Source organism: Pomacea canaliculata, linkage group LG12, assembly GCF_003073045.1.
Source record: "Pomacea canaliculata isolate SZHN2017 linkage group LG12, ASM307304v1, whole genome shotgun sequence".
NCBI lineage: Eukaryota > Metazoa > Mollusca > Gastropoda > Architaenioglossa > Ampullariidae > Pomacea > Pomacea canaliculata.
In genome coordinates this window covers 19,672,655-19,727,282 of record NC_037601.1, presented here as the reverse complement: position 1 = coordinate 19,727,282, position 54,628 = coordinate 19,672,655, and the positions used below count along the sequence as shown (strand labels likewise).

At 37.5% G+C, this 54,628-nt stretch overlaps 2 protein-coding genes across 4 annotated transcripts; both read left to right on the top strand.

Annotated features, from left to right (window-relative positions):
* The first annotated feature begins 8,199 nt into the window (after positions 1-8,199).
* On the top strand, positions 8,200-22,822 carry LOC112576873 (arrestin domain-containing protein 17-like). Of its 2 annotated transcripts, XM_025259687.1 has the most exons (8): positions 8,200-8,354; positions 10,895-11,016; positions 11,498-11,620; positions 12,137-12,351; positions 12,830-13,012; positions 13,285-13,494; positions 14,003-14,165; positions 14,710-22,822. In XM_025259687.1, the coding sequence occupies exons 2-8, from the start codon at positions 10,902-10,904 to the stop codon at positions 14,913-14,915; spliced, it is 1,215 nt and encodes a 404-aa protein (XP_025115472.1). In that variant the 5' UTR covers positions 8,200-8,354; positions 10,895-10,901; the 3' UTR covers positions 14,916-22,822. The 2 variants fall into 2 exon arrangements, with proteins under 2 accessions (XP_025115472.1, XP_025115473.1); XM_025259688.1 differs by lacking the exon at positions 12,830-13,012.
* A 2,204-nt stretch (positions 22,823-25,026) lies between these two features.
* On the top strand, positions 25,027-47,040 carry LOC112576742 (non-canonical poly(A) RNA polymerase PAPD5-like). 2 transcript variants are annotated; one of them, XM_025259419.1, is made up of 11 exons: positions 25,027-26,436; positions 33,095-33,218; positions 35,017-35,063; positions 35,416-35,536; positions 36,153-36,260; positions 37,261-37,401; positions 38,220-38,433; positions 38,942-39,065; positions 39,332-39,487; positions 39,858-40,116; positions 40,343-47,040. In XM_025259419.1, exons 1-11 carry the CDS (start codon positions 26,090-26,092, stop codon positions 40,985-40,987), a joined length of 2,286 nt encoding a protein of 761 aa, XP_025115204.1. In that variant the 5' UTR covers positions 25,027-26,089; the 3' UTR covers positions 40,988-47,040. The 2 variants fall into 2 exon arrangements, with proteins under 2 accessions (XP_025115204.1, XP_025115205.1); XM_025259420.1 differs by lacking the exon at positions 25,027-26,436 and adding an exon at positions 27,256-27,419.
* Positions 47,041-54,628: the final 7,588 nt, after the last annotated feature.

Below are 54,628 nucleotides of genomic sequence, written 5' to 3'. Positions count from 1 at the left end.
CCTTTTGGTCCACCCCGCCCCGACCCCACTCAAAATATGATGGCAACACTTTAAAAGAGGAAGAAAGCTTTGCTTTTCGCTGTCTCCTGGCCGCGGCAAGATTTTGTTGTTTGTTTGTTTGGTGGATTTTTTTGTCGGGGTGGGTGGGGAGGGTGGAATGCGAATGACACGCATGGCTGCTCCAGTTAATATCGATCAGGCGTAAATGATTAACGAGCGGGAGGACAGGGTCTAGACTGCTGAGAGGGAGGAGGACTTTTATGGTTCTTTCCCATTAAGCTTGGTCGTCCGTTGCAGGTATCAATAATCTGACGATAGATAATGGCGCTGATGTTTTGATCAAGGTGTTACGGGCTGCATAGCAAATGCTGGCTTTGCGAAAAAAAAATTTTAAATGTGAAAGTAAAAAATGTTATCTTTCATGCTTTCATGCAGCTGAACGATTTTTTAAAAAATAATTTTTTAATGTTTACAAGTGCAAAAGCGTCTTTAACAATGATCGTTTTATTTCTGATTAATTAATATTTATTGAAGAATAAAAGGAGGTTTTATATTTCTTTAGCGGATCCCATACACCAGGGAAACGAGAGATTATACTCGCACGCACGCACGCACACACACACACACACACCAACTTTACCAGTTTGATTGTTCTCTCTCTCTCTAAAGAGGTGTTGCAGTGGTGAATCCCAAGTTCTGTGATCCATCTTGTCATTCGTCACCTCCTGGGGTGTGTAGTTAAGTGCTCATTCTTGTAAATGTACTCATAAATTTTTCCTTATCGTTTCTCTTTCTCTCTCTCTCTCTCTGAGACACACACGAGTGAATAGTACTGGAAAAGAAGTATTGGCAAGTTAACAGAATCTGTATGTGTGTGAGAGAGAGAAGGAAAGATAAAGTGAAGACTGAAGGTAGCTCCTCTACTTACTTGTCATAGACACAGTGAACACTACTCACAAGTCACTGTCGCTCTACTTACTACCCATGCAGAACCTTCAACTTTCAAAGCTACAGCCCAAAGCTTCTAAAGAATATTTTGTTTTGTTTGCAGACACTTCCACTGGATGCAGTTTGGTCTCTTGCGGACAGAAATTACCAGTCGTAAAAATCCTGAATGAGGTGTTGCGGAAACATTATCGTTTCTCCCGAACCTCAATATCCTTGGGACCTGTGGATGTAGATGATGATCACATAAATACAAGATGATCCAAGGTATCTGTTCTCAGTGGAATGTCGCAGTTTTCCTGGAGTGTGGGGAGGTAGGGGTGGGGAAAGGGTGGGGAAAGGCCTCGGAAGGTCCTCTTCGGGTTACTGTTCAACGCCTGGCGTGGTAGACTTCAGTAGGTAGAGCTCTACATGCTTGGCTGACAAATTCTTTCCCAAATATAGAAGGTCAACAACTCAGTGTTCATTTACTTAGGAGTGGTAAGCATGAGATTAATCTCAGTGTACATTTACGAAGGAGTGGTAGTCTTCTGACACAAAGCCTTTGCGTGTCTCAACTCATCTCCCTTTCGGTCAGGGAAAGTTTCATTCCTACCTTTCTTTAGTACTTAATGTATTTCATTTTAATACAAAGACAAATCATACATTATATGTTTTAATATCAAACAAAAGTAATAATAAACAGGCTCAAAATACGGTTTATGTTTGTCTGTGGTGTATAATTGGTATTTGTCTTCATGCATACATGCACGCGCGTTTGTGAGTGATTGACAAGAAAGTAGCTCTGATCGGGTACTGAATCAACTGAGGGTGGTGGTTGTCTCTCATGATGGGTTGGAATGACTACTAGTTCCACTACTGTTGTCAAGCTGTAGAATTTGTCACAGGTCGCGATGACAACACAAATTTTCATTCAAGTCATTTGGTTGAGATACCTACACCTAAATCCCAGGTCCTTTTTGGACGTTCACAGTTTCCAAATATCCTTTTTAAAAACACACAAATAGGCAAATATATTTATGTGTTATGTATGTACACGTGTGTGTGTGAGAGAGAGGTGAGGGTGGGTAGTAGATATCTATCCATCCCATTAACGCAGGTGAGGAGAATTCCCTGGAATATTCCCGGTCGATGGCAAACAGACAAAGAGTTGGTGTTGAGTGGGCGAGTCAGGCCGAGACTTTGTCACCTGTGGACGTCACGGATGTGCAAGACTCGGTAATACAAGCTCGTGATCGCCGACACGGGGCGGCGAATTCCCTTTGAAGTGCAAAGCAGGAAGCGGAGGATGCAGTTACGAATTCTTGTCGATAATTAATCACAGACCGTGGTGCTGCCTGGCCGCCAGTATGTTGTGACCCCGTGCTGGGAAATCCAATGACCTTTGCGGGGGGGCTTTGACAGTATGAGAAGTATCAAGCAGAGTATGGTAGTAAAGTGATTTGTCCACATTATGTTCAGACACGACGGAAAGGGCTTGACAATACCTAGCATGCCACAAATAAACTCGCGGGTCGTAGAATGCAATGAACCAAAAAACGTCCGATGTCAACGTAAACAAAAACAATTGTAAAAGCGAAAAAAAACCGAAAGTATTGTTGTGTCTCAGGGTGACTATGAATTGTTACAATGAGCAAAACATCGATTTGAAGATTTGAAAATAAAGGTGTTTATTCATACCTGCTATGTTGTATATATATATATTAATTTATGTTGATTAATTATATTGATGTTATTGTTTCCAACAAAATGTTGTCGAACGCTTTCACTTAAGAAAGAGGCAGGTGCAATTTCAAATCATTTATTCATTCAGCTCGCACACCTAAATGTTACCTTCGCCGGTTCGAGAACAGAATTTTTGAACCAGGGAGGTGAGGCATCCTTGATGGCATCTTTGAACCGGAAGAAATTCGAAGACCGTTCATCTCTGTGCAGCTGGATGCAGGCCTCGGAGATCGGCAAATAAGCTAAAGTGTCTCCCTTGGCCAATTTACACGAAACCAGTTTGTCCTCCATAAACGTTTGCATATAAAAAACAAGAAGACAAATGGGAATGCACTCAAAGACCTACAAACCGCTCTAGGAAGATTATTACACACACTCACGACATGGCGGCCTTTGAACAAAACTACTTACACCTGTCTTGATGCCGTGATGCTAACAATAAATTCTGCTTCAATATTTTTTTTCTAGGAACACGTGAAAGGAGAGCAAGTTTAAATGGTTGGTCATGCTTTGGCAGCTGTCATTGTGTGTCTCACCTGTGTTTGTGCCAGGTCGAGACGGTTATTGAAAGGAATTACCGGTGATCGGTGTGGGTCCACGACAGGGGTGGCGGAGGTGGGTAAAGACTTTTTCCCGTGTGCACGGACAGTTTGGACACAATAGCTTCGTGGTCGAACGGATTTGAACAGTTCAAAACTCCACACAAAGACAAACGTCCATCCAGTGCATGAGCTTTTTTTCTGCTTGAGTCATTAGTCATGCTTTGGCTGACACCTCACATCAAACTCGATTTAGCAGTCACTTCATTTCCTTTCAGCAATTCGAATTGCTTCTGTTTGTACATATCCCGATGTGCAAAATAGCGCATACACAATGCAACACATAAATACATACATATCCACCACATATTTCAGAACGATTAACATTTCGAGAAGTTTGTATCATTTTTTACGGAATCTCAAGCCAGGTGACCCCGACTGCCCACCAAAAGCGGGGATGGACTTTGGGGAGGGGAATATGCGGAAAAGTCAAAGATGAACCAAATAAACGATTGCACCATCTCATCTGAAAATATTTTGTCATTTCCTGCTTTAAGACAAAAATAATCAGCATTTTGTATGCTATTTTAGAAAGCGACACTGACACTGAATGAGGAAATAGATGAAGTGATAGAGGTGACATTTCTTTTCAGGGTTGGTGCAGGATACATTTTCGACATGAGTTTTGATTCCTCTGTATAGACAGGGCCGCCGAGAGCCAGCCTGGGCCCCGGGACAGACGACCTCTCCGGGCCCCTTGTACTTGTAATCGTAAATTATTTTCCCAGTATATAATGTATGTTTACAATTCGAATCTCAATATCTACACTCAAACTCAACTTCTGCATGTGTAATGCTTGGGTGTTCTGTCCTTAGACCTTTCTTTAAAAGAAAAAGAAAAGGAGAAGAAGAAAAAAAAATCCACTGACCAAGGCCGGGCCCCCTTGACAGCCGCGGGCCCGGGTACACCAGACCCCCCTGTCCCCCCCTCTCGTCAGGCCTGTGTATGGACATCTTTGTCATCTTACAAAACTGGACATGAAAATAGAATTAACACGCAGGTAACTATGCTCTGCCACCTAGTCTGGGACTGTACGAAATTTCATCAATGATAATGCCAGACATTCAGATACTCACTTTGTTCTGAAACATTCCACTGAAACTCTTCATACAGACATCGAAAGCCGTTTATTGTTCAGTTTCAATTTGTCAGGCTGCTTTAGTTTTAACGCCCTGCATTTGGGGGTAATCGAACCGTTTCATTAAGAATTTAGACTAGTGGAGTTGTTGTTTGCTCTGAGATAGCTTCGGTTAAATTTTTTAACATGAGACCAGGGCCCATCTTGATTGCGGACTTTTCTTGCTGAGTTTTTTGGCACATTCAGCCTTTAGTCTGGGCTTTGACGGTCGGCACAGTGTGGACTAGATGACTTCAGAGGCAGACTGATCAACGGGAGAGGACTAGGTCCCCTTAGAAACGACAAATATTTATCTCGATGTTGCGGTGAACATTGCGTGCGGACACCCTACAAACTTCCCCAACCCAGCTTCTTTTTCTTTTTCTTTGTTGTCGTGGGTGTCGCTGGCAGGCAGGCAGTGACGAACGATTTGTAAATCTACATAAAAAAAAAAAAAGTGAGCGGGAGGGTGGGATAAGGGATGGTGGGAGTGGGATATATTGAAGGCAGCATCACGGCGGGGTGTTTGAAGGTTTGGTGGGTAGATGGAGGCGTTGACAGCGCCGGCCATTGCGGTAGTCGCAGCCAGCTTCCCACAGAGTAGAAACCTGCGAAAATCACGTAAGAGTGCCTCAAATCACTTTAAGTAAATTTGCCGAGGGTCTGAAAAAGTAAATGATTGGACATAGGGGTGGAGCTTGAGGGAATCTGAAAAGATAAGAATTTAGGTGGGGGGACATCGTGTAAGACATTAGCCGGTCATGAAAGATGATATTTGTCGTTACTTGTTATCAGATGGTAGAAACAGGTTTTATTGCATAAAACACGACACTAATAAAGCAGCTTCTTGTCATCAGGAATCAAGATAACATTAACACGCTTGCATTGGTCAATAAAACTCACATTATTTTCACGGAAGGGAGAGCAAATCTGAACCCGCACCCTCCCTACCTTCCCCCCGCCAACAATTTTAACCGAGGGTCTGAAAACCTCATAACATTTGTGATTACAGCTGGTCTGACTGAAAGACAGGGACACAGACACGAGTGGAGTACAGACAGATATAAAGATTTACCGATTGGCAGACAGACAGATGGGTGAGCACGAATGTATCTGCACGTGCATGTTCGTGCAGGCGTGTGTAAGCAGCCAAGTGTCCCTGAGGATCTGCCTATTCAGCGATTCACCTGGAGGATGTTCTGTTGCACGCAAGCGGCCCTGCATCATGGCGTATTATTATTTTGATAACAAAATACCATCACAGACTCGGGATACAAGTCCGTGCGATGATCGATCGATTGCTTAGAACTCTCCATTCTAGAGAAAACACATACTGTCGCAGCTACTATCGATCTACCCGAGAGCATGAATGGGTACAGTCGGCCTTGCCATTCAACTGAGTTCAGTGTTTCTGACCCCAATCAGTTTTTTTGTTGTTGTTTTTTTTTACTCCAAACGATAAGCTAATGCAGCATATTTTCCTCCCAAAATAAAACGCTGATTATGTGTTGCTGTCATGTTCATGTGCATGTGCATGTATATCAGAGGGTGCGTTCAGCTTCAGTTTTACCCTCCCGGCCGTATCGGGGAGGATCCGCGTGCTATCACCGATCACCGGTTTCACGCAAGAAGCTGTGGCGCTGGCAACGGTTGCTGGCAAGAAGCGCCGACCTTGGCTGTGCCTTCAAAGAAGGGAGGAGATAGAAGCGTGGGAAAGTGGCCTGGCCTAGAAACCGAGGGCCGGGGTGGGGTGTGGTGGGGGTGGGTGGAACGGAGGAAGAAGGGAGAAGGATGGAGTGGTGGAACAACACGGAGATGCGGTTCGGTGTGAGCTGGACAAGATCTGAACGGCTCATCCTACTGCTGGCTTACGTCAGTGCTCACACGTGTCTACACACACCCTCTCTCTCTCTGTATATGTATCTTCCTAGGTAGTCCCGAGAATAAAATTTACTGATCGTACATATTTAAAAATCCGTGTGTTTTCTTTCTTTCCTTTTGTCCACAAATAATGCAGCTACATGCAACAAAATTGTTTCCTTCGTTACCAAGTGTTTAAAGCCAGAGAAAGAGCTGTCTCATCAATGGAAGTACGCTTTTATTGATGCAGTTGTATACATTTTCATATCTTGACAATATTTTATATTCTCGCCCCCCCCCCCCCCCCGTTGAATCAAAATTAATATACTTTGGGTTTTATTTATTGGTCGCTTTGTACCATTCCCCTCCCCCCATGAACGATTCATCTCAACAGAACTTAAAATAAAAAGTTGCTGCTTGAACTATCCGTGGAAGATCAGCTGGTATGCTGGCTGTAAGCTAAAACCTTACTACTAAGATTTTATAAAATCCACCAAAATCAGATCGTAACAAAGAGAGTTGTTTGTAGGAAAATCGACGAGTCTGCTTTCATTCCACAAACCTTCACTTAAAACATATCTAAATTCATGTTTACTTATTTGAATATTGAAAATAAAGTTCTTAAAATCAAATGATAGCGCTTTTCTTTGTCGTTTTTGCTTTCCCTCGTTCCTGCTTACTGATTGCGCCGTTGCTGCGCTTTGCTGACGATTTATAGGTAAGAATACATAATTCTCCAGGTAAGAGAGATCTATCAATACACGCGTACCCTAGTGGACAAAATGTTTTCTTATTTTTACGGGGATTTCTTCAGAGTCACAATTAATATAACACAAATACTTGGTCAGAAGAATCTCATTTTTATAAACACGTGACTTCTGCAAAAGGTCGTCAATGAAGCACAAACGACTGATGCGCGCTGGTAAACAGAGACAACAATGGACAAAATATATATTTCATTTATTTCTGGAGAAAGTCGTTATATAGGGCAAACGGTTGCCCAGAATCAGTCTATTTAAGATGTACTTACTTTTTTTTTTTTTCAAATGCAAAAGAGTCGTAATCTAGCACAAACTCTCGGTCGTAAGTCGCGTTGGGGAGGTAGTCGTATAATAGTGATAGTATTTATACGACCGTAAACTTGTTTGTGTCTTTTGTAAGAGGGGAGTTGAAGACAAAAGGTCTTAGTGAGTAGGTTTTACTGTAACCTAATGCCAACATATATATATGTTCACAGACATTTCCATCAAGATAATTGTTAGGTTTGTTTGTTTTCTTTTTGCATTTTCGTGGATTTCATTTAATCTGGTTAATCGAATGGATGCCAAAGACAAAGGGCGGGTGCATATAGGGTTGAACCATGAACGCCCGATCCTCGAGTTACAATCATTCATCATTTTTCAAACCGACTCATCCACTCACGCATGTTTATTCTTTAATTCAGATTTAATGAAAACCCGCAAAGTTGTGAAAGCATATTTATTTCCGTCACTGGGAGAAAGCAATCACAATCGCTAGCGGTGTCCGATTGTCCGACGAAACCTAGTAAAAGGGAAACAACCAGCATCTCTTAATTCTTCTCACGTGTTGCTTCCCCATAACTGAATCCTTTCAACATCTTTTCGTGTCTTGGGTGTTAAATTTTCTAGTTTTCATAATTTAACTCTATAAATAAAAATAACAAACGTCATTATAAAGTGTTCATATCTATGTGAAATATTTTTATTCAATTTTTTCCCCTTTAAAAATAAAACTGCGGTGTAATAATAGCCCAAAATAATAATCATTTATTCCAGTTTCTGACTTTGTAACGAAAGTTTGGTTGATTTCTACAAAGTAAATGCTAGCAGGAATAAACAGATATGTTGTTTTATTTATTTTATTTTATTTATTTATTTTATTTTATTTTTTTTTTTTGTTCATTAAAAGATAAATATTTGTTGCACTTGAGGTCTCAGCAGCATGGAAGGGCGATAACTGCAGACTGGGAGATTGTGTGGACGAAGTTGAGGACTGAGGTGATTACAGGCAAGCCCCATGCCAACACGGTAGCCTCCTGTCGTTCTGGCTCCTAGAGCCTACAGTTTGAATGACATACCTTTACAAGGTAACTGTTTTATACTTTTCTTTCAAAAGGTACATCGTACAATTTTGAGCGAATATCACAAGAGGGAAGAAGTGGGAATGGCATCGACCTACATTTTCAACAGTGAGGCATTGATGCACTCCCAGCAGAGGAAGTGAAGATGATGAAGGAATAATTTCAGTTCAAAGAGTAAAAATGGTGGGATTTTTTCCAGTTAGGAGTTTCACGGATCATTGAAATGTAGGATTTTCTTACATAGCAGTAAAATCGAAAAATGATGTGGTCGATGCTGTCTTATTTTGGGATGCTCTTCCTTTCTTGTTTCGTTCTCTTCGGTCAGTATACACTACATGCCAACACAAAACTTGCTTTAAAAACGTTTTGACTAGAGGATTATTTTTGTTTCACGTTATCTCAGAAGACACAAGTCACAAAGTAGTCACAGTTATCGTACAACACACACATTTTTTTCGACTTTTTGACAACAAGTGTCCACCCCTACTCGTATCAGCTCAACAGTTAGCAAAAACAGAAAAGTTCATAATAAAAACATCGGCGAAGTGGGCACAGCTTAGGCGGATTAGAATCCATATCTGATCGTCTAGCATTAAATATTAGTCTTCCTTAATTTCCATAAAGTAGCTGCTTGCAATGTCTTTGTCAAAATCCTTCAGTATGTGTAAACCACATATCAACAGATACACCTATGTTACACACATGAGGTGTATATAATCTAGTTAACCTGTTTTTTAATTCATTCAGAACTTGGTGGTAAACCATTCCAGGCTGCATTGAGCAGTGTTACTTCATGTTCTCTAGACATTAAAGTCATGACCCTGAACTTTTTTTGTGTGTCTCTGAAGTAAAGTTTTTTTTTTTTCAAAAACAATTTGCTTTGATAGCTTGAGTAGGCCCTCTGAATCACTGTTGACCTTTACAGAAGGGGGATTTGGCTAATGCCTTGTTGTCAGACTGATGATTGAGTCATTAGGACAATATTACTTATTATTAGCCTTCTGAAAACTTCCTGTTTGGCAAGTAACATTGAGTACCTGATTTATCATGGAAGGCAAAAAGAAGAGAGAGTGATGGTTTGTCTTCTCACGCCATGCCTTAGACATGATAAACCACTCAGAGGGACATTTACCTTCTTTATGTTTTAATTACCCCTCATTGGAAATCACAAAGACTGATAGTAGACACAAGGAGAATGGGTTGTTTCATGCACAAAAATATGGTCTTAGAATAGAATTGTAGAGGCATGTTAGTATCAAGCCACATGGTGTGAGGGTTTCACGCTGTTTAGCTGTACTTCATTAGCGCTGCTATCTCTTGCTTTATTGAAACTAATGATCGAGGATCACTTCCTCTAGCTTCCCATGTGTGTCATTTGTGCCAGTCCTTGTTCTGCTGACAGAATTTTAGCACACACCTTCGGGTTATATTCTCTGGCTTAGTTTAAAAATTTCAGCAATAACTGACATTTTGCTTCAAATAATGATGTAAAATTACAGGATGTGATGCATGCAAGGAATCAAGTATCTGTACAGTACATAAAACAATCCTTCTTTGAGGAGTCTTTCACATTTTTATGTTTTTTTGTGCTGTTGGTCATGAGTGAAATTTGTCATAAATAATTTGTATTATGTGTTATGACAAACTGTTCATTTTGCTTCAGTTATGAACTTTCCTATTTAGATCAGTTTTAATTTATAATGTGTTCAGTAAAAATCTGCTGTTATTGTTGTTGATTTGTTGTTGTAGGATTTTAACAAGTTTTAACTTTTATTGACTGCATAAAATATGGAAAATGTTCATGTTTATTTGTATTCATTTTCATGTGTCTTCACAAACCTGTACTGACTGCAGGGTGGTTTGCTAATATTTACTTGCTACTTCAGTCATAGAAGAGAATTCAGTGTGTTAATTCTTCCATAATTAGCAAAGAAAATACCTGTTCATAATGTCCCAAATCTCTGTATGGCTCAAAGTTGAACTTTATACTTTCTTAGTCTGGGACAGATAAATATTGTAATTAAATTTTGGTGTGCTTGAAAGAAAAAAGCTGAGGGAAAGACAGAGTGCTCATATGTTTAAATATGTCTGTCTGCAAAGCATATGTACAGTAAATTGCCACTTAACATTATTTTGTTGTAATGATAAGGATGAAAAAAATTATTCCCTGCTGAGACCTTTGTCTTTGGAGTTTGCACATTCTCTCCATATCTGTATAAGTTTTCTTTGGGTACTCCAGACTCCTTCCACGGGTCTTGGGACTTTATTTACAAGTTTGGGGATAGTTTTTCTGTGGCCAGAAAAGTAATGTAGGAATTTAACTTGTATATCAGTTAGCATAAGGTAAAGCTGTTTTTTTAAATGTCATTTCATGTAAATTATGCAGTTACATTGTAAAGTGTACAACTAAAGGGATAATTTTCATTGAAACAAGTTTCATTATTTTAGTCAAAATTGGTTACCAAATGTGGCCATTTGTTTCAGGAAAAGATATTTTATACACTGTTAATTAGAATTTGTTGTAATAAAATTTGATATTTTTTCAGAGCAAAAATGAAATTAGAAACATTTGAAATCCACTTCGAAAACCCTCGGGGAGTTTTTTCAGCAGGAGATCAAGTGAAAGGACATGTAATTGTGAAGCTGCGCAACCCAATGAAAATTAGAAGTATGTATACAAGAATGCTTTATTTTGCTTTTATTAATTACTGTTAATGGTAACTAAGTGAGTGTTACAATATTTATGTTACTTTGTGAAACAGACTGCAGGAAAATTTTTTATTCTACTATTTCTCAGAGACTCACCATCTCCTTCTATTTCTCATATTCTCTTTCCCTTGTAATTTAAGTCTTTTTTTTTTTTCTTTAAAGTTGGTGCAAGGAAAGTGAACATAATTTATTCTTTATTTAGTTTCTTTTTCCCCAGCACTTTTTCTTCTTATTTTTTTAATTTTATTTTTGTTTGCTATTAATCATGCTAAGTTAGTGGTGTTAGCCTGAACACTGCCAGTAAAAAGGACCCTTTTAAGAGTAAACAAAGAAAGATTTCTCTGCCAATGTTTGTATGTATTTGTAAATGCGATGAGTAAAAAATACCATTGTCTTCTTTCATAAACATTTTCTTTTTTGTACTTTTTCTAATTTTTCAGAAATAAGTCTCTACTTCGAAGGGAGATCAAAATCTCATTGGGAAGTTCGGCATGGACGTAGCAAGACTGACTATAGGGCGAACGAAACATATATTTGTGAGACTTTTGAACTTTATGATATGGGTAAGCCGTCCTTTGAAATAAAAATTGCTTTATGCATATGTTGAGACCAGTTAGCTTTTATATTCAAAATTAATTCACATCATTAGCTTCCCATTCTGAATTTTCTCCTTATATCATTGATGTTTGTATCAAAAGCAAATTGTTCAAAATGTACCATTTGATTTTTTTTTTAATTGAAAACAACTTTTACTTTAAAATTTTTTTTTAATATCACATGCTTGCAAATTGTAAGTAGTTTGCAGGTGAGAGAGGAGATTTTGTGTGTGTGTGTGTGAGTGGATGTGTTGTGCATATTCCATATGGGACATAGAAACAGATTAACAACTGAAGACTGATGGAAGGGGAAGATCTCTATATTGATAATTTTAATTGTCAGTATTTGTTGAAAATGTGAGTTCTCAAATCATTATTTTAATACTACAAACAGATATTTAGGAGACACCTTTATGCTTTAGTGAGCAGACAGAATAACAGTATATTTCCTTCAACTCTTGTCTGAGACCCACTTTGTTGCAGGACAAGGAGGGGCAGATCACCCTGCAGGAGATCACAGTTACACCTTTTGTTTGCAGCTCCCCTCGACTTTGCCCTCATCCTTTGAGGGGCGCCGTGGTTATGTACGATATTTCTGCAAGGCCTCCATCAACCGACCCTGGAAATTTGATGAACACACGAAACGAGCTTTCACTGTCATTCATCACCTTGACCTAAATGTTGTACCAACAGCAGGAGTATGTAGTCATGTGCACTTTGTGTTAAAAGAAACTAAATTGTTTAATATTTCTCCACTTTATGTGTACTTGTAGAATTATTGTTTTCACTCTACACTCTATGTAAGACATGGCAAAATACTGAAAGCTTTGAGCATGTTGGAACTGGTGACTCATATGTCATTATATCAGAAATGCTATAACTCAAGAACCTCTGACATGAGACCTACAAAGAAGATTCCACATAATGTAGATTAAAAGAGACTTTAATGTGCATATGCTTACTTTTAATAGCCATTTGTCTGTTGTTGCACATCCTAACACTTTCATCAAATCCTAAGAAATGACTGCAAAGCACTTACATAAATATGGAATGCAACAAAGGAAAGCACTAAGACACCAACCCTGACAAAAGTGCTAGTCACTACCATTAGTGTGGATTGGGCTGGTCTGTAAAGTCTTCAATGGTGTGTGGTGTTCTTCGTGGTTATGTTGACAGATGCCAGTATGGGGAGAGCAAGATGAGACAATCGAAGGCATTTGCTGTTCTTCTGGAAATGTCCAGATAAGGCTAGCCCTAAACAAGACTGGCTATGTTCCAGGGGAGCCAGTTATTTACACTATTGATGTTTTTAACAAGTGTGACTTCAATATTGAACAAGTAGAGCTAGAACTGAAGCAGGTAGGTCCAAGGACAGAAGTGAGATATGCTTCACATGTGAAAGTCAAACATATACAGTGATACGCCAAAATATATGCGTGACATTTTGCATAGTAATAAGGACACTGGTGGTTTGAAATTTCTTCAATAGTATGTTGCTGTCAAACTATGAAAAAGAACTGGCTTTTCCTCTTAAGGCTTGTATGACAATGTTTGAAACTACACATCATGTTTTGGTTTTTTTGTGTGCTTTTTTTTAATGCAGTGTAAAATGAATCATTTTCTGTTCTCAGTTGGTAACATATACAGGCTACTCCAACTCCATCTTCTCTTCTGGCCACCCAAAGCATCACACAAAGCTTGATACTTTTTCTCTCTTCTCCACGACCAACCGCATTAAGAAAAACTGTGAAGAGCACATCAATCGAGCAGCTCCTGTTCCAGCCTTGCCCCCTTCAAGGCTTGAAGGATGTGGCATCATTGACATTTCATACTTCGTAGGGGTAATTGCTTTTAAATTATTTTTTATCAGAAACATAACATTTTTATTAGTTTTTATTTTCATTTCATTCATTTATTGGCAAATTTATATTGGCATTTCAGAAGGGCTTGAGTGTTGTGACTGCTGACCAACAACTGGGCTTGCAGTTATTTTGGAAATTCTTCACCTAGGAACTAATGTTACAGGGAAAAAACTGCTGCATTAAAAAGCAGAATGAAATTCTCCATACAGTTACCTTGAAATTTATTTCTTACATCATGACTGGGTTAAGATTTGTTTTTCATATCCTTGTGTTCATAAAATTCCTGCTATAGTGTGACTGCTCTCCTGTTTGTTTTAGGTGCTTGCCCTTCCCCCATTTCACCCTTTACTTCTCTATTTGTTTGGTGCATGCTTATGTTAAATTTTAAATAGTTCTGATGTCACTTTGCAAATAAGATCTTCATACCAGAGCTAATTAACTCCAGCAAAAGTTTCACTGTTGTTATAGTCTGCTTGGGTATTTTTAGCTGAAGGTTCATGTGCGGTGGACTACTGTTACTTTGGAGAGAGAAATCGTCATTGGAACCGTCCCCATGCGATTTGTTCCCTCCAGAGAATCAGCCAGCCCAGCTCGCTCCATAGCAACTGCTCCCTCAGCTCCTCCCATGGAGCCTCCACCCTATTCAGAACGTGAGTGTCATATTATTTAATTCTATGTAATAAATCTTTGAACCATCAAAAACTTCGGAGATGGATGTAATTTTTGGGTGTGTGTGTGCAAGCACACAGTTTTTTTCCAAGTGACTAAATTCATTTATTAAAATATGCTAATTCTGTAAATCTGAGTAAATACCCCTCACTCAAACGTTCATATGCACAGAAAATTGTCAATAGGATGAATGGATACAATATGTTAAACAACACTGCCACCCCAAAAAAAATAGAAGACCTTGGTGTATCCCTGTCATAAAATTGTCACATTTTTTATATCTTTCTGTGTACCTTTTAAGAATGTCTATGTTTAAAGTCATGACTCTCATGTATGCAGAAATATCAGTACTCAGAGTTCTGTAATTGAAATCTTGTAATAAACACAGAGAATAAAGAACAAAAGTATGGTCAGGTCCAGAAAATCTCTGAATACTCTGTCCCTTTTATTTTTATTCTAATGGTTAAAGCTGGTCAACTTGATTCATTTTCTTCTTTTTATTTATTTATTTTTTTTTTTGAACAGCTCCCCCATCATATGAAGAAAGTGTATTCGGTCGTGTAGAGATTCGTGATGAAAATGATGATGAACACACTTCAGGTCAGATGGGTTGGGCCCCATCTTACCCTGTCTACCACTATGATGCTGCACGGCAACATTTTCAGATTCTTCCAGCAGTTCCAGCACAAGAGGTTCCATCTGGAGCTCCTCCAGCATACAACCAGATCTGATCCTGAGAATTTGTCATTCCCAGCATGTTACCACTCCTCATGAAGTGCACTGAACATGAAGCTAAACAGTTTCAAAAGTCAAGGTCACATCTCTTCCTTTCAGTCTATTCATGCTTTTTCAATTATTTGCTTTTGAGATTGGCTTCATTTGACTGTATGATCTAAATGTGTAAACATTGAGAAACAGATTCTCATACTAATGTCTATAAGACAGTTAAGTTTGGAGAGATCTTGTCTCAGAACATTTTCTTGAACTCTTTGGTTGCATGAGGTAACATTAATTTGTTTTCTTTTTTAGCATAAAAGTAATTATAAGGCATGTTTCCCCTTTGCACATTAGGGGCAGTTTATGTAATAAATGGAGAAACAAGCTCATTCAACCCAGTCATGGTCAGTGATTTGAACAACCGATCAGTTTCTTTTGATTAAATTTTCCTTTTTGAAGATTTTCAATATTTGGGAAGAAAAATCTCAGAAGCGTGTATCTGTAGGGAGTGATGCATGTGCGTGTCTGTGTGTGTGTGGGCATGCATGCAAATGGGTATGTGTGTAGGCTCACACATGTGTACTGTTATGCATACTTTTTGAGGATTTTTTTTTAATTAAGTGTAAAGAGCACAATTTCATCTTTCAGCCTTTTTGTTTCATCTGTTTTTTGTTTCTCGGGGTTTTTTTTGCTGTTGTTTGTTGTCTTTAAGATGTCTTGAAGAAAATGGTTGTTGCAAGAACCTAACATGGTCTGACAGCTTTGCAAAACCCCAGGATTTTCAAACTACAATATATTAAGACCACCCATGTTATCACCTTGTTAATCTTATTAGATGCTCACTCTCCATGCTTGGTCAGTTCTGCATTATGCATGATAGGTTCAGAAATCCTTGCACTTAAATAGTGCATGTGATGCATATGCTGTGATGACACACAGTGTCTACACTGATATGTGCCAGCTCTTTCATTTATGGAAAACAAATGACCAGTCGCACAATGACTGTAACTGACGTTGACTTCACTATATGGAAATGATACCAAGTTCACATTCAAAGAGGAAATACCCTATTGTGTGCCAAAGTAGTCTGGATTAGCATGGACTTCTGCACAATACCCAGAGGACAGAACAATACCCAGAGGAGTGGATAAGACACTTTGCAACAAATTTACTCTTGTGCATGGAAAGTATGTGTTTTGATCATGATTTGCTGAACAAATTTTTTTTTTCCAGAACAGTAAACTCAATTCAGGGATGTAAAACACTTTGCTCGTAGAAGACTTCATTGAGACAGTTTTGAAGGAGTGATAATTGTATAGCACTTACTGAGGATATTCAGGTAAAAACAAATAGGATCTTTGAAATGTATTTACTTTTATTTACTCTTTGTGTGTGTGTGAGACATGAGACTATGTAAAGGCCTTTTTCTGAAGGCAAATGTACTATAGGTAACTTGCTACTGTTACTGTCATTAATGAACACTGTTACTTTTTCTACATCAAAATTTGTTTTGGTAGATTAGCACATTAAAAACAACTTTAAAACCTTTATTTAAAAGACTTAAATAAAGGAGTGTGGCAGATGTATATGTGTGTGGGAGGGGATCACATGCATGTCTGCATGGTGCATTGTGCATGTGTGTAAACAATGCATTTCAATCTCTACACATCCTTTTAATGTTTTTATCTCCACCACCAGCTTGCTTTCGTTATATCAGTCCATGTATTTCATCATATGAGTTGTTTAGGCTCTTTAATTTTTGTTTGCAGAAGACAGGAAGCTAGTACGGGATGGGGTATTTGTACTATTAGGACTATTGTTATTGGTAATTATGTCCAGATCTTGGATGAAAATTAATCAGTAATCACTCTGCTAAAGCTGAAAGTAAAAAAGTATAATTATTAGATATCTTATGATATAACAAAGAAGCTGATTTATTTTATTGGGCCATTTTACTGGATTATGAACTTTGATATGTTTATCTGCAAGTTATCTGTTTATGTTAAAAAAATAAAGGTTATGCATGTGTGTGAAGAGAACGTTAAAGCACAATACATTCAAGCATTAAAGCACAATACAGCTTCATATTCAGTATGTTCATTGCTGGCTGTAACTTTTTGGAGTGGGAACTCAAAATATAGAGCAGTGCACATACTGGTACAGGCTGGAAAATGCCATACTGCATCTTCCCAAAATTCTAGTAAGTACAAGCCCTTATTTAGCAAGTGCACAAAACTATGCATAAGTCAATGTTCTGGGCCTTTTCTGCTGCTGGCAAGGTATTAAGACTGTGCTTTGAAAGAAAGATTAAATATCTTCCCCACAAGCGCTGTGTAGGAGCTTTCTGGGATCTGTTTTAGCAGATTGCTTTGTGCTAGCTTTTGGTTCAAAGGATTTATTTTTGTCCAGTGGAAATATTCTTTATTCTGTTTTGTTGCATAGGATTTCATCATATGAATGTTTCAGGCTCCCTTAAATAGGATTTTTTATGTGAATATTGTTTGTTGTCCTGTTATTTAGGAAATTTTTATGTAATTAAGCTGTTGTTTCACTATAGCTTTTCCTGTTGCATCCGGAAGTCTATATGCCTTCACCATTTGTGATGTGATCTCTTTAATGGATATATGCTTTTATATGTTTTCCATTTAACATGGCTTTTCTGAGATATGTATAATTATAAAATTTTCAGATTGACATCACATCAATGAATTTCAGTGCTATAGCAAGTAATTGAGATTCACCTGAAATATTTCTTTGCCATTATTTTGTCTGTTATTACAATGCATTTTTGCCTGAAAGCTTTCTTTATGTGTTTAGTATTGAGAGTTAATTTTTAGGATCTGGTGAAAAGCCTGGTTACATAAATTCTCATCTCTCCATTCCATACACAAGGGTGCTTGTACAATCCATTTACAGGCACGTAAAAGATAGGGAACGGAAATAAAGCATGTTTGTACAGCTCATCCTAGACCTTTAGTGTGTTGAATGTCATAAACAATGGAAAGTGCACGTCGAAGTTTTTTTGTTTCTTTTCTAATGAATGAAATTGACATATTTCAACAGTTTGCAGCTGTGTGTTAAGGTATAAACAGATGTTACCTTTGACATTAGATCACATTGTTGAATTTAAAACTTTCGATGGTTCACAGCAGTATTCCTGCATTTGATGTTTTGTGGCATCTTCAAGTTTGAACCTTAAGCATAAGGAACACCTCTACAGTGACAAAAGGAACTTGACATTTTAGAAATGGTTATTGTCTGTCTTTCTCACAAACATTTGAAAAACATGTTTTGTAGGCTTAATTTTTGATTTTATATAGTTGATGCTGAAGCCCACTTTCAGTTTGTTGTTTTCTTTAATTTGTGTAGTTTGTTCTTTAAAAATTAACAGGCTGCCTGATAAAACAAGCATGATACTCACTTATCTACAAGTCATCAGTGACTGACTTACTGTTGCACTTTCTGTGCTTTGGTGCTTTCAATAATTTTTTTTAAAGAAGTATTAGTATGCTTCTAATTGTGTTTCCCTTTGATTTTTTTTTTAATCCTGTGATATACAGCATATGAAAATAGTCTGCAAAATGGTCTTCTTTGGAGACAGCGTTGTATTTATATGTATCAACTGCATTGCTTGTCCAATGTCATTTTGATTTCCCAAGTCATTGCTGGTAAGTGTTTGTGTCTGTCCTTGCCAGTGATAACTGTTGATGTTCACTACTTTTCTGTGCATGCTGAGGTCTAAATTTAAATTTGTTTAAAATAACTTTAGTCATGCATGATAACTTGTTTATAAATGTAAACTTTATTTTCACTTACACCTCCTTATGCACGTAGTATTGGTTGAGCATATATGAACCTTACTGCGCACAAAATGTGTAAATATGCTTTTTACTTAAATTGTGCATTTTTTATTTTATGATATTCTATAGCTTCAAACTTGTTAAGAAGGTCTATTCTTTAATTTTCTAAAAAGTGTTTTACAGAGTTATTATGACAGGATCTTCTTTCATTAAGTTGTTTTACAAACATTCAATTTTTCATGGAAGTAGTGAAATCATTTGAAAATGGAATCATGTAATGGAACTTATTTCACACAAAGGGTATCTAAGAAAATAATCCACATTAATTATGAAGAGCAGTAAGTAGGCAGTGTATTTATATCTAAAGATATGTCAGGCTCGATTTACTAGACAAAAATAGGTAAAACATTTCATTTCAACATTTTCATTTATTATTCTTGGGTTTATTATTTTGATTGTTTATCTTTTTTTGTTTTCTTTTATATTTCTGTATTCTGATATGTGGATTTTAAAAAAATAATTTCTCATTGTTTTTTTTTTCATGTCGTTTTTTGTTGTTTTTTTTTAGAAAAAAGCTTTGCAGTATATTTTGCCATGTTTTTATCGCAGAAGTATTTGCTCGAACCTGTCATTGTTTCCAGTTTTATTGTATTTTCTTGCCTATTTATAGCTAAACCTCATTGTATCTCTTTATATTTTTCCCTTTTTGAAATACATTCCTTATTGATAGAAGGAACTCCGTAGCTGCATTGAAGCAGTTATTGCCCTTGTCTGATAACAAAAAAGTGTTCAATAGGCAGGCATAGACAGAGATGATCTCATGAATTTTAATCGTCTCCACAAAGGAAGTAAGCACATGGCATAGAACACCATCTTCAAAACCAAATAGCAGCGACAGTTCAAGTCTTGTTGGTTTTCTGGAGCTGCAGACATTAAGAGGCGCCATTCTCAATTCAGCTACTACTTAACAGTCACTTCTTATATTCCAGCTGCTGTCTGTTACTTTGGCTTTCTTGCTGGTGTCATATCTATGCCATGAGTAGAAATCATGATGACCAAGTTTACTCACTTAGCGGTATCAGGAAATGAAAGCTAGTGCTTGTTTATCCACATTCTCAACTGACAGCCTTCCAATTTCCAAAATAAAGGCATTTTGATGACTGCTGCCTTTGAGCTTTTCTTTTTCCTTCTATGATGTATTCTTCAGGCCTATGATATTGGCTCACAACATGGTGGGCTTTTTACAAATTTAGTTTGCACATTGCGAAGTCTTTCAATTTTCATTGATAGGATTTTCTACTAGCATAACTGGGCCACCAGTTTATTATAAGTGCTTGCTATTGACTTTGTGATGCTGTTTTATGCTGTACATTCTTCAGTTGTTGTCTTTTTTAACCTAAGCACTTACAGTACTTGCCGAGAATAAAAAACTGAGATATATATATATACCAAATAATTTTGTATTCAGACAAAGGTCAGTTTTTGAAAACAAGGTATTCTTAGGGGGTTGGGATACATTTTTCATGTCCTGCTGACCTGTTTTATTTTTATTAACACTACTCTGCAGCTGATTTGATCCCTGCTCAGTCTTTTCTTGACAATCCACTGTATGCATTCAAAAGAAGCCCATATTTCTACCTCTTTCAAGATTTTATCTAAAAATACATTAATAAAGCAGTCACTGTGGATGGCTTGAAAATGATTTAAAATGGTCATTTACTTTTAATAAAGATAAAGCAAAGAAAATGAAGAGTACAAATCTTTGGTGTCACTTGAAGATACCTTTGGCGAAAACAAATCCCTTGGTGACAATTCAAAAAAATCTGTTTGTCTGTTATATTTGAAACCTTGTATCTGTTTTGTTAAGCTAAGGTACATAAGAAAAAAGCTTTGAGGATGCTTCCAGGGCTTCTGCTAAGGCTAAATTATTTGGGGTCCCAGGGACCCCTTCTTCAGATTTTTAAGGGGTCCCTGTTCTTCCCACAACTTTGAATGGGACCCCATCGACGAAAATTGAAGGGGTCCTCCGAACTTTTAATGCGTACTGTACGCAATTTTTTGCGTAAGCAGAAGCCCTGTGCTTCTATTGAAGTTTTTCTATGTTTATTGTTACTATAACATTTCTACATAAGTAAACAGATAAACTGGTAGGTATATGTGCAGTCTCAGTTTGTAAACCTTTCATCTGAATCCATACAATTTTCACTTGAATTCTTTTGGCACTTTCTTTATTGTCTTTTTTATGTGAGGCAGGGTACAGTGTAGGTTTATAATATCAGTCCTTACAGGACATAATGTAAATGGCCTAAAAGCAAGCACCTCAGCTCCATCCAAAAATGTGCATAAATATAGTCATTGTATGTGATCATTGTGTAAACATTTAAATGTGGATTTCTTTCATTTCCTAGAGCTGCTTGATTAGAGAGTAGCCTGTCTTGATGTCACTACAGTTTTCAGTGTAAGCACCAAGTACAATCGTGTTAATCAGGTGTAAAGACATTCCTGACCAAGCAGCTACTTTTTTCCTCCACATTAATGGCATTTGTATGCAATATATGACCAAGACTCCACTGCTTATGTTAGCTCACTTACTTTTTCTTGCTTATTTCATTTCACCAATTTTATAGCGCTTTGCTTTCACCAAAGGAAGTAGACAAGTCAAATTTAGCTTTCCTTAATGGAATTCAGAATGTAAATCTTTTTTTTTCTTTTTTTTTTTTGAAGTTTGGATTTTTAGTACTTATTGGTGGACTTTTTCTTGAGATATGTTATACAAATGTGTCTTAAAGGGTTGCTTATTAGTAAAAAGTCTTTTGGAGTAAAAATACTGTTCACATAAACTCAGTGAGCATGCTTCCCAAACTTCCCTGCTATGGCCTCTTCTTAAGGAAAGACATAAATTACCAATCCTTATCAAATCTCTACAAACCTAGTCATTAGATTAAAAAAGGGATTTACTTTTTTCTCAAGGATAAATAATGACCCTTAAGGAAGCCATTTTTTTAATATACTTTTGAAGATTTGTTGATTTTGATTTTTTTTAATTGAGGAACCTGCCACTGGCTGGATTACCCTAACAGAAAATGTCACCACTTGACCAGTGGCTATTTTCTGTGAAAAAAGAGGATAGGCCAGTGTCTGGTTATGTACTTATCTTCATTTTATCAACAGTCAATAAATACAAGCATGAAGCAATATTTTAAATTTGGTGTTTTGGGGGTTGAAGGGAGAAACACTTTAACATGTTAATTGTGAGGACATAGGACATAATACTACTGGTGTTATTACATAATCTTGATGAATGTCTTTAAGCATTAACATTAAAGAATTGATAAATAAAAAATACTTAAATTTTAATACTAGGTTGCATTTGTGCATCTTGTACATATTGGGAGGAATGGGAGAGAGAGAGGGTGAGAGAGTAAGTGTGACGGGAATCCTGTGGTTTTTTGTTTTTTTTTGAGGAGTTGATATTATTTTGTTTTTCAGAAGAAGGGGATATGGAGAGGATGGCCGTGTTCAATGTTTTGCTTATCAGAATAAACGTCTAGTCATTTTTATGCAGCCCATCTTTAGTGGCAAGTCTGTCTTTTTCATTCATTATGAAACTTTACTGGATGACTATATTTGCATTTTTTTACCAATTGACATCAGAGCATGGTAGTTAATTTTTTGTCAGGGACTCTCAAGAGTGCTGTTTGGTTCACAAATGTACAATATTACTCCTTATTTATTCTTGCAGAGGACTTGCTGGTTGCCATTTGACAGTTTTTATGACAATATTTTTCTTTTAATGTAGTTGGTAAAGGTTGATAAAGGTAATCAACAGTACTGCATGTAAATTCTTTTATAAATTGGCTGTCAGATGCATTTATCTTTGACTGCCAGCTGTGAAAATAAGAAGTTACTAACAAGACATGAGGTTTGTATAAGGCTGTTATGTAATGTCTGCAAATGAACTTTGTTTATTAGTGTAGTTAAAATGGTATAGCTAGAAAAAGAATGAATTCAGCATTGATACCATCTGTATTACACGTCATTTCTTTGCAAGTATGTTTTTGTTGTTTTACTGCATTAAAAGAACAACTGTACCTCTTGTACAAAACCAAGTACTGATTGATTACATTTGTCATGTTATTACTGAAGAAAGTGATGTGAAACTTAACACGGCTGGTGTATACCCCAGGCCCTCAGTTCTAACAAAATGCTGTAAGAATTCTGCACATTCTGTAGAATATTAACTTTATTGTGACAAAGTCTTTCAAGTTGCTGCTACATATTCCTGTCATTCTGAGTCAGATCTGACATGGACTAGTGGTTTGTCAAATGTTGACTCTAAAAAAATTCAACATTTTTTGGAAAAGTAAAGGTGGACGCACAGTCACTAATTAAAGCTGTCTTGCAAATCGAGGTTGAACACTCGACAGTTAGCTGCCCGAGTTGTGTCTCGCCTGTAGCCTTGGGTAACGTTGTCATGGAGTGACGTAGATGCTTGAACCTCCAGGAACGGTCTCCCAGCGTGTTTCACGGGTCTGAGTAATTTTGACCGGTCAGGGTAGGGGCGTGTGGGGGCGACATTCATTTGCACTTTAAGTGTCCCAATGAATTTTATTTTGTGCACACAAAAGGTCACGACCTTACTGAGGTGAGCGCGTACGTGTAACAAGAAAACTTTAATTCACACATTTAATTAAAGTCAATCGATCCCCAACCAGAAAGACGGAGGGCGGGTTTGATGCACTGTAGATAGCACCCGAAGCTGCGTGGAGGATGTGTGTGTGTGAATGGGGAGGGTGAGGTATATCCCCAAAACGTGCACAGGCAAGTACACATTGTGAAATGCACGATCCTGCTGCTGTACCTGCTGTATATGCCACCCGTACCTGACGGCTGTATGAGTTCTGACCATGCATATATATTGTCTCAAGCAGTATTTACAAATATATGACATGCTCCCACTTTCTCACCTTCTGTTTCTCACACATGGAACGTACACAGGTGTGTATGTGTGAGAGAAAATTGGGGGGGGGGGGAGGAGGAGGAAGGAGTGCACGAAAGAGATAACGTATTTGAGAAAACGAAAACGAAAGTTCTGCTCATTCGTGTAACTGCAATGCACGACCTGGTTCCAAGAAGCGGGCGGCATGACATTTCTGTGAAATCAAATGTTGACCTTGGAAACGAAGGGCCAGGTAGGAATGGGCATTTGTGTATGTGACGTACAGGTGGTGTATTGCTTGTATTTCTTACACACCTATATATGGAGTGGTAAACCTAGCATGTTATTGTCGGGGGTGCTGTTAATGCACCGTACGTGCATGGAGTGTCACAATTTTTCAGATTGGCTGTTAGCCACACTTCTGTCTATAATCTGTAGAAGTTATGTTTCTGACATATATATATATTTTATTGTCATTTCTGACGGAAAATATAGGGGTATAAGCTATCCGCAATAATAATAAAAAAGGTTATGCCTGAAGGCATAGCCAATGGGTATATAGGTGGTGAAATGCAAGGAGGTAGGTGAACAGACATACAAAGGCAAGTCCCATAGCCCAAAGGCAGTAGAAAGCGAACATAATCGGCTCGATCACCATATTACTATTGCATAACATGTGGAATGCGGAGCCCAACTGGCCTATCCTTTCACTGCCTTTATCTGTCCTGATAAATCAGCTATACCCATTTCCGCTGAACATATGAACAGCTGCCAACAGGCCAGGGAGAAGTTTTAGCCATATGAACCAGTGACCTATAGCTCCACAGCTGAGTATATGAAATTCAAACTATATATATATACTCTCCACTTTTAAGAGGGATTTTAATGACCATTAAGTAATTTAATGAGACTGAAACAGGCCAGAAGTCTCAGAAACTCATTATCTTAACATGTCAAATTAGTGAACTCAAGGTAAGGTTTAAGGCACTGCATGAGTAGGTGTGATGAGCTGAGCTCCAAAAATTAAGTTTACTTCTTTCACTCTCATTGCTTTCTTTTGTAAGTTTACTTCAAAGCAAATATACAAACTGATAAGGAAAATATGCAATAATTAAATGTTTTTGGTTATTCAGATCTCGGCCGGCAGTTAATTGGAACTTCTGTCACACATTAAACATTTTCGTGCAGACACCTGCAATTGTATGACCAGCCCAGATAGTTCCTTCTGATAAAGTTTGATTAATTTCTCACTTTCATCTAGTTTGGCAACAACTACTGTTGGTCAAGGTGATAGTATACTTTGCAAGTAACACTCAGTTGTACTAAATGCTTTGTTTTACATTTTTCATTTAAAACTGTTGTTTGATTTGCAGATTTTATAAAAACTTTTTTCAGTGCCAGCAAAACATAATCTGGGACAAAGTGGGTTGCATCACCGTTTATAGCCAATGCTTGGAGCCTGACAAGTGGGAATAATACGACTAATTAACATCAGGCAAAGAGCGACTACAATTATTATAATTTTGCTTATATATATATTTTAAATCACTCTCTTCTGTCAGTAATTTATAAGACCGTCATTTGCACTTAAACTTGCTTGCACCCAGCATCAAAGCATATATATAAAGTGTTTAGGATGCTGCAGAATGAAATTATTGTAGGTTTGACAGATTAATTGGGTTTTGTTAATTGATCCATGCATGTGTTGAAAGAGACTTTACTTTCACGGTAACTTTTCCCCGGCTACAGCTGCTTAGAAAAACGTTATAAATGTATTCTCCTTATACACGTAAAGACGTACCGCTCAGCATATCACGTACAGCTGTACGTATATATATACATGGGTGAGCAGTATCAGACTGCATGTCTATGTGTATAATATATATCTGCGGTGCTTGGGCGCCACCAATCTAATCATAAATTTCAAATGACATTACTCGTCATCCTCCAGTTTAATCTTGGTATTAATTTCGTCCAGTTTACCTACCCCATTTTTCTAGTTCATAAACTCTCTTCACGGTCTGCATGCTTCCATTAGCGTTCTCATTACGTCAGCATATATAATGCCACGCCCACACAGGGAGCAATAAATGGTTGTTTCAGACGCCCTATCAGAAAGGAGTTTTAAACCTCCCTGTGTTTAAGAACTTTTTTCCAACTGTCAGAAAGTCATAGAAACAAGTCAAAAAATAGTATTTATATTTTATGCTTCGCAGACCCGAGAGTTGACCAGCGGCGGTGCGCATGCTCGACATGTGTCTCGTGCTTTCACAATGCTCGTTGCAGGGCCCGCATATCAAACGTCTCGAATGGCATGCGCAGTAGTTCTTCGCTGATTCTGGAAATTTGAACGACTTCCGACGGTAGTCGGGTGGTCGTGACTTTCAAGGAACCAACTACTCATCAAAAACTCTCACTGCTGACCACAAGTGGATACTTAACCGTGTTTATGGATCCAAGAATTGCTTGGTATCCACCGGAACATTTAGGACGCGCTTATGATCTATGGACACGAGTCTGGGAAGCACAGCTAGGTGTGGACATGATGTTTCTGGACCAGAAATCGCAAGATTTCATTCCCTTGGATGGCACTTTCGAGCATAAGCAACTCGTGTTACGCAACATAAAAAACGCTGAAAAACAGCTTCATAGCAATGCACAAAAACGAAAGCGAGAAAATCGAGCAAGCACATATGGCCTTAATCATTCAACATACAAAGTCTATTTGGGTGAAGATGGCGGATTGACACCCTGGAAACCCAAGCAGAAGGCGTCATACGAAGGCAGCGTCATTGGGTAAGTTTGACATTTTCTGCCGATTTAACTAATAATTCAGAATAATAATAATATGACTTATAGGAAATAGACTTTGTAATATAAATATGACTATGGAAGAGCGTGCTGGGTCTCCACGAAAATCTCTACCGTCGAACATGGTCACCGGTAGCTCACAACTGCTGTTTCATCACCGCTTGCATAAGCGATTCACCGATTTTTAAAAAAAAAAGCATTTTTTTTTCGGTGTACGACACCGACCTTACATAAATACAGCGATACCTTTACCAACTTGATTTGTGTATAAAATATTATGTTCGTTTGTAAGAACTTTGGAAACATGGTGGACATCAGTCAGGTCGGGTACAGGTTTAAATGTAAAAGTGCTGCACTTGCAGTACCACTTCTTTTACTTTATTATGTGTTCGCAGCCTTTGCCATAGTGATGCTAATAACCGTTCCTTGTTAAATCTCTCTAAAATTTTGAAGTCAGCAAATGACTGAAAAAGTTAATAAGCACTTAAATGTCTATGACCTGTTGATAACCTTACAGAAAATACCCGACCTGTTGATAACCTCAGAAAATTATCTATAGGAAATAATGTATCCAAAAGAATCAGTGATCATGATGCCCCTCTGAAGTGAAATTCCTCGAGGTTACTCCAACACTAAGTAACAGCCTCACACCAATACTGATGTGCATGATTTAGGTTTATTTAGTATGTGTTTTGTATTCTTATTTTGATGAGTGTCTGTAATGCCAGTCTGCAGACTGAAAGAAATTAGTTTCTTTTGGTATCATTTAAGGCAGGGGTGGGCAATTAATTTTTCCAAGGGGCCGCATGACAAATTGGAATGGTTTTAGAGGGCCGTACTAATATAGTTAACTCAGTTTTACCCAATACTGTATATATAGTATACATACTGGCGGGCGGGCCAGCGGGCGGGCCGGTCAGAGACAGGAGGCGGGCCGGATCCCGGCTCTTGCCCAGATCTGATTTAAGGTAAGATTCTTACAAAAACACATATAAAGACCAAGATTATGTTAATATGATTTACTATTAGAATTATAACTGATCTAAAAAATTAATTTAACTGTGTATGCAATGATTAGAATTGGAAGGATTTAAATTCCTCCCTGATGAAGTTCATGATTTTAAACTATATTTCTGTAGATATACAGGATTCTCAGGGTTCTTACCTATCCTTATAAGTCCTTATGCAGAGAATTTTTTTTGTAAGGCCTTATAGGTCCTTATATTTGCCATACGGTCCTTACAATTCCTCACACACATCCTTACATTTTCTCTGTGATCCTTACAAGTCCTTACATCAATAAAATATTACCACAGATTTATTTTTCATTCCTCTTATAAATCCACAAATTTATTTTGGGAGTCGACTTTGGAGCAAAATACAGATGATTCTTCGCCTCACCGCTATTTTAATCACACAACTGCCAAGTCTCGTTCACAACGAGAACTTATATTTCACAAGATTTTAGTCTTGACAGATGACCACATTTCTTTGTCTTCTTGACGATTCAAAAAATGTGGAGGAAGTGTTCTTTTCTGGAGAACTGGATAAAGGAAGAAAAATATAAAGACTGGTTAATAAAAGACTCTAAAGATAAACATTGTGCACGATGTGCTACCTGCAGAATATACTTGAATCTTTCGTCAATGGGCGAAAGTGTTTTGAATAAGCACATGCTTACTGATAGACACAAGAAGCGCATAAAAGAATTTCTGGAAGATACATGTGTTTGTGTTACAGATTACTTTCATGATCAAAAACCTCCCCAGCCCTATCAAAATCAGACAGCACCGATTTATGAATGATACCTCTTTCCATGAGAAAAACTTAAGCATTGATGACTGTCACTTAGGTTGTTACAAATGCATGAAAGGTCCTTACAAGGTCCTTACTTGGCACCATCCCTGATCTCTGGGAACCCTGGATATATCATCTTTTTACCTAAATAATCGACTGGTAGTGATAGTTTCAGAGAATGGCTTAAACAGTATCACCCCTTTCTACAAACCACAGCATTTAGAGATTTCTAATGTTTTATTAAGAGAAGAAGTAGTCTTAAGTTTGCACTTTAATTTTCTAATGTGGCTTTGGTTGTTATAATGTCTGGTGCTTTGAAGCGTAAATTGACAGTTAAGTAATGCCTTTTATTTTGTTATTTCTCTCAGACTGTTTGTTGTGCTGATCTGGGAGTTTGTATACTTTTAATCTTACAGTATTTTGGGCTGTTTATAAACTTCAATGATAGGCTTTAGTACCCTTCCAGTAATCATTTTTCTTTTTAAACTTCTTGTTATGGTTAAGAAGAGGAAGGGACTAGAAAGGGGTGTGCGCTTTATGTACATGCACATCCACACATACAGCAAGGATATACAACATACTTTGTGCTTACAAAGATTACTGGCCATTTGTTAAGAATGGTTGCCAGTCAGAGGAGTACCAGAGAGCATGTGGGTTCAACTGTAAATATTCCAGACATTATACTTTTCATTGAAGTGTTGGAGAAAAGATTGTGTAAGGTGATAGAACATTGAATCCTAAGCATATTGCAGATAATCCAGTACAGTATAAAGATCATCAGATGTTCTGACAATTTAAGAGGCTTGTAGATTAAGGAACAGAAATGTTTACCTCCAGAGCAAGAAATTATGTAGAATGTAGCTTCTAGTTACTAAAGAAATGTCCAAGCAGGGCGAAAATGGGAGCAAATTTTCAGCATTATAAAAGATCATTATTGCCAAGGTTTTTTTTTTTTTTTTTTTTTAAGTAACGCAAGAGGGAATTGTATTTAAATGGTCTTGGTCTGTTGAACCTTTTGTGTAGCATGAAGACAGCTTTTCATTTCTTCCTTGCCAGCCCCCGACCTACCAGAATTCCTACCCCCACCCTTTGCCTGATTGATGGCAAATAATCCTTGCGACCGTTAAAGAAACTGACATCGGCCTCACATTTTCGGGATGACGAATGTACCAGTTTTGCCACGGGCATAAAATAGAGATTAATCTCGGGGTTTGCAGTAGACCTCTCTTTGAGGTAAAAGTAACACGTTTCACTAGATGACAGTGGTGCGAACTGGCGCTGCCTCCCTGACCCGGAGGCGAGGTGGCAGCGCACAGTGGCAGGCGCTAGAGATGCTGACTGGCTCAACAGGAATGTGTTTACAAGTGCGCCCGCTTCTCCGCAGCTTATGCGATGGCCTCGCGTTTTCATCATCAGCGGCATTCTGTTGCCAATCCGGGGCAGCTGCCGTGCTGCCTGCGTCTTGTAGCAGCCAGCACTTGCCACTGTGCACTGTACAACTCGGCGGGCACGCTGGCTTCACTGGTGACATGGGCGGGCGGGTGAGCACGCACAGACATCATACATGCACACTCTCTCTCTTGCCCTAACCCCAGCATACGCGCGCACACATGCACACACACATGTGTGCTTGCCGGAGAGAGAGAGAACGCGCTGTTCCAACACAATTTGTTACCGGCAGCCAACATTCACCGCCCACTTCTCACCGTCTTCCATTATGTACAGCTGAGGTTGCTGTCTCTCTTTCACCACCCTCCTTTCCTTACTCAGCTAGCCGGCCCTTCTATCCAACCCCGTTTCATGGGTTTGACATCTGTTAGACTCTAAGAAAAGGTTTGTGCCCTGCTCATTAGGTTGGGGTCCATCCTCAGAGGTGCACGTTCACAATTAATGAGACTGCAACACTTGTTACCAGTTACCTGTCAAGAGGAAAAATAAGGGGCGGATTAGCCCACGTCGCTGACCTTTTACAATAACAAGTGGTAATTTATAATAAGTACTTGAAACTTCTTGAGATCTAAATCACTGTAGGATTAAATGCTAGCATTTCTAAATCAAAGAATAAAAAGTACTCCCTTGCCCCACATTAATGTAATAATTAAGCCAGTTTCTTACAACATGGCATGTCCCATATTTAAAAAGCAGATCTAGAAGCAAGGTGGCACATGAATTAATGAAAATTGCACTAAATATGAATAATAGCACTAATACAGTTGTTAGGCATGATTGGACAAGTGAATGTACAAGTTTATAAGGCCTTTCAAATCAGGCTTAGATTGACTTGTCTCATAGATCGAGAAATTGAAAAGAATGTTCTTTTGAAACCAATAATAAATGCATGGGACAGAAGATTGTGTGGTAGTTAAGTGTGTAGTGTGTGTTTTTGGTCACAATGATATTTGACTATTTGCTGCTCGTACATGCCATTTTACATGTTTAACAATAATAATTTGCCTTGGGACAAAAACACTTTGTCTGCTGTATATGCAGACGTCTCCATTGGTAAGGATGGAAGTGAGAATTGAACACGGCATTTATTGCATAAAATTCAGTCATTCAGTCAATTAACATTCAATCTTTCCAGTATACTTCTGTCTCTCAAACCATTCATCTGCCATTTCCTTTCTAAATGTTATTATTGACATGATGCAGTAAGACTTACAAAGCTGACAGCTGACATTGATTTCAACCATATTTATAGACAGCTGTAGGCAGTTTATAATTTAAAATCAATATCTGATAAAACGTTGCATAACAATCTGAATACACCTTTAAGTAATTTGTTTCATATCCTACATTGGCAGTATTAACAGTATTTTTGAAAGTTGCGGCAGGTTCTTAATGCTTCCTCCTGTTCCTCTCTGGGTTCGTTTTTTTTTTAAAGGAACACATGGGGTTTTTTCGTTTTTTTTTTTTCAAAGGAACACATGGTCTGGAACTTTTGAAAGTTCTCAATTGATTTTTGTGGATTCTTACTCTCTGGTCTGACATATGCTATCCTTGTTTAACAAAATGTAGAGATAAAGCATGGTCCATTTTCTGCTTTACCTCATGAATGGAAATGCACTGTCCACAGCTCAAAGAGATTTGAATACAGTGGCTTGTGGTAAGATAACCACTCAAGGAGATAAAGAAAAATTTCAGCATTAAAAAAAAGGCAGAAGTTATTTGACCCAGAAAAAGAAAGTGCACTTGTACAGAGAGTTTCCAAACCAGCCAACAAACATCATGGTCTGCTTCAGTAACTTTTTTTGTTGAAGGGCACAAACCTCACTGCTTTTTATAATGCAAACTCAGCATTCCACAGGCAAGGTAAATGCAGGCAATGTGACAGCCATAAGCCTGGATCAGCTGAAGATAAACTTAAGAAGGTCTGCTGTTCAGAGAGACATTTCATCCTTCATTTTATCAGTGACCAAGCAGTTAAGTGTAGAGCAATTGATGGAACTGCTTGGTGTTGCAGACAAGGTTAGGAAATTGAGAAAATTCCATGTGTCAGTTCGACGCAAGGCTTCATGAGCCTACAAGCTTTTCTGAAAGCTCCAGCAATGGCGTAACCTAAAGCCTGTGATGCTGGCGGCAGAGACCCATAGCAAGCTGTCACTGTGGCAGAAGTAGAGCACACCAGACATTTTCTTCTTTCGTCACCTAAATCCTTAATGGAAAGTCGAATGTATTATTATGCCATACTGTTCTTGTTTTGTAACTTTCATATTTTTATCAGAAACATAGGCTTTAGTCTCCTCCCACAACTCTCATTACTGGTTACAACTTGGCCAGAAACTTAGCCTTATGCCTGCTTTTTTGTTGTTGTTTTTTTATTGTCACCCAAATTTTCAAGTCATTTTCCTGTTGGAACGTAAATGTTTATACCATCTTGCAGAATGTGAGAAATGTTGTCTAGACTCAAGAGGGACAAGATGGTTTTATTTGTTGTAAACATAAAAACTCATTACCATTCTTTTCCTAAACCTCATTTTTTTCAGCATTGATTTCAAACAATTCTTACATTTTATTTCCACATCAAAACTGTTTCGTGCTGAGCTAAGTTTTCTTTTGCTAGCTCAGTTTGTTTCACCTTGTGTGAGTAGATTTAAACAAGAGGTAATTGTTGCCTTTTGATCCATGACAATGTGCATGTTTTGTTTAGTGTCCAATATTTAATGGGATTTTATTAATCATAGAGAGTAACCCACTCACCCCCATTATATCAGCAGCAGCTGTAATGGTAAACCTTTGGCTGTAGCTTGTGGCTCACAGCAAGCTGTCAGCATCTTCACATAGGGCAGAGAGGAACCTTTGCACATATGACATTATCATTAGCACCCAAGCAGGGCAAAAATGGAGCAAAATTGGTTTTGTCAAAAAATTGGGGGTGGGGGGTAATATTGAGTGGGTTTTTGAAGAAAGATAATGTGGATTTTGAATACAAACCATTGGACAGGCATAAAGCTTGTGGACTGCATTTCAAGTTGTTTCTTAAAGAATCACAGTGGTATGTTTATATGGTATGTTGTGGAAGGGGAGGAGCATTAATAGGGAAAGACTCTCACGCCCCCTTTTTCCACATGCCTATAAATTCAATCTTCAACATAAAAATACCACTAATAGTAATTTTTCAATATGTTATTATTGTCATCAAAGCAGCTTGGAATTTTTGAGGATATTTCACCATTTGTCTTGTGCTTGGAAACAGCCTTAATGGGACATAAACATGCAGACACTCTGGCACTCATTCTGCAGGGTGGGAGAAATGTTTTAATGAGGTAAACTTAATGTAGTTGAATTGATAAAAGAGGTTCATATATAAATCTTCATGGTATTTTCCTCCTTTGTTCTTTTGCAGTCTTCATGAGGAGATAAAAGACTTCTTCCAGTATATGTCTCCACAGCCTGAAGAAGCCCGCATGCGCAATGAAGTAGTCGGCCGCATCGAAGCAGTTATAAAAGAATTGTGGCCTGAAGCAAAAGTATGCATGACAGTTTATTTCACAACATGTCCACATCTATATTTACACCTTCTTAAAAAAACTAGTTGCATTTTCCACTTGCAACATAGAAAGTTGAATACCCTATTGTTTTCGTTTAACCTCACCAGTTTTGCTATCACATCTGCTAGAGCAGAAGACAGCATAAAGTGCCACACCTATTCACTACTCGTTGTCATACTTTATAACAGATCGTTGACATCATGCAATCGAGAGCAAGTTTTAATCATAAACCAAAACTAAACACATTAGGAAGTAGAACTTCTTTCATCTAAATCAGACCAGTGGACTCATCTTTTATGAGGTCAATTGGATTGCACCATTGTGCAGTCAATGAAATGAAAGTAAAGTGAAATGCTAGCTTAAGCCAGAGAATAGTCTGAATGCATTGCAAGACTGAAAAAAAAATTAAGAAAACTATTGTGTAACAAAGTCTGTGCTTGTTGGTGGAATAAATTGTACTATATGTTAGTATACAGCATACATGCAGTCACACAATATTTCTGTGTGCACATTATCTCAGTTTTGTTATATTTACTAATATTGAAGAAAAACAGTTATTTTACTAATTTCCTTCAATTTCAGTGAAAAAATTACAAATCTAGATTTTTTTTTTAAAACATGGAAAATCCTGTGATATATGTTTATCTTGGTAACCGTTGTGATAAAGCATTATTACTATGAAACCACATGATTGTCTATAATACAGATATTGTCAGAAGCAAACCATATGGTTGTCTATATAGCAGCTAGTGCTTCAGAAAATAAAGTACTGCCCTGATAATAGATGCTCTTTTTTTGTCTTTCTCTCTCTGTCGGAAAATTTTTGAACATTTTAATATTTAGTGCTAATAAATAATTCGTGTACAGGGTATTTCAACATGCTTTTCACGTCAGGTGACTGTAACATAGCCTAACTACATTCCATATGCTTATGTAATTATCTTTCAAATGTTTATAATTGCTTAAAATATGCCTTGTTTTAAAATGTGTTTCCAAAAAGACAATTCTTTTACATAAGATTTCATTTGTGGAAACTAAACTGAAGCATTTTAATTTAAAATAAGCATTTTTGTTTTTTCCTGTCAGTAATGAAATCATGGGCTAAATATAAAAAAAAAATAAAGAAATAAAAAGGAAGTCACTGTTGAAATGGGCTGTTGTAGATAGAACTTTGAAATTTTGTTCTTCGGAGGCCACTCTGAAAATTTACTATTATGATAATAGTTCATAGACTATTTGAATAAATTATTAAATGTTTTACATAACATATCAGAGCAAGGAATTAACTGTCATCATAAGCTGCAGTATTAAGGGGATTTTCTACTGCACAAAATATCCATTCGCAGCATATATATCGTGTGACTCCTTCTTTGTGAAATCAGTGGATTGTATTTTGTAAAAAAATCTAACAGTGTAAGCAGTTTGCAACTAAGATAATAATCAGTGCGGTTACCTAGTTGGTATTCCATCCAAAGCCAGGCTCACTGTGCTTTACAAAACAAAACAAAAATGGGTGGCATTTTTACCAACAGAAAGACAAAATATCCCTTAAAGTAACAAGCAAAAAGCATCACACATGCAGAGGTACACAACTTGTTTTCTCTACACTGCCTCACATGTACACACATTCATGTGCTGTTTGTTGAGCAGTCAGTGAAATAAACTGTTTCAATGTGTATTTAACTATATCATGTTAATCGAAAAAGAATAATGTGATGAAACTTGCCTGTTCTTACATTCCCCCAAATTGAATTATTTCCACATGATTCTTTTTCAGGTTGAAATTTTTGGCAGTTTTAGAACTGATCTTTATCTTCCAACAAGGTAAACATCAAATTTTGACCTCCTGCTAGAGTCCCGTTTAACTTATCTAATGTAGCTAATGAAACTAAATGGGAAAGCATTCATTAGTCTGTGATGATCGTTTTAGGCTACTTAAGGCTGAGCCGCATATTTCCTGACCCCCATCTCTATCACCAGCTTTATCTTTGGCTTACAGTTATGAGAAATACTTGGTTGAGCTTACAAATATTTTGCTTGCATGTATTTTATATTTGGGCAGCAATTTTTGTACTTACAGGATAATACACAAGATACAGAAGACATAAATACATGAAGCAGATACTTTTTAAAATCTGTGCACAGCCTATACATTTGTGTGTGTCTTGATTTGCAGTGACATTGACCTAGTAGTGTTTGGTCAGTGGAAGAACTTGCCACTCTGGACACTGCAGGATGCCTTGCTGAAGAGGAAGATTGTAGAGAATGAAAAAATCAAAGTCCTTGACAAAGCTTCAGTGAGTAAAAGTTTGTAGCCTAACTAGCTTCAGTATTGTGTCATTCTCTGCTTTTATTCAGCTAGTACAATAGGCAAGGTTATCGGGGAGGGAAGAACCACCGGATGGCCAGGTTGTTGATGTGAGAGTTCAGTAGTTTCCTTTTTATTGTGTTTTAAATCTATTGTTTTCTTGAAATGAAGTCTTATTCACACATGTTCAGAAAGAGGTCTTTTAAGTGGACAGGCAATGCTGCGTTGAAAAAATGTCAGTTGTATGCATGGAACTTTGTTATTGTTTCCCTGTTTTGTGGGATTTTTTTACAGCAAAACAAAGCTGTACTTAGGTGATTTTCTTCTCTCTTTCCACTCTGGATAAAGGACACTAGTAATAATTGGAAATAGGCATACAGAACTATTTGTACATGATGACAACGTAGTTTTTTGTTTGATTTTTTTGTTTGTTTGGGTTTTGTTTTTTTTTTTTGTTTTTTTTTGTCTTACAGGTTGTCTGTTATATTTGATGACAGTTTTTGTGCAGTGTGTATATATATATCAGCAGGTTGATTTTAAAGGTATTTTGGTGTAAATATTGGAATATTAATAATGGAATGGTTATCATATATTTGTGTGCACAGGTGCCTATTGTAAAGATGACAGATGCTGCAACAGAGGTGAAAGTCGATATCAGCTTCAACATGGACCACAACAATGCCAATGGTGTAGAGAGTGCACGACTTATCCAGGTAAAACTATAAACCAAGACATAGGCTATTTAGCACTGGAGACTGAAATTATTTTTACTTCTTCTTCTTCACCCCCCAGTGGAGCAGCTACACCATGCGAAATTATCTTTACTGGAGGAAACTAAAACTTTACACTCAAGAACAAATATCTATGCCCTCACTTGAAGCTTTCGGCATGCATCCTTATTCTTTTGTCAGCAAAAGCTTAGCAACTGGGAATATTCAATGCACACAAAATGGAGATGAACTCCAGGCAGTAAGTGATATGTTTGAGAGGAATGTTGTACTTGGTTAAGTTGAGTAGATTCTTAAGACCTGTGTATCTAATCTAAAAGTTAATATTATTGTCAGTTTCTTCTTACTCCCTACTTTATGCAGTTAATTAGTAATTGGGCCGTAAAACTTTATTTCTAAATATACGTGGAGTTTGACTGCATTTTTGACATGCTAGGGTTAGAGGACTGTTTTCTGACAGTCTTTAAAGTCCCTTTCTCTGACTTTGGGTTCCTAGATGGAACTTGGATAAGATTGCACACATCCATAAAATGCATGGAGTTTTCAAACTCCTACTTAAAATCATTGGGGATTTTCACACCCCTGGATACAATTATTGGTGTTTTCATTGACTACAGCAAAATCAGTGTACTTGAGTTAATATTGATCCCTGACGTCAGAAATCTAATAGTGTTCAAATGGATGTGAAATTGCATCGCTGATACAAAGTACATGTCAATTTTCATATTTCTGTTTTATCACAAAACATTTTATGCAAATGGACCTACATCCTAAACTCCTATGTTTTCAGATTCCCAATACCAAATTACTTGCTTTAAGATCTCTAAGAAAATTTTCCTTATGTGATTTAGAGCTCTTGTTTTATTTTACATGATGAGAAACACTGTCAGCCTTGTACGTGCTGATTGCTAAATGGTATTCTCTTCACTGAGATTTTGTTTTAAAGAGATGGTCACATGCGCATATCATTTTTATATTGTGGCAGAAATTTCTACAAGACTATCCAAATTTGAAGTACCTGGTGCTGGTCCTGAAGCAGTTCCTTCTGCAGCGCGACATGAATGAGGTATTCACTGGTGGTATCAGCTCCTACAGCCTGACACTTCTGGCCATCAGCTTTCTTCAGGTATAAATAGCATACCATTCTCATACTCTTATTCCACTGCTTTCATGTTTCTTATCTTCATTAAAACAAAACTTCATACTTTAAAGTTATTTTAAATTAGAAGAGAAAACCGCATTTAAAATGTTGCGAAAATGCTTGTGCTATGCATCTAAATGATCAATGATTTTTTAGAAATATTTCTAAATTTTCTTTAAATTATTTTTAAGTTTTAGAAGTTTTAAATGTTTATTTTATAGAACTGTAACTTTGCATCTGGGCTTGTTGATATTAGTATTCTCATACTTGCAGTCATTCCCTAAAATGATCAGTTTCTTTGTAAAATATCAGCTTAATCCACAGTAAAGTGGGTTTAAATGAGCATTTTCTCATTATAGCAGATAGACTTGCTGCAGGTTAAAATTTGAAAAATTCTTGAGGGTAATGTTTGTCATTTGACAGCACATTTACCAAATATGACCAAATGTGTACAGCCAGGTACATTGTACATTCTTGAGGGGAAAAAACCTATTTGATGCTTGCTAAAATACTTCTTTTTCTCATTAGCTTTCTCTCTAATTCACTCAGCTTTGTCATAAACAGGTTTCTGACATTTTCTCACATTCACCTATTTACAGTATTAGGTGTTGCATTAGATTCCTGTGAACTTTGCCAGTAGCTACCTTACTGGATGTTAAAATTGTGTACCTTTAACGGAATTTATACTGTCTTCAAACAGTATCTCACATGTCACACTGACCATGGTCTCTGGGCCATGGCCATAAATATATACGTACATACAGGATACTTTTCATTTAATAATGGAACTTTATTTCTTGCAGCTTCACCCTCGACTTGATGCAGCTACTCCTCAGGCTAATCTTGGTGTGTTGCTTATCGAGTTCTTTGAACTTTATGGTCGAAACTTCAACTATATGCGGACTGGCATCCGCATCAAGGATGGTGGTGCATATGTTCCGAAGGAGGAGATAACTAAGGAAATGGAAAATGGCCACAGACCATCACTTCTTTGCATTGAAGACCCTCTCAATCCAGGTTGGTTGTTGCACATTAAATGTATTTGCTTTTCTTGTTATTTTGTATAGTGCTAGCTAAGGGCTTTTTCTTTTTTTTATATATATATATCCTCTCCCGCTCTCCTTTTACCACTTTCCCCATTAGAGATTGCTCATTGTAGTTAGTACGTTTGCTACAATACAGTCTTAGTTGTTGGCCTCTGCGGGAAACTGTCCGTTGGAGTAAAGTTAAATTAATTTCAGTAACTAGAACAATCCACAGAATTTAAGTCTTAGCGATGAAATAATTGCTTGTTATTTGATACATTTGTGTATGTATGTGTGTACAGTGCAGCACTTGTAGCCTTAGAATGTTGTGCTCAATCATTGTATTTGTTTGATTATGAAAAGGACCTGTGGCTGCCATTGCTGGTCATGTGAAGTACTTTATCACCATTATTATTAAGCCTTTATTTGTCGTACAAATAATGGTTGCACGAGACATATTTTAGTCATAACTAGAAATGATATTTGTGGCTTTTGTTTAGGAAATGACATCGGACGCAGTTCCTACGGTGCCATGCATGTCAAGCAGGCCTTTGAATATGCCTTCCTAGTGCTAAGTCAAGCTATGGCTCCATATAATGCTCACCTTCTGAAGGGAAATCAGAGGTAGGTGCTTACACTTTCTGTCACCCACTTGAAATTTTAAGACAAGAATTGTCTCGTCTGTGTAAAATTGCTTTTTTATAAATTCAGAAACGATTTAAGTTTCACTTTAATAACTGTCAGTAACAGCTTCATATTTGGCTGAAATGAAAGGAAAGATAAATTAGAAGCTAAATATTGTAACCTGTAAATATTGCAAATATGACTTGATATTCTATTGTTTGCTTCAGATATTTAAGAATATTTGCATTGTGCATGTTTTGTTGCAGCATTTTAGGTAGGATAGTGCGTGTGACCGATGAGGTGGTACAGTATCGTGAGTGGGTGAAGGAAAATTTTCCTGTCTCACCATTGCATACCTACGTGTCTGTTGCTACTTCTAACTCCAACTGCAATTCCAGCGTTGTGGAATCACAAGTGTCTCAGTAAGTACTGTTCTTGTGTTTTGGTTTTGGTGGAATGGGTGGCAAGAAATAAACTGTACTTGAACATCCACAAATTGGAAGAGGAGCTGAAGTTGATGCGGTCTTCATTACACTGCATATTGCACATTGGCTAAGAATAGTATGTACTGTGTGCTGGGAAGGAGCTTTGTTGCTGGTTTATTTTGTTAGGGATACAGCTTAGGAGTTTAAAATATATGGCATATGTGTATGGAAAAGTCATATATGTTTGTGGGGCTAAATACATTTGTGAACTTGCAAGCATGAGAAGTGGATGAGATGTTTCAGCATTTGTATTAAATACTATCACCTCTGAAAGTGCATTTGTTGTATTCTGTTGCGGTACCTACAGCAACCACAAGACCACCACTTCAGCATCAGATTCAAGCCTTGCAGCATCACAGAAGGCAGTTCTTCATGGGGCCAGTAGTCGTAGCAGCAGTGCAGACACTTATTCAAGCCGAAACCAAGTGGGATCAGACGTGGTGATGGAGGAAGGATCCGCACCACTGGCTGACAGCGAGAACTCAGATTCTGGCGGTAACAGCTCTGGTTACAAATCTTCTGCTTCCTCCTCTGCATCACCTCCACCCAGTGATAGCAGCGATTCGGTATGTTATCATCTTTCATTTGGCATTCGGATGAGAACATATTACCATTTCCTCATGTTGAGATTAATTAGATTACTTTTATTGCTTGTTTTTTTTAAATTATTATTATTAAGGACAACATATCTGTGATTGTAAAGAGCTTATGAGTTTAATATAAGCTGATTTATGTTTAGAACAAGAACTAAAATATTGGTCCTTTGTTTTCTTTTTTCTTTTTTTTTTACAGGATTCTGAGAGTGTAGCAAATTCTGTGACTCATTCTCATCATCACCATCATTCAGCTCGGGGTCACGGTGCAAGTACCAAGGTTCAAAGCCAGGCCTCGCATTCTGCTGTGGCATCCATGGGCCCCATGATTCGAAGCCGTGAAGTCCATAAAGCTGTGTCCCAGAGAACAGGACCGAACCCAGCACGATCACGGGATGCCAGCAATTCAAGTGTTGGTTCAAACCGTTCCTACAGCTACAGCACTGCTGCTACTAGGCCTAGTCCCTCTTTTTCTGCCCTTGGGTCTGGGGGATTCTCCCATCATAGTGCACACGGTCACCCTCATCATCACCACCATCAGCAGCAGCAGCAGCAGCAGCAGCAGCAGCCAACTCTCGGTGCATCTGTAGATCACTATAGCACCACAAGGGAGGTCCGACATTCCACTACATACAACGCTAGTGGTGGTGGCCATCCAAAAGGCTTCCACGGACAAATGCAGTCCAAAATATATCATTCAAATGAAAGGAAGAAACGCAATACTGGTGGAAGTGGTAAAAATAATGTAAATAATTCCCTGAATACTGGCTCTCACATTAACAACCACAGCCGTCCACATCACCATCGGAGGGAAAGTTCACAGAACAACAACAGCCATAGGTGATGATTAAGCAGCAGGGTTTTCCGACCCTAGCCCGACTAGACTTTGCCACCTGCCTCACCTGTTACCACCCTCCTGTGCAGACTGCATTTGGGCATTTTACAGTGTGGGCTGTCATTTGAACATCGGTCCACACATAGACTGACATATAGATATATACAAATACTTATATCTGCATCGGAGGGATGTCTACTCATGTTCATCTAGTCGATGTTTAGGCTGCTGAGTAGTGTGCAGCGATACATGATCAGCAGATGTCTATATTTTTTTTCTCTCTCCTTCCTTGTGATAGCAGAAGCATGAAAGGACGAGATTTCCCCACAAGGAGTGTTTGAAGTGTATGCACATTTTATATATGAGGTGGTTTTATAAAGTTGTGAGAGGTTTTTTTTTTTAAATCTCCTAACGTTACAGATACCCTTTTTTTGTTTGTTTGGTTTTTTTATATAAAAAAAAGCTCTCCCTCCCCTGGAATGCATCCATTTGCATTGAAGGTTTTGAAAAACATTTAAAATTTGGGCATGTTCATGCCGTCGGGTGTAAATTCTAGGGATTGGGTTTGCTTTCTCTGAAGTATTCTCTCTGGATTTAAAGGTGTAGCATCATGACTTTTTATCATCTAACAGACAGTGTAGAGGACCGTTTGTTTGCTTTTTCTTCAATCTTTTGCTACTCCAGTGTGCCTTGTGCTTGTGCAGCGGGTATGTTTCCAATATAGTCAGGTGTGCATGCAGGTCACTGAACCCCAGAAGATGGTCTGCCACTGGAGCAGTAAGGGCGAGTAATTAAGTTGGAGAAACAGGTACAGATGCTAATTCTCTCCCTTGGCCTGCTGGTCCCTCCCTTGTTAATGAAAAGCAGCAGTCAGCTACAGGTAACTGATTGTGGGTGGAGCAAAAATCAGCTTCAAGCCGACACACAATGTTTTGGACCTTCCAGACTAGTGCAGATATTACAAAGCACTGAAAGAATTTCATCTTTCTTCATCAGCTTGTGATATTGTTGAAATGGATGTGAGTGAAATATGTCTGCTTTCATGTTACGGTATGGTGTTTCGTAAATAATGGTGTAAGTCCAGTGAGTAGTTGTGAGTGATGTTTTGTGAAGCAGAAATTTTTTTATCAAGGTCTAGCTTGTTTTTATCTCTCTCTAATGTCCAGTCAAATCAAAGAATGTAAGGGATGTGTTAGTGGTTAGATTCTCACATTAGCAATGTCAATGATTGTAAACAAAGGATTTTGTTTGTAGAGTAAAAATAAGTCTAGCTGTGTATTTGTAAATGCATACTGCACAAAAATATAAAAAAAATAATAAATTGAGGGTATTTGTACATTTCTAACTCAAAAAATAATAGCTGGGTTCCATCCCTTAACCCTCCTTAAAAATAAAAATGAAGCTTGTATATATGTTTATAAATGATGTGCTGTTGTATTCTGGATTAAGCCATTTCATGCACGTAGGTTATATTCACATGCAAGAAAAAACACTGAGATGCATGCATATGCACATGCTAATAAATGCATGTACACATAGCCTTGAGCGGTGGAGGAAAACTGTAAAAAACAATTACGATTTCTGTTGATAGTGGGATGTTCAGTTTACCTGCAGCACTATTTTTTCCCTTCCTCGGCATATGTGGGAGAGATTCTTCCATCCTTTGTTTTTTCATGTAGCACACATACTTATTTTACGCATGATAGGTGTTTTCCAGAATATTGTCTAGTCTTCATTATCATTGTTCTTCCAAGTGCTGTTTTAAGTTGGGTTTTTAATGTGTCATCCTAAAAAAAAAAAAAAAAACCAACCTCATAAGTATCAGTTTCAAAACTGTAATAGTATTTGTCAAAGATTATGGCTGACATCTGTTACTGAATGACTTCAGACTGTAGACGTGCTGTTGTCATCTTGCTATAACCAACAGTGATTTCATTTGACCAAAGCTAACAGGAAAATTATGTCTTTAAGATTTTGACAGTTTCCTTGAGCTGTTTTGAAACAAGACTGAGCAACAGTAGATTATATACATGTGTGACTGGAGTACCTGTACATGAAAAGTCTGCCAGTTTATATTTGATAGTGGAAGTATTGTATGAAAGGCATAAGAAATAGGTAAGATTGGCCACTGATACTTAAAACACATCAACCTCATTTTAAAACTTGTTTTGTAACATTATCTTATAGGCTTGAATCATCATGTCATAAGATTGTCAGAATCCTTGTCAGGTTATGTCAGAATTGTTGGCATTAAAGTAGTTTTGGTAATTTGTAGACACACTATTTTGCATGATATCCACTCTTCAAGGGCCTTGTAAATGCAAATGTGTGCCAAGATCTGAAATGGTTTTCTTTTTCTATGTGTTGCCTTTCCCTCCACATCTTGTGACTTGCAGAAAATTAACATTAGTCATAATCTACAAGATGAGCAGAAAAAAGTTTGGATGAATATTGCAGCTTTTGTATTTGGTCAGTAATCAAGTTGGTGTCTTGAAATTTTGAGACATTTGAAAGAAGATCCATTTTAAGCAAATTCCCATTTGTAATAGCCCTTTTTATGCATTTTCTTGAACATGCCAATTATTTGTTGCATAGTATGGGTCACTGTCCTACCCTTGATTTGTCATTGCAGCCATTTCAGGGGTGGTGAGAGGTGTGGGGTATACAGTTCTGTATTGTCTTTTGCATGGTACACATAAGAAAACTGCAAACTTTCATGTGTTCTAGCCAGCTCTGTCTGTGCACAGTTGAACATTGATTTGCAGCTGAAAGCTAAATTTGTTTGCTATTATCAGATTTAACCTTTTTTCTTTGATCTTGTTCTTATTTCTGACTATAGTCTCCCAACAAAATTGCACTTAAATTGAGGGAATCTTTGAGGGAATATGTATGTTTGCATTGGGATTGTAAATAGGTACATGTGTATGTGTGTGTGTGAGAGAGAGAGAGAATAATAGACAGCTGGGGAAATGGGGAGTAGGAAAGACAAACAAAATATGCTAATATGCAATTGATGATCTCTTACGTCATTAAACAATTTTTTTTTCTATTGTCATCAAACCTATTCAGCAGTGCACATCCCTCTTTCAATATGAATGTAGTTAACAGCACATACTCTGCTCTTCTCCATTTAGATGATGCAATGGAATAGTTTTATGTAGCCTAGGTATGTGTAGTAAAAAGGTCTATCTGGGGTGTTGAAATTCTTGTTTGATAAAGGTTGTGTAGATGCTGTTTGTGGAAGGTGGATGATTTCTCGCAAACTTTCACACTGAAATTATACTTGTCTTCAGTAGGATTTTCCTGTTTCCTGAAAGTAGCACTTCTTAATTGATTGGCACATTCCATGCATTTTTAGAGGTGGATATTATGCTTGAATAGTGTGTGTATAGTACGTTATAATCTTTGATTAGCTGTTTTCTCCCTAAGCTAATATCTTACAGGAAAGACATTCACACTCCATGCAGGCAAACAGCAACATCTCAAGGTGATGTGTAAGAGAAGCCAGGAATGGCATTCATTTTAACTGTACAGGTTTTCTAACTGTTGAAGTACACAGATCCTGTGTTAAAGGAGGAACCATGCTTTGTATGTCCAGATGGTTTTTTAATTATTAATTTTAAAGATCGTTGAACACTGTCTTGTTAACACAAACACTCATTTCTAATATTTGTGAACTGAGCAGATGTCAATGATTGCTGCAGTTATTGACTTCTCTGAAAAAAATTTTTTAGTAAGTTGTGAATGTAAAATCTGTTTCTGAGTTTAGAAAACTGCTATTAGCATACCATATAAAGTTTTTAATCATTGTGCATACCTAGGGAGGACAATAGGTAAACACATATTTAGTGTATTCTTAATTTGGGAAGGGGGGCTTCTTAACCTTAAGGTATAAATTGGAACCTGTATGTTTTAGCAAATGTCAGGTTTATTCAGAAAGATTTTTCTTGGAAAGGTGCATGTATGTGTGAGAAAGTATGCACAGAGGGAGTACTCTACCTTATTCTGGTACTGTAAAACACCATGTAGAAAGCATAAAAACTAGCATGAGCTGTGCTAGAAGGACACAGTCTCTGAAATTATCATGTCCTTGGTGCTTTACTTTTCCTCCTCCCATGATTTGGGTAAAGTGATCACATTCTTACTAGTCTTTCTTTTTAACAGCAGAAGAATGATAGAAACTCCTGGTAAATTTTTTTTCTCTCATAATTAGTTGGTGAAGAGTAGGTGCAAGGAAGAATTTGTTTTTCATATTATCTGCATTCCAGTACAACCATTAATTTTTTTTCTTCCATTCATCCCAATAAAAACTTGCAAGACTAACTGAAGTGCACAATCATTGTACATTGACAGGGTTTAGTTCATACAAGATAATTTTGACAATTTGGGTCCCACCCCTGCCCCCTTGAAAAAAATAGTAAGATACAAACCTTTGAACATCAGAAATTTTATGTGTGCATTTTAGAAAGGAGCTAATTTCTCGTGAGACCACAAATCTGTTACTGCAACGCCTTATTACCTTGTGCACAAAATTCTCATATTGCAAGTACCTATTACTTACAGATTAGAATTTTCTGGGTATTTCTTTACTGTTTAAAAAAAAATGCTTAAAAATCAGTGCTTGTAACAAGCTGGTGACTATGCTGTGTCATGCTAACATCAGCAACTTTGAAGTAAAACTTTTTTTTTTCCTTTCTTTCTTACTTTTTTTTTTCATTTGTTTCACATGAATTTCCTGCAAACATGATAGTGAAGTGTTCTTTTTAATATAGATGATCTGTAAGTAGCAGTTTGTTTGCAGTTTTTAAATGGGCTTTTAAATATAAATATGTGCATCTGGACATCATACAAAGAGGCAGTGTAGAGAGTCTTTGATAGACGCTTGAAGCTAGTGTTCAAAGGAGTTGGGTGGGGTTGAGGTGGCGGCGGGAGGAGCATTCAAAAGAAGTGGATAAAAGGTTTTATATTTTTGAGAGGCATTCATTTTAAGAACTTTTAAAAAATTTTATTTACCCACAAAATCCACTCTTCACACTTGCACATGAACATTCCATCAGGCAATATGCTGACATTTTTGACTAAACAGTGTTGAATAAATTTTTCTCCGCAAAATTTGTGTTGTCCAGCTTTTGAAAGCACCACCTGTCACAAAGAGGTGTGCCATATTTTTTTTTAATATTTTCAGATTTTGTTAAGAGCATAGTTTTTTCCCTCAGTCATGTGTAGGTGTGTGTTTACCAGAACCAACTCTATACAATATTTATTTTTTCTGTTTGTTACTCATCACTTTGGATGTATCTGACAAGATTATGTTGGGTAATCGCTAACATATTTTGACAGTTGTAGTTATGGGGTTTGTTTGTTTTTTGTTTTTTTTGTTGTATGAATTATGCATGGATCTCTTACTGCTTGTAACATCTGTGCTACTGCACAGTGTGCACACTTTGAACTGGTTAGAGATACATGGCACATATTAGGAAAGTTAAGGTGTGCTTGTAATGTGCTTTGTATTAAAAAAAATAATAGAGAACTGTTGATTCATATTGAATCAGTCCAACTTCTTACTGAAATTTCTCAGATGTTGAAGGCTCAAATCTCTGATACAAAAATAGTAACATCTGGGTTTTGCTTTAGAAGACTCTTCAAATTGTGGCAAGGAAGTGGTTTCTGAAAGAAGACAGATTACTGAGAAAGCTAGAAATCAAATTACAGAAATTAAGGAAAAAATTGTAAAATGAGATGACATGAAAACTTTGACCTGTAGTTTTCCAAGCATTGTACAGCTGTATGCATGGAGGGGGGGTTGAAGCTTGCCTGGATAATGTTTATTGAGAATGGATGTGTTGATTATGAAAGGCAGGTGTGATGAGTGAGTGACCGTTGGTGTCTACAATTTGCCATAGCGTCAGTGCTTTGTGCAATAACATTTGTAAATGATCATTATGTAAATGCTTTTTTGACACAGTAAGACATGAAAAAGCCCCAATTAAAGTGTAAAATAAAAAAAAATGCAAAAAATGTAAAAGTGGAAAAAATAGAATAAAATTTCACACGAAAAAATTCATGTTGCTGTTCAATTTGTGTGGGTATTGTTTGCGATAGCCATTTTGTTTTCCTTTGTATTATTAGATTATCTGAAAAATGTAAAATCATTATTATAGTAATGATATAACATTTACATTATACTTATTATTATATACTAACAAAAATCTTCCTCATTGAGCCCTCTGTATTTCGACAATACAGTCGGTATTGGCTGTTCTGGGTTCAGATCTCGTCTTTGGCACGCTGTTCCTTCTCGGCATGTGGTTTCTGTTTACAATGCTGTCTGCTTTGCCGTGATAAAGCTTTAGAAGCACATTCGAATTCGAAAGAGACTACTTAATTGTTCATTGGTTCACCGGTCATTTCTACTTAAGACCGTGCTAAACCACCCACCTGAGCTAAACCAACCCAGACATGACCATATATTGCACCAAGTAAGACTACACAGGTAGTTATTAACGCCAATTATTATACCAACACAGCCTCGTGAGGTTCAGCCACCATCTTACTATAAAAAATGCCGCTTGCGTAATACACATTCAGAAAACATTTCACAATGGCGTTTAAACGAAATTTTTTCTTAATCAAGTTTTTAAAAAAAAACAACCTTTGTCATCCTCTATTCCTCAGTTAGGTTTGTATATCGATATATATGCAGATTTGCATTATGTATATATTTGCTGACGCTCAATTCACGTCAGTTGTCGCTGTTCAGGCATTCATCGTTTAGTCTGGGCCTTAGTCGATTCGACTTTCGATGTTGAGATGATACAAATAATAATCACGGCTGAGTCGATTCTACTGAGATGATAAGTCATTAACGACCTTTTCCAGAAGTTGGGTGTTTCAAAAAAAAAAAAAAAAAAAAAAATCTTGCGACCGTTTGTGCTCTTGTGCAACTTTTTGCAGAAGTCATGCTTAAGAAATATCTGATGCATTTTAAGGAACATCTTTGTCTCCACAGTACAGGTGTATTGGTCGATTGCTCTTACCTGGAGAAGAAGTTTCCCTATAAATCTTCCAAGTAAGCATAATGGAACGACAATAACAGCACAATGATTTGCTTTTAAGGGCTTTAATTTCAACATTTAAATACATGATCTTGAATTTGTATGTGTTGGAAGTCATGGCTCGTGGAATGAAAGCAGATTTGTTGATTTGCCTACCAAGACACCTATTAGGTGTGACCCGATTTTGATGGAGTTAGAAAGTCTTCATAAGGTTTTGCTGTAGTTGGTCAACTACTCCATCATCTTAGATGGCTAATACGTCAACTCCGTCATATGAAGGAAACACATTTAAATTCATAAATAATTTATAATGCCTTTGAAACATGTTACTCTCGAGGGATGCGCCAAGCGCAGTATGTCCTTTGACCGGTGCTGGTTGTCGGGTATTTGACATCTGCGGCAGCTAATAAGGTGGTGAAGACAAAAAGTAATAACCAACTTTGAGGTCTGTGTGAGCTCATGTTATTGTTTTTACTGCTGTAACTGGTGTCTTCTCTAAATATTTATAACTCACGGTAGTTCCTGAAACTGGTACACAAGTATACTTACTGGTAGGAAGCAGGGCTATTTGCCGGTGTCACAATATCAACTTTCTCTCGAGACAAGTTATTAAAACCTAGGCGGGCCGCAACAGATCATTTCTGCCACGTGTCGGTGACCATGTAACTCATAAGCTTGATCATCAGCCAAAAGATAATAGTCTTTTGATTTATCAGCGTTTGGCTTTACTAATAATCATAAATCATCGTTAATTTCGAGTTCATCTACTAATTTTATCCCACTTAATATAACTGAATTGTAAATCACAATTGTTCAGCTATGGTTAATGGTGTTATTTTCGAGTCTGTTTTATAATAGTTTGTATTTCACACTAACATTTTTGTCTTCTTTAAACGATTACGGTTCTCGTCTTTCTGCGTGTCTGTTGAGGCTTGGACCTGCACGGCGTGCTTGGAAAAGTCTTGAAAGAAAACAGATCGTGGCACCGGCATCTGGGTAGGAGGCGTGGACAGCATTGATGGCGGTTAGAATAGGGGTGGGGAACCCTTAGTCCGCGAACTGGTGGACGGCAAGTGGCTGTGGCAGGTGTAGCTGAGATGGAATGTGAGGAGCGACCCTGAACAGAAAACTTGTATACTTCATTAAAGAACTAGTGGGGTGAATTTTAAAAAATTACTAGTGTCTAAGTACTGTAAGATACTATTCACTCAAATATGAGACCCTTCCGTTTTCGAGATCCTTCCTACAAACATTTCCATCCACAGAATGAGTCCAAAATCGTAAGGTCTCGGTTGTACACAGATGTGTCTAACAGAATGTCGCTGCCTTGGCTACAACCGTAGACGTATTGGTGTACAATTGTGATGTCAGTGGGGTTGACCTTGACCAATGCATGGCGATGTTGGTCGGCGTGAATCTGGCGAATAAAAGTAGATTCTGGGAAATAGTATCTCTGTAGAAAATTGTGTGCTTTAAGTGAAGGCTCCAACAGTCTAAAGACTGGTTATGTTCTAGACAACATTCTATGTTCTCACGTGTCCGAACCGGGTGCAGAAGTCTCTTACCCAAGATTTTGCACTTTATAAGCAACAGATTTTAAACATTTTAGAAAATTGGTGAGTACTTTTCTCCTATTTTACAGACTCTGCCTGTCTTTATGAGTGTACCAGTCTCCATGTTTACACGTGTACGACTATCCATGTTTACATGTGCACGTTGGATTGGTAGGCATTTTGAATGTAGGCAAACTTCTCGTTATCTGATCGAGCAACTAACTTACGGCAGCTCAGACTGAGGGTTGAGAAACTAAGGGCGCGATAATTTCCATCGATAGTTTCCCTTGGCATTTGCCTTCTTTTTTCACGAGATGGAGGGAAGCTGAATCTTGCTCAAGGTGATGGTCTTGGAGTTATAATTGCACTGTCTTGGATCATCTGTCACTTTTCTTCAAACTCATAATGCTGGAAAACCGTTACAAAACCAATAAAATATGTCGGTCAACACTGAGTACCGTAACAGTACCAGACGTGCCAATGTGACATCATATGCTGCTGCAGGGAAACTAGATGTAAAATTTTTTTTTCTTTCACTGATATTCGTGTTTGGGGGTGGGGTGGGTCCGGTCCCACTACCGTTGGAAGGGTCCCAAGGATTGTAACTCTTCTCAAAGTTGGGGCGGGGCGGGGAGGAGAGGGGACGGGAGAGAATTAGCAGACGAAATATTTACGCAGCAACTTGCAAACATTTGGCGTAGTTGATTTCTTTAGGCACTTGTAAATAAACAAGCCAGAAAATATGTAGATTATGAACATGTTGGTGTAGTTAGCAGAAAACATATATGTGGTTATAGTAGAAAATACTTTGCTGCTCCAGTGTGCGATGACTGAAGTTTGCACAAGCTAATTTTTATTATTTAATAAATTGCAAGCATAGCTGCTCAATATATAAAATCACACAGTTACAAGTCAACACAGAACTTTTGAAAAAGAGTGCTAAAACCACGCATGGACACGCAAAATGCCCAATCATGGACGTGCGGAAGAACAGCGCGAAAATAAATTTAATGAGACTTTTGATATCAACAGTATAATTACCGTAAGTGTATTGCTTGTTTGCACTATTAACCAAACTTGTATCTATATAGAACACAAAAGCATTTGCTTCACTAGTCTGAAATCTTTCGTATGAAATAATAAATAATAGGAATCGCACATACATAAACTTCTAGATCTAGAATCATGACGTGTTCGCATCTATTCTTCACCTCGGTCTCTCGCTTTTATATAAAATCCGGTATTTCGTTGTGCTTTCAGGATGATGATGCTTGCTACATATGCAAGATAGTGGTAGTACTGTTACACAATCGGCAGTGACAGTCAAGGTAAATATCATCAAGGACGTGTATAGGAGATTAGTTCGTGATATCGTACTTTTGAGTTAATTAATAATGCGTGCAATATTTTATCTTTGGACACAGCCCAGGATTAACTTTTAAGTACATAGACATTGTACTCCAGTCCTGCAGTCAGTCATGTTTAATAAATAATTTTAGATGAAAATTTATGTACATATATTCTGAACATCAATGATCACAAATTGAAAATTTGAGTTTATGGCTTTAAGCTCGGGGAAATATAATTATTAATTAAATGGTAAAATTATATATATATCCAACATGCAAAATAAATTGAATAAAAGAAAATATTTTAGTTGTCACCTCTTTAGAAGTAAAGTGCTTTCCATTCAATAAAGGTGTTTGATCGATAGATAATATGCTTGATCAGAAAGTAATTCTTGAAAAAAATCACTAAAATATTTAACCTGTTTATCACATTCCAGACAAATTTGTAAAATCAGTGAGGTTAGCCAGTCCTGGGCAAATGACAAGTGCTTGACACCAGATGACAGAACTTTCTTTAATCAAGTTTACAGTGGATTCTGACATATATATAATTATGCATACATTCATGACATCATAAGTCACTTCATCTACAGTATATAGAGTGATAGCATTTACGCCTACACACTACAGGCAGATGTTGAAAAAGGAGAATCAGTCTGTTCACATTATCAGCAAATTATGGTGACACACAAATGCAGGAATGGTGTACACACTGTGTAATAGATACACATTGGATGAAGAAAATTATACATTAAAGACAAATGCAAGAGATATGTACACCACTGCAATACATGTATATGGGGCAAAGCAAATTATATAAGATGGTGACTCAAATTCTATAGATAGGTACTACCATGCAATATACATGAGCAAAACAAACTATACAGGCTAGTAACAAATGTAAGAATAAAATTTAGCATTAACATACAAGAGTCATCCTTCTGTAGGGTCTGAGTATGTTATGGGATTCACTACACTAGCATTATTACAGGTTATCGTAGCATTGAATGATTTCATAACATTTGTCTCATTTATATATATACTTTCAGAGGATGAAATTCTTGCCAAAAAAAAAAGTTTCTGGATGCATGCCAGCCATCAACATTCGATGATAAAGTGAAAGATATCATATCTCATATAGGAGAAAGCATTGTAAAGAAAATAAAAAGATTGTGCAAACGTTTGGGTGCCCTATGCAGTTCTTCACACAGGTATTTGTAGTTTAACCCATCTGTATAAAGTCCTTATAGGTCCCGGGATCCTCATTTTTTCAAAGTAAAGGATTTGTTGCTTTAAATATAAAAATGTATGAGCTGATAAATACTGACAAAATCCCACAAAAAACAAATCAGCCTAAGAAACATCATAAATCATCTCTGTGTTGGCGAAGGAGTGTGAACTGAAAGCACTGATGTTGATATAGGCCTATTGATATACAACGAGTTTTTTCAAAACAATAAGAATATTTAATCAATACACCTCTCAAGTAATTTCATGAATGACACGATTATTAATAATTAAATTTGTTTTTTATGGGCATATCTTTGGCTGTGTGAAAATTGTCGCCTTATAGTCGTGAACTAAAACATGAACATGAATAATTCAAGCAAATGCTAAATCGTAACCGGTAGGAAGGGATAGAGTTTTAAATCACACACTATATATATATACTGCTTAAAACATGTATGCTACAAAAGTTTTCAAACTCTTTCGAGAAGGAAAACAACTTGAGGCCAATGTTGTGACGCCGACGTCGTGGTGACAGTTTACTACCCACTCCCACCCTCAGCTATTGCTCTGGCATTTGAGAGGTTGATTTTTAAGATTTCCTTCGCCGTCGTTTTTGAAGTGAATATTTCTGAGTCGTACGGCGGAAATCTGTATGGAAGACAGACGTTCTACTCATTGGCAATTTATATATAACTTGTGAAAACTTATCTACCGAAGGGTAGATCTGAACCACATCTTCCTACCGACGAGGAGCATTACGACTACACCGGCACAAGGGATACAGCAGGTGTTGCCTCGGACTTTGAACATTACGCTCGTTTGGACATAATTCGCCGATTCAACGGTTCGATGGAACATCTGCGGCGACGATATTCATCGAAGTCGATATAACTCTACGATCGTCTGTTCAGCGGACTTCTGTAACGACAGTGTGTGTGTGTGTGTGAATCATCGGACTGCTGGTATCACATTAGCTGAAGATCGGAGCGTCAAGTGTCGGAAGAAATATTAACTTTCTACGGACGGTAGACAGTAGGCGGTAAGCTATATTTCATCGTTTTCTTTCTCATTCCATTGACATTTACTTTTTTAAAACATTAAATGTGTTAACCGTTGGCCGGACCTTTTTGTTGAAAAAAGGTGGAAGAGTGCGGCAAGCGAAGTTTACATGTAGATGTTTACACGCGCTCGCATACATACGTAACGCTCTCTCCTCAAAATATCACAGTCTTCAGCTCATTTTCCTTGCTGCTTTTACAGCTTCATCTGCCAGTTTCTCGGTAAATTCTCTTTTGTCAGATTTTGTCATCTTCTTTACCTCTTTGTTTAGTTTTGTATATCTTTGTATGTTGTTCCTTCAGGCGTTCTGATCTAGTGCTGTTGATTTTTTGTTTAGCTGACTTTCTCTCGTCTATCTTCTGCCATGTCTCTTCTCTGATCCCCCACAAATCTCTGATCCAAATTTTTATATGATTGTTTCCAATGTACCCTAACACCCACATATGCCTTAATTAAGTCTCTTTATTCTTATTTTCAGACATACCACCGGTACCGGCCATACTCGAGGCGAACCCAAAGGAGGCATCCGGATCCAGCAGGCGGGGAGGCATCTGGGGTCCCCCAAGTCGCCCCCCAAATATTGAAACCCCCCCCTCCAAGCTGTCAACCCTCCCCAAGATGTGGAACCCGTAGAGCGGGACAATAGACCCGCGGACCTGGAAGGTCCCTTACCGGCCATGAGAAATGGCTTGCTTTATGTGAATATATTGCTGTCTGAGCTTGAGGACGAAGACGGCAATGACTTAGAAAATGTCATTGTCAACTATTCATTAGGGCACGGGCCCAACGGGGGAGGAGGGGGTTATTTGAAATATGTGTTATAGCTTAAGTTTTTTTATTTTGTTTTCATAGTTTTTGTTTGTGTATTTGGCACACAACACTGCTAGTCATCACCAGTTAAAATATTTGCCTAATTAACCTTTTATTGTCTGAGCTTGATGAAGCTTTGTTTTAATAGTTTATGTTTATGTATTCAATTCAATTTACATATCAGCCATGTAATGACACTGTTACCTGCACATGAGCCCAATATGCTTGAGGCTGAAGTCGTGCAGCTAGCAGTAAAGAAGATTAGGGCACATGTTCCAATAGGGTGGAAGTAGGGGGAATTTTTGTTATTGTTTAAGATGCTTTATTTTGTTTTAATAGTTAATGTTTATGTTTCTGAAAGTTAGGCGGGGGAATAAAGTAATTGTGTATTGCAACATCTTCCCCCAAGGGAGGCAATAGGGATACAAATGGACATTTTGCAACTTGTTGCAGAAAGAGTGGACAGGTATCTGCCTCATTAGGAGGAACCGCCGTTCCCTTACGAAATTGCCATTCATCCCATTCTTGTTACAGTAAATGTGTACATGCAATATCTTCCCACGATTGAGGCAATAAGGATACAAATGGACATTT

Bases quoted from the DNA above. Each gene is read 5' to 3' on its own strand.
- LOC112576873 (XM_025259687.1), top strand. From the start codon at position 10,902: ATGAAATTAGAAACATTTGAAATCCACTTCGAAAACCCTCGGGGAGTT. The intron at 11,621-12,136 runs GTAAGCCGTCCT...ACTTTGTTGCAG, and splicing joins TTTTGAACTTTATGATATGG to GACAAGGAGGGGCAGATCAC. The intron at 14,166-14,709 runs GTGAGTGTCATA...TTTTTTGAACAG, and splicing joins GCCTCCACCCTATTCAGAAC to CTCCCCCATCATATGAAGAA.
- LOC112576742 (XM_025259419.1), top strand. From the start codon at position 26,090: ATGGATCCAAGAATTGCTTGGTATCCACCGGAACATTTAGGACGCGCT. The intron at 35,537-36,152 runs GTGAGTAAAAGT...TTGTGTGCACAG, and splicing joins AAGTCCTTGACAAAGCTTCA to GTGCCTATTGTAAAGATGAC. The intron at 36,261-37,260 runs GTAAAACTATAA...ATATTGTGGCAG, and splicing joins AGAGTGCACGACTTATCCAG to AAATTTCTACAAGACTATCC.